The 72,089-nt window shown below is 38.1% G+C and overlaps 2 protein-coding genes and 1 pseudogene across 2 annotated transcripts; 1 reads left to right on the plus strand and 2 right to left on the minus strand.

Annotated features, from left to right (window-relative positions):
• The first annotated feature begins 11,930 nt into the window (after positions 1-11,930).
• On the plus strand, positions 11,931-12,968 carry LOC119537037 (putative olfactory receptor 52P1). The gene is given in 1 exon segment (XM_037839666.1): positions 11,931-12,968. A coding segment is annotated over 1 exon segment (1,038 nt).
• Positions 12,969-27,012: 14,044 nt separating this feature from the next.
• On the minus strand, positions 27,013-27,977 carry LOC119537038 (annotated as a pseudogene).
• A 38,614-nt stretch (positions 27,978-66,591) lies between these two features.
• Positions 66,592-67,563, minus strand: LOC119537494 (olfactory receptor 52N4-like). Its single transcript, XM_037839979.1, has one exon. The coding sequence runs from the start codon at positions 67,561-67,563 to the stop codon at positions 66,592-66,594; it is 972 nt and encodes a 323-aa protein (XP_037695907.1).
• Between the last annotated feature and the right edge of the window lie 4,526 nt (positions 67,564-72,089).

Raw genomic sequence — 72,089 nt, forward strand, 5'->3', positions numbered from 1 at the left:
TGTTTCAATTTGTAGTCTAAGTGTCATTGAAAACAGTGGACTAGCTCTAACCGTTTTAAAAGATGATTGTATTTTTTTTTCAGAAGAATGATTGAACACAGCAAGTACACAGAGACATCTATGAAGATTAACCTACTTGTCAAAGAAATGAAGTTCAAACTGTTCAAAGCAGCCTGTTTCAGTTCATCATATAATAAAGAAGATTCTTACACCAAACAAGATGTTGAAATAAATCTCTCCAAGTCACATTTTACGATCCATAACCCTGGCACAACTTTCTTTCAGCCTTGCTTTTCTCTTCACAATGTTATTTATCCATTGTGCCTTTGGTAGTACAAAATTGGGCAGGTGAAATCTTTGCTCTATTAAGGAATCCTCTATTTTTATCATGAGTAAATTAAATAATTGGCAGACTAGATGATTTCTTAAGGCCTTCCCCAAACTAGTATTTTTGTATTCACTTAGATTTCCACCTTTTCTGGGAGAAACTGACACCTATCTGTTTCGTTGAGCAAGGCCATTACTTTTGGAGAGTGAGCATAGCCTCTGTGTACTACCACAAACTCCTGTATTTGTAAAATTCCTTCACTAATTGATACAGCTTCTGAGAGGCTCCTGGATTCTAGATTTCTGCCACTGAATATTCTCCAAGTCTACAAAGTCCTTTTGATGTCATGTTCCTGTCTTCTTCTTTCCTGATTAATTTCTTCTGACTGTTCCCTGACTTTCAAGTGCCAATGTATATATGCTGCCTAGCAGAGAGTGCTACACTCAGAAAACATGGTCTTTAATAGTTAGGCCTGCCTGATCCCACATCACACAGAAAAACAAGCCTCTTTATTTTGCTGAGAAGGTGAGTGTTTTGGTTTGTTAATGGTGCCATTATGCAAAGTACCAGAAATGGATTGGCTTTTATAAAGGGGATTTATTAAGTTACAAATTTACAGTTCTGAGGCAGTAAAAGTGTCCAAACTAATGCATCAACAAGGGGATACCTTCACTGAAGAAAGGCTGATGACTTCGGAACCACTCTGTCAGCTGGGAGGGTACGTGGCTGGCATCTGCTGGTCCTTTGCTTCCAGGTTGGGTTTCAAAATGGCTTTCTCCAAAATGTCTCTGGGCTTGTCTCTCTTAGCTTCTTCAGCTCCTGTTCATCTAAGCATCGGGGTCCTCTCTTAGCTTCTCTGGAGCAAACTCTGGGCTAGCAGCTCCAAACATCTTCAAGCATGTTCAAGTGGCAGCATCAGTGTCAGCTCTTAGCTTTTCTCTCTCCAAAATGTCCCTCTCATCTGCTCTGAGCTCCTTCTGTTTGTGAGCTCTTTTACAGGACTCTAGTAAGTTAATTAAGACAAACTTGAATGGGTGGGTCCATATCTCCATGGAAATAATTTTATCAAATGTTTCAGCCACAGTTGATTGAATCACATCTCCATGGAAACGCTCAATCAAAAGATTCCAACCTAATCAACACTAGTACATCTGCCCCCATAAGATTGCATTAAAGAACATGGCTTTGGGGGGACATAATATATCCAAGCTGGCACAGTGAATTTATTACAGTGGCCATGCAAGGAATTGGAGGAAAAATTTTCCAAGACCAGTTCAGAATGAGAAGGTTGCTTGGGCTTTTATAAACCCCAAAACATAAAGAAATGGCCAGGATACAGAAGAAAGAAGAAGGAGAAAACAATAGAAAAGGAAAAGTTCTTTGGTCAATATTTCCTGCTATCTTAGAAGTCCTCTCCTTATTCAGGCTTGTTTTTCAAGGAGAAGGCGGTGCTGGTTATCAGACCATCTGGTGAGTTCCCTTGCATTGTCCTATAGGCAATGCTGGGATGGTTTCTGGGAACAGAGAGTAAGCTTTTTTTTTTGAGATTTGATCAACAGTAAGCTATTTCAAGGATGGCTTTTTATGCTTAAAATAACTCAGAGCTGCTTGAGTGAAGTGATCATAATAAATGTTTTCTAGCTACTGAAGATTATACGAAGCATTTTCCAGCTAAAGGATTATAGTAAGTATTTTTTTTTTTTTTTTTTTTTCTATCTGGCAATCAGGAGGAGAATTGAAAGTCTCCAAGAAAACACAACAATCCCATTTCTCCTTTTGGAAACCCCTATTGAAAATACCACCTACTAACCCACTTTTCCACTGAAACAGCCTTCCTTTATTGGTTTGCAGAAGTTTCCGTTTTCTTTCTTTGAGCTCTCACCTCTTCATGTTTATTCAGAAGAAGCTTTCTTCACCACAAGAAAACTTACTGTTTCTTCTCCCTTTGCAGCAACCGCTAAAGCCTATTCTAGTCAGTTCTAGCCACTAGGGCATGCACAGTCAGAAGCCCTGATTAAAGTCACCTTTGCTTAATTACCATAGTAAAAATCACACCCACTGATCATGCTAAGCCGCCATTTTTTAACAAGTAACATGTGAAATAGAATGATTTGGAACTGAGGGTGGTCCACTTTAGCCCACCCCATAACCCAAATCATCTCATTATCTTACCCTGTCCTGCGCCACTCCCTTAAGCCCACCTTCCCCAGATGGTATAAATCTCCCAGGCCCCTTCTGCTCAGGGAAACACATCTGAGATTTACCTCCTGTCCCCTTGCTGAGCTGCTTGCAATAAACTCTTTCTTTTCTCAGAATCCTGGTGTCATGGCATTAACTGCTGTGAGCACCAGATAATGAGCCCACTTTGAGGGGTAACACTATTGAAGCTCAATTAGAACATAGAGAGTAAACGGTCAAGACAGGGAACAAATGGATGGCATTCTACTCTAAAGTGTCCCAGGAAAAGGGAATACCAGTCAATCAAGCAAGCAAGCAAGCAATCCATCCATCCCTAGATATTCACTTAAGTGATATTTATAATATTGTAAAAATGAAGAGAGGGAATCTTGAGGTTCAATAAGGTAAGAAGTTAAGTTCATTATGTTTGATCCTTGAAATAAATTGTGCAGCCATTAAAATGAGGAAGTGGTATAATGTAATCATTAAGAAGATGTATTAAGAGATCAGTCTTTATGTAAAACTGCCACATATAAACAATATCACTTAAGCAAGTTATCTGACATTAATGCTCCAGTTACATTTCATAATACAGGGATATTAATGGACTTTAATAAAGATAAGTGATATACTTAATATGAGATGCTAGACTGTGATTAGCACACAGAAATAAAAAATATCAGCAGTCATGACAAAGAAAATTTATTAATGATTTAGAAACATACATTGCATTTTTATTAGAAATAAAAAAGTAATGAGAATTGTATGAAGAACATCACTTTTATCCTGCAAGTATATAATTTCTTTTTATTTAGTTGGATTATTAGCTTATGCAAAATGAAAAGAGCTTATTAATGATTCCAAATAATGGTACATCATCTTTGTAAAAAAATATTTACCTATATACAAAATTTTATAGAAAACATTAAAAAACTCCAAGACTAAAACCTAACTACCCAGGAATTACTGTTGTAACTAGACTTTCACTTCTTTTGCCTCAAGCTATTAGACACTGAGATTGTCCACTGCATTGGTGCTGTTTTTATCATAAATAAGACTGGGACAAATATCCTTATGAATCCATTAAGGATTACTTTTGCGAATATTGTTTAAGAGTTAAATTGCTAGAATAATTTCCAGAATAAAATGTACATAGGTATTATAAATATATATATCATTTTGCTATGTGCTAGAAAATTTCTCCCCTGGAAATTTTACCAAGCTTTACTTTCAACTGATAATGCAAAAAAAATTTTTTTAAGTTGTTTTCATTTGCTTATAGTATAATTATAATTCTAAATGTAGTTGAATGCTTCCATATCTTTTTTTTATGAACTACCTGTTTGTGTCCCATTTCACTGATGACCTTAATTCTGGCGGTGATTCCTTAGAACTAGTTATATTTTGGGAATATTAGAATCTCTCAATCTCTGTCTCTACATCTACATCTTTACTTATGTTTCCATAACTATATATCCAGTTTACCTTAGAAAAAAATTTTTAATCCAATGATGTCTGTAGCAGATGATAAAAAGATGACTACACCAATATATCCCATCTCCAAGGCTCTCCTTTACAGGTGATCTTGAAACTCCACTCATACGTGCAATTTATGTTTTTCCCCCTCAATATGGACTGGCCTTGGTGACTGTGATGCTGAGTCTTAGATGACAACTTGATTAGGCTATAGAATCCAATTGCTCATTTGAACACTAATTTAGGTGTTAATGTATAGGCATTTTGTAGATGTGGTTAGTATCTACAACCACATCTTTAAGTAAAGGAGATTATCATTGATAATCTGGGTGGGCCTCACCCAATCAGTGAAAAGCCTTAAGAGCAAAATTGAGGTTTTCCTGAGTAAGAAGAATTTCGGCCTCTGTACAGCAGCATCAGCTCCTGATGGACAATCTCCAGCCTGCTGGTTTGCCCTACATACGTTGGCTGTGCCAGCCCCCAAAACTACATAAAAAAAATTCCTTTAAGTAAAAATCTTAATCTCTCTCTCTCTCTCTCTCTCCATTTATTTTCCGTATACCCATCACCTATTATCTACCTATCTATCCTACTGGTTCTGTATCTCTTGACAACCCTGACAGATACATGCCTCACTTCTAGTGAATAGAATGTGGTGGAAGTGTACTACGTGACTTCTGAAGCCAGGTCATAGGAGGAAACACAGACTGCCCTCTTTCTCTTTCTTGCTTTCCACTCTCTTAGCATATGTGCATGCAGAACCTTGAATTTACATGTAGGAAGTTCAGCTTCCCTAGTTTCCCTAAAGCGGCCATGCTCTAGACATCAAGTAAAGATGGATATGGATGACTGAAGAGTTCTAGCTGTTCCATCCCCTAGCTATTTGAATCCTTCCTGCCCAGGCACCAGACTCATGAGTGGGCCAGTCTTCAGAGGATTCTAGCTCCAGCCTTTGAGTCACCTTATCTCATGCTGAAGGGAACCAGCCTCAAGTCAACCCAGTCAGCACTGAATGGAGTAGAAACAAACTGTCCCTGCTGAGTCCTGCTTGAATTTCAGAACTGTGACCAAAATAAAGATTGTTGTATTACATTACTAAGTTTTGGAGTGCTTAGTCATATAGCAATAAATAACTGGAACCATATTTAAGGTAAATGTAAATAGGTTTCTTTATAATTAATAATGGTCTAGTAAAACTAAGAAAAAGCTTCTCTATCCAAAGTTTATATAGTATTTTTAAATATGTTTGGCTTTGATTTGTTTGATTGTTTACACTTTTCCATTTATTCTGGTGTAAGAATGAAAAACAAAAGTTTTCTTTAAAATAAAGAAGGATATAAGTGTGTCTACTTTTACCACCTCTAATCAATACAGTACTGAACATCTTAATTGACGTAGTAGGACAATGATAAGGATTAGAAGTTTTAAGAGTAAAAAAGGAAGAAACAAAAATATCATTATTAACAAATGACTTCTACAGAGAGACTCTATAGATTTTTAGAATTAATGGTATTTCAAGAAACTTGCTGAATTTGAGACAAATAAACAAAAAGCAAAAGTAATTTATTGCATTATTATATAAAGCCACCAATAAAAATATAATTTTGAAAGTTACACTTGATAATAGCAACTATATCTAAGGTACTCAAAAGAAATCCAACAAAAATATGCATGGCATCTCTGTTAAAACAATTAAAAAATTGAAATATATTTTTCAAAAGAACTAAATAAATGCAGATATGTATTAAAAAGTTCATGAATAGGAAGACTGATAGAAAAAATGCAACTAATTGAAAAATGTGTAAAAGATAAGGACATGAAATTATCAAAAGAGGAAACACCAATATATTTATGAAACAATGCTCAACCATCTTGGTAGTACAGACAACACAAAGAAAAATCACTTTTATATCCTTCACATTTGCAAAACTAAAACAATAATTCAACAATGCTGAAGATTAGTGAGGATATAGAGCAATGGGAACACATATTCCTTGCTAGTGGGATTGTAAATATTATTCAACTACTTTCAAGATCAATTTACCAGTATTCACCAAAATTGAAGATATGCATATCCTGCAATCTAGAAATTCCATTCCGAAATATATGCCCTAGAAATACAGTATAGAAGTGTATAAGATAGCCTTATATAAGAATATTAATAACAACATTGTAATTACAAATAATTTTAAGCAAACTAAATTTTCATCAAAGATTGAATGAAATGTTGTCTCATCATTCAGTAAAATATAATAGTACCATATAGTACCTCAATATAGCAGTAATAAATGGACTTTATGAATCAGTAAATACTGAACTAGTCCTATGTTTATCAACATGAATGTATCTCACAATCATCATTTTGAGCAAAAATCAAGATGCAGAAAAGTGCACATGATATTAACATCATTTACATAAAGTTTAAACGTGCTCAGCAATATTGTATATTAGTTTAGGTTGCATATATATGTAGAAAAATTATAAAATGTCATGGGAATGATAAACATAAAATTCAGCTTGTTGGACATCTTTGATGGCTAAGGAAAACAAATGTCTCATGAGCGGGCTGCGTATGAGGTCCTGTTCTTGTAGCATTTTATTTCTTAATCTATGTTGTGGATACATAGATGTAAGCTGCATTACTCTTTTAAACTGTTAAGTATGTGAAAGAGGTAAAAATAAAAGAAATCAAGATCTGATGTTGGCAGACATGAAAACATCATGAGTGATATGTAATATAAGACATTTAATAATTTCTATAAAATTATATTATGTGTAATCTATCTTTATTCACTGCCTATAGTTATTGTCTTCATTATATAATACATTGCATATGTACTTGGGGATTTGTATTTATACCAGTGTGTTCAAATAATCTGTCTATTCCTCCATCGTTGCTTTATTGTTAGAAGTCCAACAGTTTTTTAATACACTTTATTTTCTGGGAGGGTAAACACCCCTTCAATATATCATTATTATCTTTAGATGATTGTTCTTCCTTTTGAGTTTCAGTAACCATTTTGTCAAGACTGCAAGCAAAACTAATTGTTTAAATTTGTTTGAAATTGCCTTGATTTAATGTGATTATTCAGAGGGCAAGGTTAAGAGTTGTGACTAGAAAATTTAGATTGTATATATGTTACTAGAATACAAATAAAAAAAAAAAAAAACCATTGGACTGTACAACACAAACAGGGAACCCTAAGGTAAACCATGGACTATAGTTAATAGTATGATTATAAGAATATTTCATCAATTTTATCAAATGTACCACACTAATGCAAGGTTTTAATAACAGAGGGGGTATATAGAATTCTGTATTTTCTACATGATTTTTCTGTAAACCTACAACTTTTCTGATTATAAAAAAAGTGTAGTCCTCAGACCAGCAGGAAGGGAACTTAGAAATGCAGAATCTTGGGCCCTACCCCGGACCTAATGAACCAGAATGTGAATTTTAACAAGATTTCCAGGTGACTTGTATGCACATTGAAGTTTGAGAAGCACTGCTTAAAGCATACAAAAATGGACATGGTCTTTAGCCTCAAGGAGTCTGTTGTTTAGCAGTGTCTCCAGACATGTATAAAATAACTTCAGTGCACTTAGAATATATCATTACAGGAATATGGATCTGTGGGATTACAGCAGTGAGGTTAATTTTAATTAGCATTAAAGAAGAACTTCATGGAAGAGGTGGTATTTAAGCAGAACCTTGAAATCTACTTGAAATAATAGAAAGGTATCTAAGAAAGGCTTTGAAAGGGATCATTGGGCACAGGAGAGAAGCTGAAGGATAGGGTACTGCAGAGGCAGGAGAGTCGAGGAACAGAAACTAGTCACATTTAACTGCAGCATAAGAAACACATGAGAATGAAGTGGAACCAAAAATTGGAAAGACAAATAGGGCTCTGTGTTCATTTGGGGGTTCAAAGTTTAAGAGCACAGAAGTGACATGATGAAATCGACATTTTTCTCTCCTCCTTTGTATTACTCACTACCAATCCAGACATGTAAGAGCTAGAGGAAAATCAGGTGGAATTTCAGGCTGTTCTCAAAAAAAAAAAAAAAAAAAAAAAAAAAAAAAAAAAAAAAAAAAAGTTTTAACTAGAGAGATGGGAGTCTCCTGGATGATTGTGGATGGCTTCTGGCAGAGTTTTGGAGGCTGTACTGCAAGAAAAGTTTCTTTATGAAGTTTTATTCAGGGATCTGATAGAACCAAGAATGTCAAATTGAGACAGTAGCACGAGGACTCTCTTTGGTGGCTAGCTGTTATTACCACTCATTGGTACTACATTGGTACTACGTTGGAACAGAGAGGAAAGGGAAGGGAGAGGCAAGGATTTCTACATATTAAGGCATGGCTTTCTGCAGGGAAAGCTCTAGGCTGTTATATGTCTGTAAAAAGTGCCTCCGTGCTTACTTGTTGATGGACCTTTGCACTGATATATTGATTGTTCAGAAATATATAGTTTGCCCTTCAGTTTCCTCTGCTCCTCCTTCTCTCTTTCTGACACTTGTCTGAACAAAGTCTCTCCACAGTGCAGGTAGGTAGGCAGAACTTGTGCTATAACAAAATTTACAATGGGCTTCTGTGAGGCCTTTAAAGTCTGCATGACTTTGACCATTTGCTTTGTTTGTGCATTTTAAATTGGTCTTAACAAAGTACCTCCTTGACAAACTTTAATAACTTGCTTTCTCTGAATTGATGAGAACAGAAATCTGGCAACACCTGGATCCAGAATTTGGGGAGATTTTGTGGCCAGTGAGGCTAGAGATGGGGTGACTGGATTGCAGAAAATGTCCTGGGTAATATCTGGGGCAAAGTCACTGGGCTGGGACAAAGGTTAGATAGAAAAAATCAAAAAGGGGCTAAAGATGGACAGCAATTTGAAGCTGCTAACACTATTTTGCCATGATATCCAACAACAGAGGTTGTTTTCTGATGCTTTCACAGGCATAATTTTTCCGCCATGGAGGAAGTCCCTCCCACCTTTCCACAACTCCACACGCTTGGGGAAGAGGGTCTTTGGGATTCCTAACCTGCCAGGCACCAAATCTAGTCCCAGACTTAGCTTTAGCTTTGCCTTCCCTCTCCTCTGGCTACTATGTCAGACTCTTCTAAGGTCAACCAGCAAAATCCTCTGGGAGCCCTGGGAACCCCTAGGGTCAATTTTACACACAGTAGTAGTAGGTCCTTGTGGGAGAGTGGCAATGCAAAAGAGCTAAATCTGAACACTCTGGGGGCCTTTGCTTAGGTTACTTAAAGGGCCAAACCTAGGCTTCTGGGTGCCAGGAAGTAAGGAGTGGAGAGATGCGGAGCCATGAGAGTGCTCTTCAAGAGCCATATGGGTGCTTGCTAAGATACACCTACATACATGTGGTCACACTCTCACAAACAAATTTGCAGGTGTCTGGGATCAGCTTCCCCCTCTCTCACTGCCTCACATTCAGGTAAGTGGTTCAGGGTGAGGGTGGGCTTTATACTGATATCCTAGTACCCTATTTCCTGAACTTCAGGGGTTCAGTATCCCATTGCCTACTTCACCCTTAGCCCTTTGCAGAGTTCTCATCAACAAGGTCTTCTCTCCCTCAGCTCTTGGCTCTCAGCATTGTCCCTTGGAGAAACTGAGGAGGCAGTTTCCATTTTCCAGAGACTTATTCATGCTTTGGGACCAGCTTTCTTCAAGGGGGTGTACAGTTAAGGGGAAGAAAGACATCAGGGAAGGCAAAGAATGAACACAAAGGAAGAAACAAAAGCACTAATTATGGAATCTTGTGTTTAGCGAGTGGGGAATGATATAACTTCTCAAAAGTCATCACAGCAGACTCTGCTATGCTGAGGATAGAGCTGGTGTTGCCAAGCTCCACTGTTTCTCAGGACTCCTGCTGCTCAGAGAGAGCCCCGAGGCACAGAAGGGCTCAGAACCCTGCTGTAAAGAGCCTCTCTTCACCTCAGCCTTCAGTGACACATCTCCTCAGATGGAACTGCTAGGATCCTTGACAGAGTCCCCTCCCCAGAAATCCTCCTACTTTCCCTCCCATGCTGTGCTTACCTGGATAGTACTTTCAAATGGAAGACTGCAAGAAACATCTGTGATGCATAGAGTAGTTTGCAGTCACACTGGCCCTAAACATAAGCCCCACAGACTAGGACACGGGAGGAACACAAATGCTTGGATGTGGTACCCCATAAAATCTTAGATCGAAAGAGTTTTGGGGGGCAATCAATTGGACAGGGGAGAGTCTGGAGAGACTTCCCACTATTCCTGACTAGAAAGGTGTTGAAAAATTACCTGGCAACAGAACCAAAACTTTTCATTCCCTTTGAATTCCACCACAATGCCCTGAACACACTGTAGAACAGAACAGTTGGTACTATAACTATTTTTGAAAGAATAAATAAATGTAAAAATAAAAACTCACCAGTATAAAATAGGTAGCAGAGGCTGATCTGAGATTGTGAGTTGATCGTAAATAGAGACTAAGTAAAAGGGATTTAGAGTGAGAGCAGATGAAAGCAGTAAGACTGCCCTCTCTAAACTGTCTTGGCTTTTCACATTCTCCACAGGTTCACCTTTTCCCTGGAAGTCATGCAGAAGATCAATCACACTTCCTTCCCCGATTCCTAGATTTTAGAACCCCCACCCCCACCCCACTCCCCAAGTCCTTACTTTATCTTGGTGCATAATTACATAACATTTGGTGGAGCATTTGCTATGTACCAACAACATCACAAGATTCTCAAAGTATCCCATTGAGAGCGTCATCATTCACAAATACAGATGAAGACACTGAGGCTAAGAGAGATTCAGGGAATTTTCTCAAGGTTTCACAGTTGTGGGGTGAAAGAGCCAATAATTAAACCCAAATAGTGAGACTAGGCAAGGACCATAACTAAATGGCCCATGAGGAAAATCCACTGACTGACCTGTTTTTTTCTTGGAATATTTTGTATATTTTATATATATTTTTTATATTTTGTATATATGTTTTTTTGTTTTGTTTTTTTTTCCCTTTCTTTCTTTTATAAAACAATGCTTTTACGGAGTACAGGTATCCTCCACACCCCCACCAGTGACTATTTCCTTAAAATAAGCTAATCACATATTTATTTATATTGTCTGAAAATAGAAGACAGGATAATTTGGGGTGGTATGCTGCCATTAGATTCTATAATAAGAAATATTTTTCCGTTTCAATCTTTGTTGTCATTTTTATTGTAACCAAAGAAATGTCTCCATTTGGTACTAGTGGTGTTCTTTTCTTTTTTCTCTCTCTCTCCTTTTTTTTTCCATCTTTTTTTCCTCTCTTTTTCTTGTGGTCTGATAAGGCATATGCTATAATATTTATTTATGGAAAGTGTCAGCTTTTAAGCTATGCCTTACTTTTTTAAAACTCTTTTCTAGACCTATGTGGACTTTTGGTTTCTTTGGTTTCTATGACAGACATGTTAAAATTTGTCAATTTCTCTTCGTGTTACTGTCCATTTTTGTTTATGTATTCCAATGTATGTTTTTTAAATGATGACACATTCATTTCTTAATATATTCTTACATATTTAATAATATATTTATTAATGAATAACTGACCACTTTTTCCTTCATAAAGTATTCATCTTAAAATATATTGTCTCTAATATCAATGCTGCTATACTACCATCTTTTTGGCTAGCTATTTTAAGGTGTGCTGTTTTTTCCCTAATTCCTTTAGTCTTAACCTTCCCGAATCATTAGGTTCAAGAATGTCTATTGTAATAGTATAAAGCTAGATTTTGTTTTAAATGATTTTGTGATATGAATCAATGAGGCCTGGAATATACCTGAATTTGTGTTAAGAGGGAGTACTTTCTTTTCCAGGATTTTATCTTAATTTTCAGAATTGTTTTTGTATATATTAAAGTTCCAAATTTTGTTTTCCGTTTTGGGACACTTGGATTTTTTTTAAAAAAATGAAGCTAATGCAGTTACTTTATTGCTCCTCTCAATTATTTCACTAGGGTGCCACCATGACTACTTGCAATGCCACCCAGGGCCACCCTTCTTTCTTCATTCTCCAAGGCATTCCCGGGATGGAGGACCAACACATATGGGTATCGATCCCCTTCTCCTCCATGTACTTCATCACCGTCCTTGGGAACTGCACCATCCTCTTCATCATCTCCACAGAGCGCTCCCTGCACAAGCCTATGTTCCTGCTCCTCTGCATGCTGGCCGTCACAGACCTGGGCATGTCCACAACCACCGTTCCCAAGGTACTGTGCATCTTCTGGTTTGGCCAGAGTGAGATCACCTACGAGGGCTGCTTAGTCCAGCTGTTCTTCATCCACTCCATCTCTGCATTGCAGTCTGCTATCCTCATGACCATGGCCTTTGACCGCTATGTGGCCATCTGTGAGCCCCTGCGCTACGCCACTATCCTTTCTAACAGTCGCATTGGGTTTATTGGCCTAGTAAGTTTGGTGAGAGCCTTCCTTTTCATTCTCCCCATGCCCATCCTCCTCCAGAAGATGCCCTTTCATGCCAACCATGTCATCCCCACCACCTACTGTGAACATATGGCTGTGGTGAAGTTGGTGTGTGTAGACACCATAGTCAACCGAATATATGGCCTGGTGGTAGCCTTGTTGGTTGTTGGGATGGATATCTCAGCTATTGGCTCATCTTATGTGCTAATTATCCGGGCTATAATGCGGCTATCTTCCAAGGAAGCCCACCACAAAGCAGTCAACACCTGCACCACACACATCTGTGTCATGCTTATTTCTTACACACCCTCACTTTTCTCTTTTCTTACTCATCGCTTTGGCCGAGGCATTCCACCCCATATCCACACCATTCTTGGCAACCTCTACTTCCTTGTACCTCCAATGCTCAATCCCATTATTTATGGAGTGAAAACCAAGGAGTTTAGGGACAAAGTGGCCAAATACGGGTGCAGGGGAAAGGAGCCCGTAACTATTGCCCTTGGTCAGAAAACTGCCTCCTAATCCAACAGTAGGTGCTATGAGGAAGAAAAGTTAATTGGATGCAGTACTTGGGGAGAATTGACTAGTAGTAGAATAATGTCATACTGGCAGATTAGCTGTGAAGTGGTTCATCCTTCGACAGAGAATCTGAGACACAGGAGATCTTCTTGGGCTCACTAGCTCAAATGCAAAGCAGTTGTCCCCTATGAAATGGGAATAATGATATCTGCTCTCAATAACTGATAGAAAGTTGTCTGGTCATGTTATTTGTGATACTGTATGTAAACTCTTTGGACAAAACAAACATTGAACACACATAAGGTGGGATGGAATGTTTCCTATGGAGTTCATGTAAGAGCAAACAATAAGTAGCCCACCATCAATGACTGTAGAATATGACTTACTTTGTCAGAGCAAGGTCAAGGTATGAGTGGATGAGTGTATACTTCTTCATGTGTTTAAGGGCAATGTGGGAGGTGAAGATTCAGAGTCAATAAGGAAAGACAGGGAATGTTCAAAATTGAATTTAGAAATCATTATTTTATTTTCCTTCTGCAAAAGCCTTACATTATGGAAAAAGAACTTTTTGCTTTCTTATAGGCTTAGGAAACTTAGACAGAAACTATATCCTCCAATTCTCAGAGAATATACAAAGGAAAAGGAGAAATGGGAAGTGCCTAGGCTTAAAAGTTTGATATTCTTTTTGACTAATTTCATACTTATAAAAACTCGTAGAGTCAACTCTATTGCTTGCCTCAATTAAATCCTGTATCAGAGAAGAATTTTTTGCAAAGAGTTAGTGTTACAAATGTTCTCTTAATGATCATACTTATAAAAGTCATTTTTATACTGGGAATCAGATCTCTGCAAGGCATTTCTCTGGAACCTCAAGAAGGAGAATAGACAGGAACCCAGGGCCCCATACACAACTCAGATCCTGTGCCCTGAATATATTTGTTCAAGTTCAGGGCATAATGTTTACCGTTTCTAGACAATGATTTATGATATAGTGGCAAATATTTTAAGAGACATGAAGTTTGAAAGCAGAAAGTTCCTAGGATTTTCATGATATTGTAGAGCTAATATGTGCACACAGGATTCAATGACAAAGATACCTAACTTCAAAGCCACATGGTCACTATTTACAGTAGAGACTTACAATACTTAAACAGCAGCAAAATGGTACCATCTATAATAAAAAATAAATAACAATAAAGGCTTCATGTTAACTGAAAAGTAAATAATATGGGCTGAGGAAGGTGGGATACTTTAGAGGTTGAAACAAAAGGCCTGAGCTTCAGGAGAAAAAAAAAAAATCTTTTAGGAAGTGAATAGGAAGTGACTTTTGTACACATGGAAGACCAGAAACCAATGAAGGTTTGCAGTAACAAAAATGGTAGAGGAACAGAGTATTAACTATTTGAAATGAACACAGTGTAGATAAACTTAAACTTCCATATATATAAAACCCACAGCAAAATGCTGTTCTGATTGAAAATTTAACCTGCAAATAAGTAACAGATTGTGAAAGGGCCTGAGGCACTCTTTAGCCTCAACAACTCTGGTAGCAAAAAGCTTCCTTTTGCTGAGATCTGAGATGGAATGATTTTTTTAATCTAATTTGAACAGGATTGAGGTACAGAAGCAGGGAGTCCAGATGCTTTAAAACATTATCAACTCCCATATTTATTTTGTTTTATTCCCTTTGTGTTTTTTTGGTGGGACTTTTTGCAAATGAGAAATCTACTTTTACTAAAATTATAGACAAAAGATCTATATGCAGCTGTGTATAACACATACTGGGAGAACTGTGACTGGAAGGTTGGTAGCAGCATTTGATTCTGAGGAAACCAAGGGAACTGGAGAAAATGAGAAGAAAACACAGGATGGAAAGCCTGATGGTGTCTGTCCGTCTTACTTGAGTTTTCTCCTCACAAGTTGTATTACTCTATGGTCAATCAACGTGCTGGATTTCTCTCCTGATGGCTTGCTGGAAACATGGCACATGACTCCAATATTAACTGACTTTTCTTTTCATGTCTATAGAATTGTTCCTAACCATGTGAAAGCTGACAGAATTTTCATGAGTTTGATCTTTCAGTCAAGCTTTAATTCAATTTTTGTTTGTCTGTTAGATATCTGGAAGTTGAACTAGCCCAGGATCAATGTCTCTATCACTATCTCCATTCCTCTTTGGAGAACTTAGCCCTTAAAATGGCTCAAGCCCCAAAATAAGTAAATAATATAAAATTATATAAGTAATTATAAAAAAACTATATAATAATAGTGATATAAGTAAATACATCCTAATAAGTAAAAGATCAGGTAGGCAATACCTCTGTCTGCAGACTGGGGGATAGGAGAAGATGTTTCTCATGCGGGAGGCTAAATCTAGGATCTCCCCCAAAGCAGGGCCTAAGACGAAGCTTGCAAATTGGCTGTTCCATTGGAAATGAGACCCCAGGGAACAGGAGTGCAGAACATGGAGCGAAAAATAGGGAAGGAAGAAAAGCAGATGCAAGGAGTTCTTATTCACTCATATTCTGCTTCTGGAGACTGGAGTCCATGCCTGCCAGGACCATTTGAAGAGCTTTATGAAATATATCCCAGAACTCTCTTCTTCAGGAGATGAAAGGATTTTACTCAGTGGCTCACATGGGGTTCTAGGGCTGCCTCACAGAGGTTAATTCTCCTTCACTTTCTGTTTATATATGCCAGACTGCACAGCTGGTTTCTGGGGTGTCCCATACCATGGGGTTAGGGAAGGGCCATACAAGAGCCTACAGGTAGTGGGCATGACCTGAGGTGAGACACTGCTTGATGGCACCTACATGGAACTGGTCAAAGTGGCTAGAGAAGAGCTATGGTCAAGGGAATTGTGATGAGGTGCACAAGGATTGTCTAATGCAAAGATCTGTGCAGCCAATTCCTTGCAGTAGGTTGTGGACCTTTTCTGAGTTTAATAAGGGGCTAGCACTTTGATCTCTTTCCACAGAATTATTAATTTATTTCCAACTTTTAAAATATGTATCTTTATTAAGAAAGTTCGTTTTCACAAACACTATTTACAGCTAATTAAAGTAACCTTAATATAACCTTAACACAGTGCACACACACACACATTTTAAATCACATGTCCTCAGTCTCCATCTCCTACCATTGAGAAAGACAATGTTTTCCTCTCCCATTGTCCCACTCCAACTCCCTTTCCTAAAGTGCTTCTTGCTTTTTTCTTCCACTGGGAAATCTGCACTAGTTTGAACCTATATTCCAGTTTGAAGGGAGTAAAAGCACCACTACTCACACATCTCCTAAGATTCTGCCAAGTCTGTGCAGGAGGGATCACTCCTTTGTCAGAGCCCTGGGGGGATTCTCTTCTTCATATACTGTATTGTCAAATACAGCTTCCTGAGTTTACTTTCTTTAGTTTGTATTTTTAAATAATAGTTTATTTTTGCTTGCATGATATATAATTTTGGATCATAAGATTGGAAATACTTTACCCCCAAAATACATCCCATCAGTTTAAAACAGAGTTTTAGGTAGGATTTTTCTACCTCACCTTAAACTAAGACTGCTTTGAATACCTCCTTTCCTGACTTGAGTCACTGTGGCTGATTTAATAGACCAATACATCTGAGAATATGATAGCCGATTCACAAATTCTCATCTCTGCTTTAGGGTATTTATCTGGCTAAATATTTCTTGTTGCAATTTGCCTAATTGTTTTAGAGATGTCAAGTTCTTGATTAGTGTGGATTTGGTTCTCAGGATCTTACTTGCCAGCCATGGTATAAGAACATTTCAATACTCAATTCTGTGGCAATAATGGCTGCAGAGACACCTATTTATATTTAGAGAGAGAAATGCAAACTAAATCTCAGATGTGAATACTTTGAAATGTGCAAATCACAGGGAACCCATTGTTCAGGTGAGCTACACTTTAACTTTTAATAGATGCAGCATTTTCCCTTCTTTCCTTCCTTCCTCCCTCCCTACCCCCTCAGCTTCCTTTTCCTCCCCTCCTCTCCCCTCTTTCTCTTTTTCCCTCTCCTCTCCTTTCTCCTCAGAAAGCTGAATGCAAAAAAAAAAAAAAAAAAAAAAAGATGCCCTGTTATTCTGGGGATAATTAGAGTTTTCAGACTTTAAATATATTTTATAGTTCAATGGAAGAAGCAACAAATTTGATTTTTTATAAAATATGAGCAGGACAGACAACAGAAACTGAGCATTTAAATATTAAATCAAATACTTGATATCTGAAGAATGGGGAGTATAGCCAAGGAGGAAATGCAAAGCACTACTCACTATAATAGGAGAAAACTTCATCAGAGTTTAGGGACTTTTATTATCAACTCTTTGCTTGATATCAGTGGTATATAGCAGAGAGATTCCAGAAGGGGTCTGCTTTAGGGAACTTCCACTTTATATTAATGAGATATAACAAGAATTTAATCAAAGAAAGTTTAAGCAATGATTGACAAATGGATAAATGAAAAAGGTTTCAATGTGTATCAAGTCTCTCCCCTCCCCATCTATTTGAATGGTCTGCCATTTGCTTAAAATGCAATATAAATGGTTAAACCAATTAACATTGTTTTTAGATGTTTTTAAAAGGTTATTTTTATTTTTAATAAAACATAGCACCATGACCATCTTGCTCACTCTAATGTAAGCAGACCTTGTTGTTAAGATAATCTGGAATCCTGAAATTTTGGGCCAGAGACATTGACATCTGGATGGAACTTACTACCTGAGGACCCCTAAAAATCTGATGACAGATATTTTAATTTTAAGCAAATTACCAAGTGTGAACTTAAGAAAATTAATCCTTAATATAAAATAGATATATTTATAGATTTTTATGAGACAAGATATATAGTGAAAATTAAACAAGATAGAACTTCTGTGTGCAAAATTAAATTATTGTTTACAATTTACATGAATGGGGACATAATATTCTAAGTATAAGTATTTTTCATTCATTCATTTGTTTATTTAATAATATGCCAGCATCTATTCCATATCAGCCCAAATAGACTTATGTTATTCTTTTACACTATTCTATAATATTACTTTTCAAATTAGTCTGCACTTATTTAAGTAGTCACCTATTGATGGACAGAAATTTGTTTCCAGGTTTTTGTCATTTAAAAAAATCCACATGAACATGTTTTTATATTGGCTTTTTTGGGGCACATAGCAAGTATTATCTATAAAGGGAATTACTAGAGAAAAGAATCTGTGCATTTTTAAACTTCCTTCCTTATTAAAACATTTTTTGCCTGATTTCTAAAAAATACTACATGAGATGCAAACATTAAATATAAAGCATAGAATGTACACAACCTCCCATGTAATGACTTACAATAATTTGCATTCATCTGTTCAGACCTATTCTTTATATAAACAAAATTCTGCAAGTATTATTAATACAAAATGGAACCGTACTTATACATACTATTTTGCAATTTATGTTTTAGCCTAGTATTATTTGATATCTACCCACGACAGTAAATAAAGATTCACTACACTTTTTTTCCTAACTAGCATGGTATTCTTTAACCAATCCTTTATGGGTAGACATTTGGATTGATTCCAATATAAGCAATGCTGTGGTCTTAGAGCAGGGGTCACCAAATGATGACCTGTGGGCTAAATTCAGCCTGTCATCTGTTTTTATAAATAAAGTTTTATTTAAACACACCCACACTCATATATTTATGTATCATCTATGACTGCTTTCGCACTACAGTTTCTGAGTTGATTAGTTGTGACAGAGAAAATATGGACCTACAAAAACAAAAATGTTTACTATCTGACTGTTTATACAAAAAGTTAGCAAATAGCTGCCTTAAAGGAACACAGGAGTCAGAGAAAAGGCTTGGGGAATAATTCCTCCGAATTACCATTCCTCTTGTCCTCCAAATTCCTTCCATTGTTCTGTAATGGCCATATAAATTCCCCTCACAGACTGCCTACTACAGGGAGCCCAACTGACTGCAGGCCCCAGCTCCTGTGCTCTGAAATCCACTGGGACATTTGCAACAAAGTGATGTCTCCCATGGGCTGCTCCCCACCAATGACTGAGTGTGACGGGGATACTAAAAGACAACCACTCCTGGAGACATGGAACATCTTAGCAGACTCCTTGGTAGGCTTACTTTCACCTTGTGTGGCAAGTGAAGATGATTCCTCATGGCCTTTTATCTCTTATTCCATAACTCGTGGTTAGACTTGCAGTGTGGTCTAACTGTTCTTCTGACCTACATGGTTTTCTTCCTATTTTCTTTCAGATGGATATTTTTCCAAATTAAATCCTTACATATTAAATCCACATCTTGTTATCTGCTTTTCAGAGGACTCAGACTAGTTTACGTGTTACTGTGATGGTACAAGTGGTACTGAGATGGTACAAGTGGTGAGACAGGGAATCGGGACAGGCTCCCCCAACACCCAGCAGGCAAACAAGCTGTTCTTCTGATTGGCAGGTGGGGCAGGATAGCATGTATCAGGAGGTGGTGGTTCAATGACTAAGATTTCACTGGTGGACGCAAATGCTGTGATAGGCACAATGATGCAAGCATTTGAAAACTAGGGGGGCGGGGGGCGGGGGAGCAGTACTTACAAAGACAATGGAGTTTTCTAGTTACTGGTAATTTGTTTGATGACTTGTAGAAGGATATTAAGAAACATCTAATAGCTAAGTGGAGAGCCTCAGTGGTGGTGGTTTATGATGAGTCTTTCATCACATGTAATGAAAGGGAAGACACAATCTAATGGCAGGCTGAAGACCTAATTGTCAACATCACAGGGCTTCAGTGATGTTTGAACATTTAGCTAAGGGGGATCTGTTATGTGTAGGTCAGGGTCCTGGTAAGGAAAACCTGGAATCTTGAAAACTGGGACAGAGGACATTGACTCAGTAATCCCCTCTGAAACTTCTGGACATGCAGAGGAGGCCAACCCTTTCCTAGAAAGGTCTAGCAATACTGCCGGGAACTTTATGGGCCTTGTGTGGATTTCATGGGAATTTACTTCATTAAATAAAATTACATCCAAAAATCTTATTACGATAATCCTGTCTCTATTTGGCATCCTGCTGAGGTGGCCAAGGGACAATTTCCTTAAACTTTCTAGAGGCCCTCTGGTATGATTGAGAAGATCTTTGAGACATATCCTTAAACTCTTGTGAATGAATACTCTGCACTTCTGATCCTCCTGAGGTTTTAGCAAAATGCCATATAGTCACACTTGCAGTCTTTCCTCTACAGCAGGCTTTCCTGATAATAAATCTTTTAATTTAGCATCTTTTGCCGTCTACAGAGCAGAGAATTTTCAATATCATTAGCCCTGGTTCTATTTTGTTTAAAAGTTCTTTCCTCAATTTATCTCTATCCTTTTGCATTTTACTACAAGCAGCAAGAAACTCTCCTTCACCTTCCACTCTAGGATTAGAAATCTCCTCAGCTTGATCACTGTCAAATCATGCTTTTTACAAAACTGCAGGAACAATTCCACTGAGTTTTCTACCACCACATAATAAGAACCCCCCTTCTTCCAGTTTCTAATAATGCATTCCTCACTTCCTTCTGAGCCCTCACTGGCACCGTTCTCAATATCCGTATTTTTACAATTATCTGCTCAAGGCAATTTATGCTGTTTCTATCATACTCCATAAAGTTCCCTCAGACGTCTCCCATGGAATCCTTCTCATACTTTGAATATCTCTGAATTCTCCTTCTGCTACCAGCAATATATAAATTCTCTGCTTTTAAAGTGCTCCTGCATTTGTTAGGCCCACCTAGACAACCTTCTTATCTTAAGGTCAACAAATTGTTAATCTTAATTATGTCTGAAAAATCTTTTTTGTCATATAATGCTGCATACCCATAGGAGTAAGACCAGGTGGTTGAGATCATGGGAGCCATACTGCAATTCTCTCTACCATAACCATAGCTATGGAGCAAACTCACTGCTGGTATGGCCCTGGGAGCCTGGAAAACCTGATGGTCATCTCTCAGTAAAGTAGAAATGCTTGGTAGAGGAAGAGTGAAATAGACATAGTGGAATGCCACACACATAAGGCCAGAAGACCCACTAAAGGATTATGTTCCACGAGAGCATCCAGAGGACGTACCATTCACCAATGCCATTAGGAATGTATTAGTGACAGGGACACTGGCATCTCTAGTAAATTCAATAGTAGCTGCCCTCTGTAGGCCTGGGATAATGGTTGGAGAGGTGGTCACAAAACTTGGTTCATTAATATCCAAGATGATGATGGCATCCCAAAGGAATAGAGGCCAAATGGTATCTCTCAACCACTAGAATCCAAAAGACCTCAATTACCTTAATAACCTTCAAGGTTAGTGGAGGAGCCAAGGGAGTATAATGGCAAGGAGTTGTAGAGATGGTTAATAGAGCTGTCCTAGGGGATAAAGAGAAAGGCATCCATCAAGGGAAGTGATTAACATTGATAATTTTATTTTTATAGGTGACATATTTTACGTCTAGGAATATTGCTCAAGCCCATGTTCTACATGACATGGAAGGCTGCTAGCTTTAATTTGAGGTCAGGAGCTACAGGTCCAGGCTATGATGCATTGGCTGCTTGGTCCATATGATACAGAAAACCTAAGTTATTGGAGGTGTCAGTGATGGGACAAGATGCAGTATGGAACTAATGGCAAGCTCCAGTGGGAATATTAGAATGAAAAATCTTGAGGTTTTGGAGTAAGAGCATGCCATCTGCAGCAGAGAATTAATTGCCTTTTGAGGAACAGCTGTTGGTATGTTACTGGGCCCTGATGGAGATTAAGCACTTGAATATGGACACTGTGTTAGCCAGATACGAAGATGGTCACCAATAATCCCTGCTTCCTTGTATTCTTGCCCTTTTATGGTCCTATCATACATTGTAATCAGGATTAGTCTGCATGACCAACAGTATTTGCAGAACTGATAGTATCTTACCTTGCCAGAGCTGTTACCACAAATACTACATAGTGGTTTGGATTAAATGTGGGAATTTTTGTCTGACAATTTTGAGGATGGAAGAAGTCCAAAATCAAGATATTGCCAAGGCTTACTTTCTCCCTGAACACTAGAATTCTGGTGAAGATTGTAGTGATCCTTGGGGTTCTTTGCCTTCTATTTCTGCCTCCCATCATATGGTAATATTCTTTCCCTTCTCACTTCTATGACTCCTGGGTTCTCTTTATAAAGCCCCCAGTAATCAGGTTCAAGGCCCACCCTGATCAATTCACTACATCTTGACTAAAAACATCTTCAAGGGGTTCTATCTGCAATGGGTTCATATCCATAGGAATGCAGATTTAAGATTAAGAACATTTGATTGCTGGGGATACATAATTCAACCTGCTGCAGATAGTAAATCATTTCTGAGTATAGGTCATAAAATGCATTGTAGTTTCTTTCTTTTTTACTCTCTCTTGGATTGCTCACTCTTTAGGAAACCATATTCTATGCCATGGGGATACCCTAGAAACCCTATGGAGACTTCCATGTGGCAAGGAACTGAAGTCTCCAGACAACAACCATTCACGGAGTAGCCTTCTTGGAAGTGGATCCTCTAGCCCCATTCAAGCCTTCAGATGACTGCAGCTCCTGCCAACATCTTTACTAAAACCTCATGAAAGACCCTGAAACAAAACCATCTTCTTAATAAACTCCTAAATTTCTGATTCTTAGAAACTGTGTGAGATAACAAATGTTGGTTGCTTTAAGCCACTATGTTTTAAGGTAATTTGTTATGCATTAGTAAATAATGAAGTGACTCTATATTCAGACCCACCAAGTTATAAAGTCAGCAGTCCATCATCAGATGAAAATGGTACATCTGAGATTGAACCTGACCAGAGCAGGACAAAGAGTGCAAAGACCTGTTTAACTGCTTGAACAGAAAGTCCATGCCCCATGTCACCCACCACAGTGGCACCATTTGGACTCAAGACTTCAACATCACCCTTATCAGAATTTCCAGCCTGTCAGCCTGCCCTACAAAATTCAGACTTGCCAGGCTCCCATAATTGCATGAGCCAATTCCTAAGCATATATATAAGTTCCTATTGGCTTTGTTTTTCTTTTTTTTTTTGAAACTCTGACTAATAAAGAAGGCTATATTACAGCCACTTTCAAGGGTATCTCTAACTTAGAGTAGAGAGGGAAAATATTCCCCCAACGGTGGAGCTGTGAGCAGTGCACACAGTCATTTGCTTTGAGTGAAAGTAGAAGTGGCTTGCAGTAAGAATACAGATTCTTGGGCAGTGGTTATTAGAATTGAAAGGACTAAAAGATTGAAGGCAAGGAAATCTGGGTTAAAGACTTGTGGTAGGTAAATGAGAGCACACCCACAATTTGAAGATTTTTGTATTACATGTTAATGCCTACCAGAATGCATGCACATCAGAAACAACCAAGTGAGTAAACAAGAACTCAGCCAAGTGATGTTAGCCAGTCTTAACCAGAACTAGCAAGGAATGGCCATCGTGGCAGATTTGGAAGCTATGTATAAACCCAACAGCATGAACTCCTACTTATCAAGAATGATCTTAGCTACTGTTGCTTCTGAATATCTAACTTGTTAGGAGAAAGATCAGTGATGTATCCCCTTTATGGTACTGTCACTTAAAGACCCCCACTGACTATGTGGTAGCAATTTGACCATATTAAGCCCCTTCCACACAGGAAGTTCAGTGATTTATTGTCATGGGGATAGACTTATACTAAGGTATGGGTTTGCCTGTCAGGCTCTCAAAGCATCAACCAGTACTACTTCCAAAGGCTTATGGAATGCCTGATCCAATGGCATGGAATACCACACGACATGCAAATAACCAGAGGAACTACTTTATAGTGAATGAAGTGTGGAAGGGGGTACATGACCATGTCCCACACCATCCAGAGGCATCTGACCTCAAAGAATTTTGGAATGAACTGAATGTGAAGCTGAAATGCCAGCTTGGAAGAAACTCTTTGAAAAAGGGGCTGAGTGTTTTATTGTATTAGTGACTTTGATATGGGAACGATCTCCAATAGAAATGATACCTGGGTCTGGGAATCAAGTGGTAGAAATAGGAGTCACCCCATTACCATCCTAATGACCCACTTGGGGAGTTTTTACTTCTTGTCTCTACAACTCTGCACTTTGTGAGTTTGGAGGTTCTGGTTTTGCACTGGGGACACATTTTTGTCAGAGAACACAGCAAGAGCCCCACTGAACTACAAGTTACACTTGCTATTAGGACATGCTAGACTCCATGTGCCCAGGAATCAGCAGGTTAAAGAGTTTCCATACTGGCAGGTGTATTTGGCATTAATCAGTAGGAGGAGCTAGGACTACTTTTACCTATTCTCAGCAGGAAGGAATTCATGTGGAACCAGGTAGGTCACTTGGGCATCTACTGGTAGTTTCTTACCCCACTGTAACAGTAATGGCTTGCTCAGTAGTCCTGAACATAGAAAGGTATGACTATCAAGTATAGGAATGAAGTTTTGGTCAACATAGGTAAGTTACAATACCTGCCTACAATAACTAATAGTGAGGGAAATTTAGAATGAATAATAAAGGAGGACAAGTGTGATCCAGCAGCTGGAATCACCCCAAAGAAAGAAAAATGGGTAGACTCAGTCCCACTGCCCCCAAACCACTCCACATGGGGCCTGTTGAGACTCCAAAGAAAGAGACACTAAACACCAGGGTGATCAGTCTTTAAGAATTTATTAGCAGACCATATGTATGAAGAAGTGCAGCTACATTAAGATGCACAATGATACTGGCAAGATAGTTCACTTGAGTATGTCTGTACCTATGGCAACTGCTCTTTAGATTGTATAGGGCTGGGGGACAAAGGTGGCTGAATGCCAGAAGCTTGCATGAAAGATTTGGGAAAAATATGTGGGTACTCTTTTCTCAAAGCAAGATGCATTCAGGGCAGGCAGCATTCAAGGTTGTAGCAACAAACGCTTCGTGTGCTTCAAGGGAATTACAGGGAGGAATTCCTGAGGGGGGTGCAGGGGCAGGGTCAAGGCCAATTCTCCATCAGGTAGAGATGCTATGTAGATTATACACAGTTGCAACCCTGAGATGAATTGCATACAGTGGTTGTAGTTCATTCCACTAACCTCTTTCTTTTGAGTTTTCCCTCCAGAAAAAAGCCTTTGAAAAATATGCAGGAGCTGTTCCCAAATCTACATGGAAAAGTAGATCTGTGTTGTACAAGGGGTGGATTGTAGTGTCCAGGAGAATGTGTTTTGCAGCCCTCCTACTACAGAGAGCATAATTAACCAAGGCCTCTGCTAAGGTCATGCCTACCAGAGGCTGCTTCCAGAAAATAATTGAGGGTGGCTCTACAGATAATAAGGGCAGACCCTTGCTTGGTGATATGAGACTCATGGTCTGTTTATTTTGGCTCAAAGGCTCCTCAATGGCTTTGTTACACAACAGTCTAGGATACTTTCACCCAACCTTCAATCTTTTCCTCCTTCTTCACTTGGGATTGAAATTTTATGGCAATCTGATGGCTTTCCCACCTTATCCTGGCTGTCTCCCTATTTTCTTTTATACAGGTATTTTGATTAAAGAAATTCTTGCATTTTCAATCTTGTCTTGGAGCCTGCTTCTCGGAGGACTCAGACCAAAATAGCCTCTTTAGACAAACCCAGTAAGAAACAAGATGGCAATGAAAACTGGGTGATACATTCCATCACAGCCAGTTCTGAGGGATACAGCAAAGTTCTCAGAAAAGTAGAGATTGGATGGGGGCAGGGTGGGGCATTAGAGAATAACTAGAACAGGGAGATATATTCAGTTTTCTTCTAAATAGGTTATAACTGTTTACCCTCCAATCAAGGTAAGACAAATTAAGTTTTGGTACTAGGAATACAGTAGGTAAACAATAGTTGCTGTGTTTTTATGATTGAAAACATTACTGCTAAGTGTTCCACTTGGTCTTGCTTCTCAATTTGATTTTCATTCTTGGTTGTCCTTAAAGATGCAGCATGGGCATAATAGAGTGGAAAAGCATTTCATGTTCAGTTAGATTTGAGTTTGAACCCAGGCTTAACCACTTATTAGCTGTGTGACTCTGGGAACGTTGCATAGAGAAAATAAGTTTCGGTACCTTAACCAGCAAAATGGATGTTATTATATAACTTGGATTAAAGATGCAGCAATTCAGTGTGTAATTATATATAAAAAATATCCAGAACACTTAACACAAAGCCACCTTAACAGATGTTATTTCTGATAGAATTAAAAACATGAGGAAATAAGCTAGGATTCCTCCATTTGTTCCTATTCTAGGAATATCACTTCAGGATATATGAGTCTCCTGATCATTTTTACTTTTTTAAGATGAAATTCCTGGTCATGGAAGTCATTCAAATTAGATGTCTGGATATGTGCTTTCCCTTGCAGTGAAAGCTTCTGTAATATGTATCACAACAGTCCCTGAATCCTACCTATGTACATCATCTTCAGGTTCTTACATTTCTGTCATAAGCTTCTGCATCATCACAATCACCCTGTTATTGTGAACACAGCTCATTGCCACTACACTAAAAACTACTGATGAAAAGACCAATTGCCTGAAGAGTTATTACATGTTAAGATGGTATCCAAGTAATCAGCATGCCAGGTCCCTTTCATCAAGATACTAATTAGAGACAGACACAGGAAATTGAAGAAGTAGAAAATATAGAGAAAGATGTAGCAAATGTTAACTGTTCTCCAAGACAAGGAGAAGTGATCTTGAATCATTTACGGAGAGAAATTTTGTGTTTAGTTGATGAACATGAGCACAGGTGTGAGAATTATCAGGAATCCCCTGTCATCAGAGTGCCCCTCTTACACACAGAAGGAGATACTGTAGGTTCTCCCTATTCAGTCATAGAACAATGAATGGACAAACTCTGTCTTCCCATAAGTTAGAAAAAATCACTCCTCCATCATCTATTCTTTCCACAGTTCAACTGGAGACATAACTGTGTCCTTGATGGTTGGACAAAGGCATTGAATTACATGTCCTCATTGTTCATTTACTCACAGATTTTTTTGCCAGGACCCACAGTTGATTGCATTTCCTCTGCATAGGCGCTTGGTGACCTTGTCCCGTATTTCCTTCATCTTTATGCCTAGATGATGGGGTTCAGCATTGAGGGTAGGAGGAGGTAGAGACTGGCAAGGAGAATGTGGGCATGAGGTGCGATATTGTGACCGATGTGGTGGGCAAGAGAGGAAAAGAGTGCAGGCACATAGGTGACAAGGATGACAAAGAGGTGGGCTGAGCAGGTGTTCAGGGCTTTTCAGGTGGCATCTTGAGAGGTGAGGTGCACCACAGCTTGCAGGATGAGGGCATAAGAGAAGCCAATGAACAGCAGAGCAAGTCCCACCACAAGAAGGACCACAAAGAGCCCATAGATACGATTGGGTCTGGTGTGGTCACAGGCCATTTTCACCACAGCCATGTGGTCACAGTAGGTGTGAGGAATGACCATGTGGCAGAAGGTCAGCCTTTGAAGCAGAAGAGGCATGGGCAGGATAAGAATCACCCCCTTGGCTAGAGCCGCCAGCCCCAGGCGTCTGACTAGGGAATGGCTCAGGATTGTGCTGTAGCGTAATGGCTCACACACAGCCACATAGCGGTCAAAAGCCATTGCCACAAGTAGGGCTGATTTTACCACAGATGCACCATGAATGAAAAACATCTGAGTGAAACAGGCACTGGCAGCAATGTTCCCATCATTAAACCAGAAGAGGCAGAGAAGCTTGGGCATCAGAGACAGAGTGGATATGAGGTCAGCTGCCATCAGCAGGGACAGGAGCAGGTACATTGGTATATGAAGTGTGGGCTCTGTGGCTATCAGGAAAAGGATAACACCATTGCCAATGAGGATAGCCAAAAACATGGAGGAGAAAGGCGGAGAAAGCCACAAGTGCTGCAGCTCTAAGCCAGGTATACCCATCAGAGTGAAGGTAATGAAGCTGGAATGGTTGAAGATTAGCATGGTAGAAGCTGGTGGTGGTTGTTAAAGTTCCTGCTATGAGCCACTCCACTTTGTTATATCTAACAATATTTCTGAATTATTTAAAAAAAAATCCCTGATTCTTGAATCTTTTACTACTTCATCTCCTCAATCTTGTAAATTAGCTCAACTTTCAGAAATATGGCAGTATCTTTTGGTGGCTGGGGTAGATCTTGCGCGATAATTAGCGAAAAAATCCCAGTTAAATAGAAACAGTGGGTGCTACAGATAGACGGAGCTTAGGGAAAACAACCTGACTGAAAGGAGTGGAGGCAAGAGTAGTTGTTTTAATATATAAATTAGAACTTACCTGGAAATATTCTACTACATCCTTCCTACTGACTCCTTTCCTTCTAGTGATAAGAGCCTTCCTATTTGAAGGTCACAACCTGAATCTGCTTATCTCATATTTCATGTAACACTAATTTTTTTCTTTTTTGCTGATCTTGGTCCAGGAAAAGGAGCTCCCAGCCCACGCTGGCTCTCAACATATAAGCTTCCTTGTTACTGTGGGCCAAAGCTTTCAGACTATATAAGGGAAATTACAAAATCTATGATGTCATCTTCTAATAATTCTGAGTACAGCCCTGATTCTCTAGGGGTCAAAGAAAGAGGGAGCATGAAAGTAGTTCATTAGGTTCCACTGGGCCTTTTATAGGGGGTCCCACTTGGCCTTTTACTCAAAGAAAAGAAAAATGAGTTGAAAAATGGTTCTCAGAGGAAAAGGGGTTGTTCTGACTATTCCCAGTTGTCATGTAATGGTGGTTATTATATGGTTTCTGCTCTCTATTTGGTGCATGCCTATAGAAATAGCTTTAACTCTTTCATATGGACTTCTGAATAAGGTCATGCTTCTATAGACAATTGTCTGTAGTTCTTATGCAAAACAATGCAGCTTGTGAAGAAACTCAGATAACTGTACTATTAAAAGAGGAGCACAAAGGACTGATTTGGCATATGGTAACTTCCTGGTCATTAAGAATAGCACTTTCTAAGTAGTCACTAGTTTTGTAAGATACCAGAGTCATTTGGAAGAAACAGACTCAATCACTATGCATTCAAATACCTCCATAATGCTTCTCTGTGTATAACCATGGTTAAAAAGAGTCCAGCAGTTCTCAAACTTCAATGTACATCACAACTGCTAGGAGGGCTTACTAAACACAGGGTGCTGAGCCCATTCCCCAGCATTCCTGATTCAGAAGGTCTGGGCTAGGGCCCCAAAATTTGCATTTCTAACAAGTTCCCAAGTGATGGTGATACTGCTGGTCTGGGACCATGCTTTGAGAAGCACTGAATTGCATGTGGGAAATATTTCCAAGTTTTATTCATTCACTGATGGCTAGTCCTAACCAATGAAATCTCTCAAGATTCCAGAGACTCCACTTCTAATTTGAATTTTTTTCATGTTGTCTTCCTTCCTATTTTTCTCAAAACAGGAACAGCTTTTTGGTGATACCTTTACCTTATAAAGTCAGAGTTTCCTTAGAGAATTCTTGGGCAGCTGGGTTGTTGCTGGGGAGTCAGAAATTTGGAACAGAATGATGTATGATTGTGTATGCTAAATTATGCTATATTATCTAATTAGTATGCTAATTATCTAATAAAAAATTAGAAAAAATTGTTTAAAAGCCCCATCGTTCTTGGACTGGTTGGATAAGACGGATTATTTGGAGAGGTCCACCCAGCTTCATGCACTTCCACTTTGAGCCTGCCATTTATTTTTCTTTTTGTACATAGATGAGGAACCCTTCTGAATGAGATGTCACCAGGCATTCTTAAACGTGGTTTGGGCTGTGGAACCTATGTAATATTGATTTCATTGTTTTTATTCTTTCTGATTTTGAATCTCACATTGGAAACCTTAGGGATAATTTTTAAGAAGGAAAGAATAAAATTTGAAGGTTACTTAATTTAAAATTTTGATTAATAGAGTGTTTATTCCATAAATTGGTTCCAGTGCTAACTAATAAAGACAACCAAGTTTAAAATTGAAGGACCTGAGTTTTAGGAAAGAGCCCACTGAGCTTTTGGCTCTAAATGTCTTCCCTCATGAAGCTAACAACCATGTGGAAGATACCAATATCCTCCATATTTAAGATGAATCAAGGTACAAAATGTGCTTCAGAAGATAGTGAAGGCTTCCTGGGCATGCAGGGTACTAATATAAAAGTATAGTAAGGGGAGAAATGGGGCAAAAACTGCCTGGGATATTAAAAGGGAAGCAGATGGAACAACAAGGAGCAAAGGCTGAGTGAACAACAGTCTTTCAGTTAGGTGAGGGTCATTTCAAATTTGAAAATAGAACAGATAGGCACTACTCTCAAGCTAAGGTCTATGGCAACTTCATAAAGGCAAAATATCATGAAAATCTTTCAGTCCTCATTCCATCTGATTTTCTAAAAACCTTTTGTGTGATTACTATGTCCTCTTTGTCTTAGTATCTCTTTTAGGATTATACATAACAAGTTTCTCCTGGCACTCACCAAGTACGCTGAGTGGTTTAGTTTCCCCAGCTGCCCCAAATTCGTTTGTTCAACAGGTGTAACTTATTGCATCTCAAGGGTTTAGCCAAACTTCACTTTTTCCCCTTGTTTTGCAGATACTCTTAAATGGTAATAATCTGGTCCAATAGCTTTAAACAGGAAATATTTTGGTCACTTTAATTTTAATTTTAGCTCTGAGATTTCTCTTAATTATAATGCTGGAATTTCATTAATCTGTTACTGAACAGCTCAGGGGTGCTCACCATATTCCACATCTAAATAAATACAGAAAACTGTGCAAGACATGGCAGTTGTGCTCAATGGGTTTGCAATTTAATCATGCATGTAAGGTAAAACCTCTGTGCATTTGGTGATAGAATCAAGTTATGTTCAGGGATAGAAGAGGTTTGTGGGTGGTTTTAGGGAATTGTTATAAAATTGAACATTCCGGTAACAATATGGAGGATAAACTAAAATAGGTCAGTCCAGAGAAGCTGTTTGCTTTCAGGTCAGTTACAATTTCACAACCCTTCTCAGATGGGTTAGAAAATATAAGAAAATATTGCCATGTTTATATACCCTTCAATACTGCTAGGAATATCAAAATAAAATATAGCCTGTCTTCCCTATTACTTTTTTTTTAAATTGGAGAAGTTGTGGGTTTAGAGAAAAATCATAAGTCATAAATAAACTATAGGATTCACATATGCCACCCTATCATTAACATCTTGCATTGGTGTGATACATTTGTTACAATTCATGAAAGCACATTTTTATAATTATACTATTAACTATAGTCCATGGTTTAAGTTAGGATTCACTGTGTTGTTCAGTTCCATGGACTTTTTTAAAAAAATTTATTCTAGTAACATATGCACAATCTAATAGTTCCCTTTTAACCACATTCAAATATATAATTTAGTGGTGTTAATTACTTCCCCAATGTTGTGCTACCATCATTACAATCCATTACCAAAATTTTCCATCATGCCAAATAGAAACTCTGTACATTTTAAGCCTTAGCTCCCTATTCCCTACACTTACCCCAACACCCGGTAACCTATATCTAGATTCTAACTCTGAGTTTGTTATTCTAATTGTATAATGTCAGGGAGATCATAAAATATTTGTCCTTTTGTGTCTAGCTTATTTCACTCAATATGTCTTCAAGGTTCATCCATGTTCTTGAATTTATCAGAACTACATTCCTTTTTATGGCTAAATAATATTCTATTATGTGTATATAACACATTTGTTTATCCATTCATTGGTTGATGGGAACTTGAGTTGCTTCCATCTTTTGGCAATGAGAAATAATGCCGCTGTGAACACTGGTGTGCAAATGTCTGTTCAAGGCCCTGCTCTCAAATCTTTTTGGAAGTGGGATTGCCAGTTTATATGGTAATTCTATACTTAACTTTCTGAGAAACTGCCAAACTGTCTTCATGGCAGCTGTACCATTTTATGTTACCATTAGCAATGAAAGTGTTTCTATTTCTCCACATCCTCTCCAACACTGTAATTTTCCATTTGTTTTTAATACTAGCCATTTTATTTGGTGTGGAATGGTATCTCATGGTGGTTTTGAATTGCATTTTCTTGATAGCTAATGATATTGAGCATCTTTTCAAGTGCTTTTTGGCCATTTGTATATTTTATTTGGAGAAATGTCTATTCAAGTCTTTTGTGCAGTTTTTAAATTGGATAGTTTATCTTTCTGTTGTTTGAGTTGCAGGATTTCTTCATATATTCCAAATATTAAACACTAATCAGATACATAGTTTCCAAATATTTTCTCCTATTTATTAGATTGTTTTTTTACCTTCATAATAAAGTCCCTTGATACACAACAGTTTTCAATTTTGATGAGGTCTCATTTGTCTATTTTTCCTTTTGTTTCTTGTGCTTTGGGTGTAAGGTCTAAGAAATCATTGCCTAACATACAGTCCTAAGGATGCTTCCCCATGTTTTCTTCTAGCAATTTGATGATTGCTGCTCTTATATTAAGGTCTTTGATCCATTTTGAGTTGATTTTTTAAATATGGAGTGAGGTAAGTATCCCTTTCCTTCTTTCTCAAATGGAAATCCAATTTTCCCACTACCGTTTGTTGAAGAGACTATTGTTTCCCAATTGAGTGGTCTTTGCCCCCTTGTCAAAAATTAATTGGCACTTTATTCAAAGGTACTTTGAATAGGGAATGAGATCTCATTGGTTTGTACAGGTTAGTGTGGATCCCTGATACATCCCAAAGTAATTTGGGCAGAAAATAAAAATGTATTTACAAAGTCCCCTTGAAGGACTGGGGAAAAAGGTGGAAATATTAAACTTCCCCACCTGGGGAATTACTGATATTCTCACAAGCATTGGGGACTACCAGTTTAGAAGGCCAAGCCCTCAATATTGGGGCTTGCCTTTATGAAACTTGTTACTACAAAGGCGAGGCTAAGCCTACTTATAATTGTGTCTAAGGGTCACCCCCAGAGAATGTCTTTTGTTGCTCAGATGTGGCCTACCAGACATAAATCTCACTTGATCATGGTGTATATTTCATCTAATATGCTGTTGGATTCAATTTGCTAGTATTTTGTTGAGTATTTTTGCATCTATATTTATAAGAAATATTGGTTGCAATTTTCTTTTCTTATGATATTTTTCCTGGATTGGTATGAGAGTATTCACTCATACACAGAATGAATAAGGGAGTGTAACTTCCTCTTCAGTTTTTGGAATAGGTGAGTAGGATCAATGTTAATTTTTCTTGGTATGTTTGGTAAAATTTCCCTATGAAGCCATCTGGTCCTGGGCTTTTATTTGTTGGGAGGCTTTTGATTACTGACTCAATCTCTTTGTTAGTTACTGGTCTGTTGAGATTTTCTATTTCTTCTTTAATTACTTTAGTTAGTGAGTGTTTCTAGAAGATTGTCCGTTTCATCTAGGTTATCTAACGTGTTGGCATACAGTTATTCATAATATCCTCTTATAGTTCTTTTTATTTCAATGGGATCAGTAGTCATATTCCCCTTTTCGTTTCTGCTTTTACTTATTTCTGTCCTCTTTTTTCTTCATCTGTCTAGCTAAAGGTTCGTCAGTTTTATTGATCTTTTTAAAGAACCAAATCTTGGTTTTGTTGATGTTCTCTATAGTTTTTTATTCTCTGTTTCATTTATCTCCACTCCCATCTTTGTCATTTCCTTTTTTCTGTTCATTTTTAGTTTTGTTTGCTCTTTTTTTCTAGTTCTTCCAGTTTTAAAGTTAGGTCTCTGATTTGCAAACTATTTTTGGCTTTTATTGTAAGTGTTTATACCTATAAATTTCTCTCTCAGCACTGCCTTTTTATGCCCCTCATAAGTTCTGTTATGTTGTGTTTTCACTTTCATTCAACTTAAGGTATTTCCTAATTTACCATGTATCTCTCTCTCTTTAACCCATTGGTTGTTTAAATAAACATTGTTTAATTTTCACATATTTGTGAATTTCCATTTCTTCCTCTGTGATTGATTTGTAGTTCCATTCCATTGTGGTTAGAGAAGATACGTTGTATGATTTCAATATATATTTTTAATTTGAGACTTGTTTTGTGACCTAACATGTGGTTATCTTGGAGAATGATCCATGTGCACTTGAGCATAATATGTGTTCTGTTGTTCTTAGGTTAAGTCTTCTTTATATATCTGTTAGGTGTAGTTGGTTTACAGTATCTTTCAAGTCTTTTATTTCCTTATTGATCATCTGTCTAAATGTTCTATCCATTATCGAAAGTTTTGTTTACAGTCTCTTACAATTAATGTAGAACCATCAATTTCTCCCTTCAAATCTGTCAGTATTTCCTTCATATATTTAGAGGTTCTTCTGTTAAGTGTATATGTATTTATAATTGTTACATCTTCTTGTTGAATTGTCCTGTTTATCAGTATATAATGACTATCATTGTCCCTTTTAACAGTTTTTAACTTAACCTCTATTTTATCAGCTATTAGTATTGCTATTCCAGTTCTCTTTTGGATACTACTTGAATGGTATATTTTTGTTCCCATCCTTGCAATTTTGACCTACTTGTTTCTTTGAATTTAAGGTGAGTCTCTTGTAAACAGCATATAGTTTGGTCATTTAAAAAAAAAAAAAGCATTCTGCAATATCTGTCTTTTGACTAGAGTGTTTACTCCGTTTATGCTTAAACCATTACTAATAATGCAGAACTTTCTTCTCCCATTTTGGTAGTCTTTGTAAGTCTTATACTTTTTGTCCCTCAATTCTTCTGTCAATGCCTACTTTCATATTTCTTTGATTGTTTTGTACCATGTTGAGTCCCTTCTGTGTAAATATATTTTTATATATGTTCATTGTGGTTATCATGAGGTTAAAATTTAACATTCTAAATATATAAGAACCATATTTGATTTGATACCAACTTGACTTCAGAGCAAACACATACACTATTCCTATACCCACTTTTTTTTGCACTTGTTAAAACTTATATCTTTTTACATTGCATGTCCAAAACCATAGATTTATCATTATATTATGCATTTATATTTTCATACTTGTAAGAAGTAAGAAGTGGAATTTCATATAAAAAAAATGCATACTGGCCTTTAAAAATACCCAAATGGTTACCTTTACCACAAGTCTTTGTTCCTTTTTGCTGCTTTGAACTACTGTCCTTTACTTTCCTTTCAGACTGAAGCACTCCCTTTAGCATTTCTGGTAGGGCAGGTTTAGTGGTGTTCTAGTTTGCTAATGCTGCCAGAGTGCAAAACACCAGAGATGGATTGGCTTTTATAAAAGAGGGTTTATTTGGTTACACACTTATAGTCTTAAGGACATAAAGTGTCCAAGGTAAAACACCAGGAATTGGGTATCTTTACTGGAGGATGGCCAATGGTGTCCAGAAAACCTCTGTTAGCTGGGAAGGCACGTGGCTGGCATCTGCTCCAAAGTTCTGGTTTCAAAATGGCTTTCTCCCAGGACGTTCCTCTCAAGTCTGCAGTTCCTCAAAAATGTCACTCTTAGTTGCACTTGGCATATTTGTCCTCTCTCAGCTTCTCTGGAGCAAGAGTCTACTTTCAGTAGCCGTTTTCAAACTGTCTCTCATCTGCAGCTCCTGTGCTTTCTTCAAAGTGTCCCTCTTGGCTGTAGCTCCTCTTCAAAAGCTCACTTACAGCTGCACTGAGTTCCCTCTGTTTGCCAGCCCATTTATAAGGCTCCACTGATCAAGGCCCACCATGAATGGGTGGGGCCACGCCTCCACCGAAATCTCTCATCAGAGTTATCAACTACAGTTGGATGGGGTGCATTTCCATGCAAATCTAATCAACACCGATAACATCTTCCCACACAAGATTACATCAAAGATAACAGCATTTGGGGGACACAGTACATTCAAACTGGCACATTCCACCCCCTGGACCCCAAAAAGACATTATCTTTCCATATACAAAATACATTCATCCCACAACAATATCACAGAAACTTAAATCATTTCAGTAACAATAGTTAAGTACAAGATCCCATCAAAATCAGTTATAGGCATGCTCAGTCCTAAGGCATAGTTCTCCTTTAGCTGTGGATCTGTGAACTTAGAACAACTTATGTGCTTCCAATATACAAAGGAGGGACATTCATAGGATAAACATTCCCATTGCCATAAGGAGAAAGAGTAAGGAAAACAGTGTTAACAGGACCAAAATAGTTCCTAAAACCCACAGGACAAACTCCATTAGATTTCAAAGTCTGAAAGTCATTAACAGAATGACGTTGCATCCTTGGGGCTTGAGAGAGCAGAGTCTAACCCTTCCTAAGGGCCTTTGTGGCAGCCCTTTCCTCTTCAAATACTTAGGTGAGTGCTCCAACATATCCACACATTGAGGAGTCCACCTTCTCGTTCCCACCCTCCTCAAACATTGGAGCAGCACCCGGATTCCCTTCCATCTTCAGAACAGTGGGGTGGCAGCCAGGCTCTCCCCAATTCCCTGGGAATGTGCTACGCCCTCTTTGGGACCTGAGGTGGCAAAACTCTTCCAGAGCATCAAGGCGGAAAGCCCACTCTCAACCTCCAGGGCAAACTCACCCTTTCCGCTCTCCCAGCCTGAGACCTCTTGACTCCAGACCTCCACCTCCATGACTCTGTCTTTGAAGAAATTTTTACTTCAATTTGTTCCTTGTCTGTCTCCTCCAGTCCAGACCAGCAGCGGCTCTGTATATAAAGATCATGCAAAAATTCTGTTGGCTTCACATGAAGCACACAGGGGTCAAAGCCATCAGACAGTAGCACTTTCCACAAATCTTTTCTGGATAATTCCATCTCCAATCTTGGCTTGTACTGAAATGGCAGTCAGGTTCCATGTTTGGTTAAATCCTCATGTTGTACTGTAGCTTCTGGGGTTCCACCCCCTGGAAGCCTGTAATTTTCCAAGCCATCAGCTTCGGGTTTCTTTGAACCCAAGAGTTCAGTTCTAAGTTTCTCTCTCTCTGCTCTAATTGTACTATAAGCTGCAAGGAGAAGCCAGGGTACATCCTCCACATGTAGTCTGGAGATCTCCCAAGCTAAGTATTCCAGGTTGTCACTTTCAAATTCTTTCCATCTGACACCAAGACTCAATTTTGCCAAATTCTCTGCCACTTTAAAACAAGGATCGCCTTTCTTCCAGTTCGCAACAACACATTCATCATTTCTGTTCAAGCCCTCGTCTGAAGTATCTTTAGAGTCCATAGTTCCATACACGGTCTCTTCAAGGCAGTTTAGGGCTTTTCTATCAATCTCCTCACAATTCTTCCAGAATCTTCCCCTTATCCATTTAAAAAGCCATTTCAACATGTTTGGTATTTGTATTTCAGCAGCAAAAGCACCCCACTCCTGGTACCAAAATCTGTTCTAGTTTGCTAATGCTGCCAGAGTGCAAAACACCAGAGATGGATTGGCTTTTATAAAAGGGAGTTTATTTGGTTACGCAGTTATAGTCTTAAGGCCATAAAGTGTCCAAGGTGACACATCAGCAATCAGGTACCTTCACTGGAGGATGGCCAATGGTGTCCAGAAAACCTCTGTTAGCTGGGAGGGCATGTAGTTGGCATCTGTTCCAAAGTTCTGGTTTCAAAATAGCTTTCTCCCAGGACGTTCCTCTCTAGGCTGCAGTTCCTCAAAAATGTCACTCTTAGTTGCACTTGGCATATTTGCCCTCTCTCAGCTTCTCCAGAGCAAGAGTCTACTTTCAATCGCCATTTTCAAACTGTCTCTCATCTGCAGCTCCTGTGCTTTCTTCGAAGTGTCCCTCTTGGCTGTAGCTCCTCTTCAAAAGCTCACTCACAGCTGCACTGAGTTCCCTCTGTTTGTCAGCCCATTTATATGGCTCTACTGATCAAGGCACACTATGAATGGGTGGGGCCATGCCTCCATGGAAATATCTCATCAGAGTTATCACCTACAGTTGGGTGGGGTGCATTTCCATGCAAATCTAATCAACACTGATAACGTCTGCCCACACAAGATTACATCAAAGATAATGGCATTTGGGGGACATAATACATTCAAACCAGCACAAGTGGTGATGAACTCCCTCAGCTTTTGTTTATTTTAGCATGGCTAAATCTCCCCCTCATTTTTCATGATATAAAATTCTTGGTTGGCACTTGTTTTTTCTCAGCACTTTATGTATTCCAACTGTCTGCTTTCCACCATGGTTTTTGATGAGAAATCAGCACTTAATCTAATTGGGATTCCCTTGTACATAACAGGTTGCTTTTCTCTTAAAGCTTTCAAAACTCTCTCCTTGTCCTTTGCATTTGACAGTGTGTGACAGGGCATGTTTTTCTTTAAGTTTTTCCTGTTCAGGGTTCTCCAGGCTCCTTGCAGGTGCATGTTCATGTCTTTTTCTAAGTTTGAGAAGTTCTCTGTCATTATTTCTTTGAATAATACTGCTGTTTTCTTTCTTCTTCTTCTGGGACTCCCATAATGTGTTTGTTGGTAAGCTTGATGGTGTCCCAGAACTCTCTTAGGCTATTTTCACTTTTTATAATTCTTTTTCTTTCTTCTCCTCAGCCTGACTCATTTCAATGATCTTGTCTTTCAGTTCACTGATTTTTTTCTCCTGACAGCTCCAATCTGCTGTAGAAACCATCCTGCTAATTTCTCATTTCATTTTTTGTGACCTTCATTTTCAGTAGTTCTCTTTGGTTCCTTTCTAAAATTTCTCTTTATTGAGTTTCTCATATTGTTCATTTATTCTTTTTCTTATATCCTTTAGCTCTTTCTCTTTATTTTCATTCATCTACTTGAGCAGATTGAAGATCATTTTTTAAAAGTCTTTGTCCAGTATGTCCACAGTCTGTTCTTTTCACTGATGTTTTCTGAATTTTTATCCTCTCACTTTGGATGGGCCAGTATTTTCTGTTTCTCTCTTTGTCTTGTAATCTTTTGTTGCACATCATGCATTTTACTATTTTAAAATGTAAACTCGGGGATTTATTCCCTGATATGTCTGTTTCTTGAGTTTGTAACCAGCTAGCGATATGACTGATACTTTCTCGAGTGTCAAGAGCTAACAAAACCAAGCAAATCTAAGCAAAAAACACTTTTCCCTGACTTTGCAAATCAGCTTTGCGTTGGTTGGTACTCTCTGTCAGAGTTCAGCCCCCCTATAAGGAAGGTAAGAAGTAGGTGAATGTAAAGTGCAGGGACCCCTCTGTGTTTTCTCTGCATGTGTTTTGTACTGTGCTTGTGCTTGTTAGTGGCCTTAGGAGTTCTTCTGTTTACAGGAGTTTGAATGACTCCTCTACAACCCAGGAATACAATCTTCTTCCTGTACTGCATGACTTAAAGCAGGTAAGCCTTTACTCCAGGCCACCCACCTCAATTGTTTCTTACACTACTTTCCTTGTCTTAAGCTGCTTTTGCCTAGAGAGAAAATGCTGGGTGGGGGGCATGCCAGAGAGTTTCCAGGTCAGTCTTTCCCAGCTGGAACAATTCCTGGGACCTACAAAGGGAGCACTGGCTGGCTCCAAACTGTCCTCGAGAGAGGGTAGGGAAGAGCCCAGTGAGGGCAACAGGGGCTTCTTCCATGGTGTCCCCAAGCTGTGCTTTCTTATCTTGGCCCCTACCCAGCAAATGCAGCCCTTCAGTTGTCCTCCACAGCTCTGAGGAAGCAAATTGTTTTTAATTCTCTTACACTGCTTTTGTCTGGAGCAGGTGGAACAATGGCTGCCCTCAGAGCTGTGCCCCCAGAGACTGGAAATAGCTAATCTAAAGCATTCATCAGGGATTGGACTATGCCCCCTGTCTCCTATCTTAGGGAACTGGATTTTTATGTTGCTGTCTAGCTCATCAGCAAGATATGTCAGGGGCTGGACCCCCTGCTGATGTTGCAAGAGAAGGGGATGAGTGACAATAACTGCCACACAGAGAGCAATTTATTGTTTTTTTACCACAATTTACCAGGCTCTTCCTCTGGCTCTTTCCTGGATTTTGAACAATGCTCTACTGGACTCTGGAGTTTTGAAATAGTTGATTCAGAAAATTCCTGCCTGTTTATGGTTGCTCTCGTGGGGGGACTAATTACTGGAGTTTCTTACTTTGTCATCTTCCCCCTCTGGCCCCTACTACTTTTTTTTTAATAATAAATTTTATTTTGAAATAAGTTCAATCTTACAGGAACAGTTGCAAAAACAGTACAAACCCCATATATAGAATTCCATCATACCCTGACCCCCCTCCCCTGATACCCCGATCCATCACCTTTAAGATCCTGTCACACCACTGTCTATTTCTTTCCCTCCCTCTCTCCCTCCCTAACACCCATCATCTATTGCTCTGTCCTCTGAACATATGAGAGCAAGCTGCACATATCTTTGAACAAACAATATAATTCACATGTACCTTTCCCATGGACAAGAACATTATTTTATGCAATCTCATTAAACATAGCTGAGAAGTTCAAGAAATTCAACATTGATATAAAGCTTACATTCTATATTTCCTTTTTTTTTTCTTGTGTCCCATCTGTGTCCCTTTGAGCCTCCTCTCCTCTGACCTCAGATCCCATCGAGGATAATCCTTGGCATTTAACTGTCATCTATTTAGATGGTCTTATTTTTTTTCAATTGTGGAAAGATATATACAGCCTAAATCTTCCTATTCCACCCCTCCCTAGCATTCCATTAGTGGGATGGGATTAATCACATTTAGAATGTTGCAATGCTATCACCTTCTGACCATCCATTTCCAGAAGTTTCCCTTCACCCCAAACAAAAACCCTACTCTCATTTCCTAACTCCCCATTGCCCCTTCCCCCACTTCTTGGAACCCCTACTCTACTTTTCATCTCTTTGGTCATATTCTCTGATACTTTCTTTGTGTTTACCATGGGGCTTAAATTTAACATCTTAAATCTATAACAGTCTTGTTTTTCTTTGATACCAACTTAACTTCAATAGGACACGTAAACTGTGTTCCTATACTCCTCCATTCCCCCACCTTTATGTAGTTCTTGTCAAAAATTACATATTTTACATTGAGTCCAAAACCACTGATTTATCATTACAGTTTATGTATTTCAGATCCTGTAGGATGTAAATAGTGGAGTTATAAATTAACAATACAGTAGTATTGGTCTTTATATTTACCATGTGATCTTTACTGGAAATCTTTATTTCTTCATGTGGTTTCAATCAATTGTTTAGTGTCCCTTATGTTCAGCCTGCTTAGGACTGATCTACTGGTGATGAAGTCCCTCAGCTTTTGATTATCTGGGAATGTTTCTGTCTCTCCCTCATTTTCATCCTTCAGGTGTTTGTGAATTCTCCAACTCTCTGATGGTTATTGACTTCTATTTGTATTCCATTGTGGTCAGAGAATGTGCTTTGAACGAATTCTTTTTTTATTTTTTATTTTATTGAGGCTTGTTTTTATGTTCCTGCTTATAGTCCATTCTGGAGAAAGATCTGTGATCACTAATGAAGAATGTGTGTCCCAGTGACCTGGGATGTAATATTCTATATATGTCTGTTAAAAGTCTCTATATCTCTCTCTCATTTCTTTGTTTGTCTGTTGGTAGGGCTCGCTTTAGTATCTGAAGTAGGGCAGGTCTTTTATTAGCAAACTCTCTCAGCATTTGTTTGTCTGTGAAAAATTTAAGCTCCCCCTCAAATTTGAAGGAGAGTTTTGCTGGATAAAGTATTCTTGGTTGGAAATTTTTCTCTCTCAGAATTTTAAATATGTCATGCCACTGCCTTCTCACCTCCATGGTGGCTGCTGAGTAGTCATTACTTAGTCCTTTGTTGTTTCTTTTGTATGTGGTGAATTGCTTTTCTCTTGCTGCTTTCAGAACTTGCTCCTTCTCTTCAGTATTTGACAGTCTAATCAGAATATGTCTTTGAGTGGGTTTGTTTGGATTTATTCTATTTGGAGTTCACTGGGCATTTATGCTTTGTGTATTTATATTGTATAGAAGGTTCGGGAAGTTTTCCCCAACAATTTCTTTGAATACTCTTTCTAGACCTTTACCCTTCTCTTCCCCTTCTGGGACACCAATGAGTCTTAAATTTGGATGTTTTATTTTATCTATCATATCCCTGAGATCCATTTCAATTTTTTCAATTTTTTCCCCATTCTTTCTTTTGTTCTTTCATTTTATGTTCTGTGCTCCTTGAGGAGGCTGAGTTGTTGTTCAACTTCCTCTAGTCTTGTATTATGAGTATCCAGAGTCTTTTTAATTTGGCCTACAGTTTCTTTAATTTCCATAGGATCTTCTATTTTTTTATTTACTCTTGCAATATCTTCTTTATGCTCTTCTAGGATCTTCTTTATGTCTTTTATATTCTGTGCCATGCTCTTCTTCAAGTCTTTTATATCCTGTGCCATGCTCTCATTGCTTGTCTGTAGTTCTTTGATTAATTCTGCCAGGAACTATGTGTCTTCAGATCTTTTGATTTGAGTGTTTGGGTTCGGGTTCTCCATGCCGTCTGGTTTTATCATATGCTTTAAGATTTTCTGTTGTTTTTGGTCTCTTTGCATTTGCTTTACTTGCCCTTTAATCTGTTAGAATTGCAGCTTGGTGACATACACTTTCTCTAACTAACTGGCAGATGGCATCTGTGAGTCACTTATTCCCCTCAAGTCAGTTCTCCCCAACTTTGTGCTGTGTGGGGATCTGATTCTTTTGGGGTCCAATTGGTGCACTTAATTTGGGTGTGTTGTCGGTGCTGTCTACCCTCAATGAGGGCCGTGTGCCTGAGTGGTTATGGAGGAGGGGCAGGTTAATCAAACCTCCCAGGTGTTCCCGGAGATTTAAGGCTGTTCTCTGCCGCTGACACAAAAGTCCTTGGTATTTGCGTAGGTTCCCTGGGATTTCCAAGCGGTTCTCCCCTCCCTGCTGTGCTTTTCCAGGACCTCTGCTGAGGGGGGGAGGGCCGTGCCATGTCACAAGTGAGCGCCGGCCTCCAGGGAAGCCCTGGGTTGCCGGATTGTGTTGGGGTGTTCCCAGCCCGCTTCAAAGATGGCTGAATGGGACGCATTAACTTCCCCCTTTCCGCAAAACTCTGCTCTCCCAGCCCTGAGACAATCAGTTGTGGGTGTATTCAAGGCCACTGTCCAAGGCTGACACTGTGCCATGTGAGCGGTGCTGCAGGAAAGACTCCCTGTCAGGCTGGGTTTCTTGGCTCTGCTCTGTGCTGTGTGTTCAGCCCCAGGCAGAAGTAGCCCTGCCTCCTGGGGAGATGGCTGCAAGTCGTGCATCTACCCTTTGCTCCCCTGGACCTGAGACAATCAGCAGTGAGTGTGGGAAGGGGTATCCTCCACCCCAGACACCGAGGCATTAGTCCAGACCACTCTTGTCTTATCTGCAGCTGTTCCCAGGCTTCTTTTTAAAAAAAAAAAAAATTGCCAACCCACCATCTCCCCACACCACAGTGTGGCCGAGGGACTCAGCCATCTCACTCACTCGTTTCAGAATGCAGATTCCTGGTTTCACCAAATGCATGTTCCCTGTGGCTTTAGCAGAACTTGTCCAGCTGGTGCTACTCTGGAAGTGGTGTTCTGGGTCACTTTCTGGTTTATTATCTAGTGTTTTCCATGGAGGTGTTTTTTTCTCTGTTTCACCCAGCTGCCATCTTAGGTTTCTCTGGCCCCTATTACTTTTGAAACTTTTGTGTATTTACTAAGTGTAGCTAAATATTTGAGGCCAACTGGGAACATATTCTTTCCATTCAGGCTTAAAAATGCTGCATGTTTTCCCTGGAGACTCTCATTTGATTCTTATACAATGATAGCTACTTCTGTTTTCCTTTCCTAATTTTAGGTTATGAAGTTTGCCTTTGCCTATGTTGTATGTATGACAGTTCATTTTTTAAAATTCTATTCTCACAGTGTGATTTTCACTGCCTCCTTTTGTCAGTGAGAGGCAAATTCTTTCCTTTCTCTTAAGATCTACATATTTTCTCCATAGTTTTCTTAATAAAACTCTTTCTTACTCATGAAAAGGAAACTTTTTGATGTGAAAATATTTCAAGATTCTCTGGCAGTCTTTCATGTTGAATAATATCTTTCAAATCTCTTTATTATACCCTTTTTAAGCTTTACACATGACATATATTTAGATAATTTCCTCTTGTATCTTACCTTTTAGGGGAAAAAAAGGATGAAAGTAAAAATTGGTATGATGAAATTGAAATATATGGAGTTTATTTCTGGACCAGAGAGCTGTGGGACAAAAATTGCCTAATTTTCATAGGCATAAAATGAATCCATTAGTTGACACATTGAGTATTTATTGAATTCCAGTATAAGCCAAGAAATCTTCAGTACAAAACTGCAAAAAATGCAAAAAATTATTTTCCTTGCTCTAAAACATCTTCCTGTACTGGAGAAGATAGGCAAGTAAATAATGTACCAACTCAGCTTAGCCCTAAAACTGAACACACCAGGCATGAAAGGAGCATGGGTTTAATTGGGACTTATGAACAGGAGATGGGTCCCCTGGTGATTGCTGGCCATGGAAAACAAACTGCACAAAAAAAGAGAGTGGGGAGTGCCAAGGGGTGCCTTTTAAAGGCTTAGGTCCATAGGGTGTGACAATGGAGTTTCAGCAGGGTCTCACGAGGTTTGGTTATTAATGATGCTCAGAGGAGGGGATTTTAATGCTTTGATGATACATTCTTCCCCCCTGGTGTGGAGGGGGTGTTGAGCTTTAGCATCTGCCTTGGTCATGTAGGTGGCTGTGTGCAGGGACTTGCTCCCAAAATGGAGGAGAGTAGGGGGGCCTGGTCCTCACAACGAACCCCTGTGCATCAGACTATATTGATCATAGGACAGACATTACATCCATATTCCACCACAGTATAAGAGACAACAGAACACTAGAAGCCCCACACACAGAGATAACCCCACAAAGAGATGCCACCATGGCCAAGGAAGGGGATTAAACAATACAGACAAGGGGTCTACTGATAATTGATCGATATTATGTATGTGCTCTTGCATATGATTTAAAACTTGTGAAACATTGTGTGAATGATCAGGAATATATACACAGCACTTCATATTAAGGCACAGGTGCCACCCTGTGCTGCAGTGAGGACTTTTAAGGCCATTCCATTTTGTAAAACTACTTTTCTAAGCTGTGTGGTTTCTTCATTTAGCAAATGGATAGCCATTTTGGAATCATTAAATGGGTGGAAAGTGTTATTGGCTAAAGCTGCCACATGTGTTTTGGTAACTATTGCAGCTCCACCTGGTACAAGAATGGCTAAAGGATAATATCACCAGGGTGTGTGTGTTATTCTATATGTGTAGCTTTAACCATTTCCCAATTACTAGGAGTATGAAGTAAAGAGTCATACAAGGTAGCAGGGACATAAGGGTGTCCCCATGTACAACATCCTTTCCAGTTATAGGGTAAATAGGACCAACCATCTTGCCCATAGGTCCATAGTCATCCCATAGGGGAAGGATATGCCTTATGTTGGTTGGACATCTTTTGACACTGCAAAAGTCTATTGTTTAGTACCTTAACAGTAAAATTGCACAATTTGGGGGGTAGACACCCCACATAATGAATCCCACTAAGTTGCTCCATACAGACAGGGGCAACATGGTCTACTGTTACAGCTTCTGCCATCAGCCACTCTAAACCATCATATACAGCACACCCCAAAACATGTCAGTGTTTGTTCACCTGTTGCCCTACAAGGGAGGAGGTGTAAGCTCCAGTCTCATTATAGGATGGTAGTTAGATTTCAGCCGTAAAGGAAAAGACTTTTTTTCCAGTTTTTCTGATGTGTTGAATTCTGCCAGGCCAGCAGGGTATTCCACACAGTCCAAATCACAGGGGCCACATTCCAAGGAAGGCTGGTAGCGTCTGATGATGGCAAGTCCATGTACACCCAACACTGGGTTGGATTGTGGGTAGGAGTTACTGCTGAATCCCACTGTATGAAGGTGTTTTCTAGGGTGCTATGCACAAAAAGAAAATCATGGGAAACAATATGGGGTAATTTGATAACAAGGTACCAGGCAGAGGAACATTATGGGGAGGTTTTAAGTACCAAATATTCTCCCCCTGCAAATCTTTAGAGTTTTCTACTATTACAACAATTGTTAATTTGGGCATACAAAGGGTTCACATAGTCATACATAAGGTTGCTGTGTGAATAGGAGGCCCCAGATTGGTGATAAAGATAATTTTTTCATTTTTTATTAAAGAAGTTGTGGGTTTACAGAACAATCACGATTAAAATATAGGATTTCCATATACTACCTCACCACCAACACTTTGCATTGCTGTGGAACAATTTCTTACAACTGATGATAGCACTTTTTTGTAATTGTACTATTATTTTTAACAGTAGCTACTACTGTTACAATTGATGAAAGATTATTAAAATAGTAGTATTAACTATAGTCCATGGTTTATGTTACCTGTATTTTCCCCTATAAGCCACCCTATTAATATCATATATTACTGTCTTAGATTTGTTATAATCATGAAATTATTCTTTAGACTTAGACTTCTACTAGCATACGGCCTTATACCCCCCATCAACCAGCCATACCAACAAAGAGGTGGTTCTCACATTAGCTGAGGTAGCATGTGGACATTATTGTACTGAAAGGTGGATTCTAATAGATGCCAACTTACTCTTCTGTACCCCAGAAAGCACTATTCCCTCTGCTGTGATGTACCATAACCTCAGAAGCCAATTGTATAGGCACCCCTAGTTTTTGTCAATCTCACTGCCCCAAATCGTCCAATTCTGCGGTGGTATACTCTTTTATAGTAATGTGTAATCTCTTTTCATGAGGTTGGAATTGCTGAGCCCCAGGGGGTTAATCTTGTGCCATCCTCCATTTCTGTTGTATTATGGGTTATACATGTTGGGGCTCATCTTGTTCAACTTCCCATTCTTCCTATCCTTCCTCTTCTGAGGAAGATTCTATGGGAGTTTCATGCTCTTGGATCCCATCCCAGAGTAGCCAAAATCCTCCAGACTTGAGCTTGAGGCAATTCATAGCCTTTGAGTTGGGCATACCTCAATGTCAGAATCTCTAACCAATTGTCCATTTAGAGCAGGCAATCAGAGAGTCCTTCATTTCCACCTGGGTAAGGCACAATTCTCTTTCTAACTTGACTTTCTCTTCTAAATGGTGCACAGTAGCTTTCACTGCTTGTTCTACCTCAGCAGCTATCTGCAAGCCTTCTAAAAGGGCCTGTGCTGATTTGGATCTATTATATCCCCCAGAAAAGCCATGTTCTTTAATGCAATCTTGTGGGGGCAGACTTATTAATCTTTTTAGTAGGGTGGAACCTTTTGATTGAATGTTTCATGGAGATGTGACTCATACAATTGTGGGCGAGACATTTTGACTAGATATTTCCATGGAGGTGTGGCCCTGCCCATTTAGGGTGGGTCTTAATTAGATCACTGGAGTCCTTTAAGAGACACTAGGGAACCAACAGTAAATGCTAGGAGGTGACAGAGATGCTTAAACACACTTGGAGAAGTGGATAGAAGGGTTTGGAGATGCTAAGCTAAGAGATGAAGCCCAGAGTTTACCCCAGATAACCTAAGAGAAGACACTTAGAGAAAAATGCCCTGGCAGAAAGAAGCAAGGACACACAGGAGCTGAGAGAGCTGCTGAGACAGAGGCCCAGAGACATTTTGGAGAATGCCATTTTGAAATGCAACCTGGAAGGAAAGGAACAGTAGATGCCAGCCACAACATGGCTTCTCACCTGACAGAGGTATTCTGGATGCCATTGGTCTTTCTCCAGTGAGTATCCTCTTGTTGATACCTTGGTTTGGACACTATTTTGGCTTCAGAACTTTAAACTTATGACCTAATAAATCCCCTTTATAAAAACCAATCCATTTGTGGTATTTTGAATAATGGCAGCTCTAGCAAACCATAACAGATTTTGCCACCAGAAAAGTGGGGTATTGCTGCTGAATTTGCAAATACCAAACATGTTGGAATGGCTTTATAAATGAAAAAGGGGAAGATTCTGGAAGAACTGCAAAGAGATTGATAGAAAAGGCCTGGAATTCTTTGAAGAAACTGTTAGTAGAAATATGGACTCTAAAGATACTTCTACTGTTAGTAGAAATGTGGAATTCTAAAGCCTTCGAGAGGAATGATGAATGTCATTGCAAATTGGAAGAAAGGTGGTCTTAGTTTTAAAGTGGCAGAGAATTTGGCAAAACTAAGTCCTGGTGTCAGATGGAGAGCAGTATTTGAAAACAACAAGCTTGAATACTTAACTGAAGAGATCTCCAGACTGTGGAAATTGCAGCCTGGTTTCTCCTTGCAGCTTATAGTAAAATGCAAGAGGAAAGAGAGAAGCTGAGAACTGCACCCTTGAGCACAAAGAAACAAGAAATTGATGGCCTCGAAAACTCTGGGCTCCCAGAAAGTGAGATCCCAGAGGCCACAGCCTCACATGTGAATTTAACAAAACCTGGAACCTGCCAGCCATTTCAGTATAAGCCAGGATTGGAGAAGGAGTTATCCAGAAAGGATTTGTGGAAAGTACTATTGTCTGATGGTTTTGGCCCCTGTCTGCTGCCTGCCAAGACAACAATTTTTTTTGCAAGATCTTTATAGATAGAACCACTGCCAGTCTGGACTAAAAGGGACAGAGTAAAGAAAAAATTTCTTCAGAGAAGGCAGAACCATGGAAGCCAATGTCTGAAGCCAAGAAATCTCTGGCAAGGAAAGCAGAGCAACCCATGCATGTGGAAAGGGTGAGTTTGCCCCAGAAGCAGAGGGCAGGCCTTCTGCCTCAATGCTCAGGAAGAGTGAAGCAGAGGGCAGGCCTTCTGCCTCAATGCTCAGGAAGAGTGCTGCTGACTCACACCTCAGAGAGAATGGAGCACATTCCCCAGAGACTGGGGAGAACCTGGCAATCACCTTACTGTTTGGAGAGGTGAGAGACTTTGTCATGGAGAGGCAGAGTCCAGGGATGCCTTGATGCTTGAGGAGGGTGGGGCTGAGAAGAAAGTGATCTCCCCAGTGCATGGAAACATTGGAACACTCACCACAGCATTTAGAAAGAAAAGGGCTGCTGTGAAGGCCCTTGGAAAGGGTGGAACTACCAGTCTTTCAAGAATAGAAGATCAAACATCATTCTATAAATAACTCTCAGACTTTGAAATCTAATGATGTTTGCCCTGTGGGCTTTCAGAATGTTTAGGTCCAATGACCAATTTTCCTTCCAATTTCTCTGTATGGCAATGGGAGTGTTTGTCCTATGACTGTCCCTTCTTTGTGTATTGGAAGCAGATAAATTGTTCTGAGTTTCACAGGTCCCCAGCCAGAGGAGAATTTTGCCTTTGGACAGACAATGCCTGTAACTGATTTTGATAAGAATTTATACTTGTCTATTGTTACTGAAATGATTGAAGCTTTTGTGATATTGTGAAAGAATGAATGTACTTTGCATTTGGAAAGAACATGTCTTTCTGGGATCCAGATGGTAGACTATGCTGATCTGGATCTAATATATCCCCCAGAAAAGCCATCTTCTTTAATGCAATCTTGTGAATCTTCTTTATTAGGGTGGAAACTTTTGATAGAATGTTTTCATGGAGATGTGACTCATCCAAATGTGGGTGAGACATTTTGATTAGGTATTTCCATGGTGGTGTGGCCCTGCTCATTCAGGGTGGGTCTTAATTAGATGACTGGAGTCATTTAAGAGATGCTTTGGAGTTGACAGAAGAGACTAAGAACTGAAAAAGATGCTTAGAGATGCTTGGAGATGGGGACAGAAGGGTTTGGAGATGCTAAGCTGAGTTGAAACACAGAGTTTGCCCTGGAGATGCTAAGAGAGGACCCCCAGATGCTTAGAAGGAAATTCCCTGGGAGAAAGAAGCAAGAATGTACAGGAAATGAGAGAGAGGAGATCAAAGAAACCCAGAGACATTTTGGAGAATGCCATTTTGAAACACAACCCAGGAGCAAAGAAACAGCAGGCACCAGGCACGTGCCTTCCCAGTTGACAGAGGTGTTCTGGATGCCATTGGCCTTTCTCCAGTGAATGAATCTTCTTGTTGATGGCTTAGTTTGGACACTTTTCTAGCCTTAGAACTATAAACATGAAACCTAATAAAAGCCAATCCATTTCTGGTATATTGCACAATGGCTGCTTTAGCAAACCATAACAGGGGCCTTTCTATGGCTGATGCTATTTGGCAGTAGCTTTTCTTCTTATTCAAATTTAATTGTACTTTTGTCTGTTGCAAAATAGTTAGCATACCCCCCTCCCCAGGTTCTAGGGTGTCCCCATATCCATGCAATGGTCTCCATTTAGCTAGGAGGGCAACCATCCCTTCCCCTGTGAAGGAGGTGGGTCAATTCAGGATTTTCTTCATGGATTCTCCCATCCCAGGACTCATGCTTGCTATGGCTGGTGGCTTTTCAGTCTCCTGGCTCCCTTGCCAATTGTTTCAACCCACCTTAGCCCTAAGATGGAAGAACACAACAGGCAAAGAAATGGAAATGGGTTTAATTGGGACTTATGAACAGTAGATGGTCCCATGGTGGTTGCTGGCCATGGAAAGTGAACTGCACAAAAAAGAGAGTAGGGAGTGCCAAGAGGGTGGCTTATAAAGAGTTAAGTCCATAGGGTGTGACAATGGAGTTTCAGCAGAGTCTCCTGAGATTTAGTTATTAACAGTGATGGGGGAGGGGAGATTTAGTGCTTTGATGGTTTCCCCCCGAGGGGGTTTGTTGACCTTATCATCTGCCCCAGTCATGTAGGTGGCTGCTTGAAGTGACTCACTCTCAAAATGGAGAAGGAGGTGGGGTCCTGGGTCCTCACAATAACATGGTTTCGTAAGACAGTGCCATAATTGTTATGTCAGCCCTAGAAGAATCAGGGAAAAACCTAAAAGTTTCAGAGAATCCTACTAATATAAATTAGTAATTTAGCTAAACATTTTTAACAGAAAAATTTTATATACAGGGAAATACAGAGAGTAACATAACAAGTACTCATATATCTGTTATGCAGACTTGACACTAATGTTTGTTGTTATTTTGTACAAAAATAAGTTAAACAGTTGAAATCTCCTTCATAACCATTTCTATTTTGATTCTCCTTCCTTCCTCCCTCTTACTCAACATAAAGTCACATAAATTTAGCATATATCTTTCTCAACATTTTGATTCTTTAATCCTTATGTGTTGAGCTATTAAAATACATCATCTTGATTTCTGTATACGTGATTTTTAATATAAAATGTTTACCATGTAAGCTTCTTCATGCAACATTTTGCATGACATAGTTGGTTATTTTAACTATAGCATATTTTCAAACTTTTAAATTTCTCTTACATTATTCCATAAGTGTTGGCCATCTGTTTATATTGATCTTGTATTGGTCATATTGCTGAACTCTTGTCACAGTCCTAACAAATTCTCTCTAGGTTATTTTACACTTTCTTTGTGAGTACTCATATCATGCACTGTTATTCCTTTTTTTATGTTATGGGTTAAAGTTCCACAGTTTCAGTTATTTCCCTAAATAACTATATAGTGAAATATAAGATATATACCAAAAGGTGATAACTTTTAAAGTAGAAATTAATGAGTAGCTATAAAGTAAATTTCAAAGAATATTATGGGTTACAGTTCCACCATTTCAGTTATTTCCTTCTAGCTATTCTAATACCTAGCATCTAAAAAATATTTATATAAAGACTCAATATTCATAATCCTTTGCTAAATTCTATCTTGTCTGCTGCTGCCCCTTCCTCTCATTTAATCACTTTCCCAAACTTCAGGGATGTCTAGTCAGTGACCACCCTAACTTGTTCATATTGAAAAGGGGTATCAACATTATGGGGAAGGGGACTGCATCTGGTTGTTCTTAAAGAGGCTATTGCCTCTGAGTTGTAGGACTTGTCTGGCATAGGAACACTCTGGTGGATTTAAGTTCCTGAGAAATAAACTCAGTAAAACTTTTATAGAATCTCAGATAGGGACCTAGATATTTTGGGATTACTGTTGGTTAGGGTTTGGCATACTGTGGCCATATGGGATATCTAGCTGGAGCTTGCATAAGAGTAAACTCCAGTTTAGTTTCTCAGCTCTATTTGAAATTTTTTAGCCACTGAAACCTTATTTTGTTACCTATCTTTTCCCCCTTTTGGTTAAAAAGGCATTCTCAATCCCTCAATGCCAGGGCCAGGCTCATTCCTGGGAGTCATGTCCCATGTTGCCAGTGAGATTCATGAAGGGAGGAAAGGTAATGAATTTATTTGCCAAGATGGGCTTAGAGAGAGAAAGGCTACATCTGAGAAACAAAAGAGGTTCTCTGGAGATGCATCTTAGGAATACTTATAGGAAGGATTAGCCTCTCATTTGCAGTCCTAAGTTTCACAAGAGCAAGTCTCAAGATCAATGGCTATACTTATTAAGTAGAGGGTCCTTCCTTTCACACAGCATATGTGAAATGTCTCACCTTATCTTCACTTAGCTGTACAATCATCATCACTGTCAATTTAAGAAAAAATTATCATAACACAAAACATCCCAGAGCTCTTATCAGCCACTAATTATTCATCCCTATTAGTGTACTGCTGGTAAGGTATTCCTATTAAATATAGTCTATAATTTGTAATGGCTAGTTTTTCCATATATCACTCTGTCATTAACTCTTTGTACCAGTGTTGTAGATAAGTGCAAACACTTATTTAGATTTGTAGTGCTACTCTGTGGGTTACATGCCTTTAAACAACCACTTTCAATCATGTTCACCTTCGATGAAGCACTGATACTTATAATTCCATTAATGAACCATCTTCACCCTGACCACTCACATACCTTTAAGTTCACCCTCATTATCATGTCTGTACATATAAGGTTATCATTACCCCTTCACTAGATTCTATCTAAAGGTCCCATATATTCTATATTATAAGACACTGATTTTCCATTGTTCAGGGAGTTCACAGTAGTGGTAACATACAGTACCTCTCCTTTTGTGTCTGGCTTGTTTCACTCAGCATTATGTCTTCAAGTCTCATCCATGTTGTCATATGTTTCAGGACCTCATTCCTTCTTAATGCTGCATAGTATTTCATCATATGTATATACAACATTTTGTTTATCCACTCATCTATTGAGGGACACGGGATATTTCCATCTCTTGACAATTGTGAACAATGCTGCTGTGAACATTGGTGTGCAAATGTCTGTTGGTGCCACTGCTTTCAGATCTTCTGGGTATATAATGAGAACTGAAATTGACAGATCATTTGGTAACTCTATATCTAGTTTTCTGAGGAACCACCAAACTGACTTCTACAATGACTGTACCACTATACATTCTCACCAGCAATGAATAAGAGTTGTGATTTCTGCACATCCTCTCCAGCATTTGTGATTTCCTCCTTGTTTAATGGCAGCCATTCTTATTAGTGTGAGATGATATCGCTTTGTGGTTTTCATTTGCATTTCCTTAATAGCTAGTGAAGATGAACATGTTTTTGTGTGTTTTTTTAGCCATTTATATTTCCTCTTTGGAAAAATGTCTTGTCCTGTCTTTGCCCATTTTGTAATTGGGCTGTTTGTATTATTACCTTTGAGTTGTAGGATTTCTTTATACATGCTGGAGATCAGTCTCTTATCAGATATATGGTTTCCAAATCTTTTCTCCCATTGGGGTTGCTGGCTATTCATCTTTTGACAAATTCCTTTGAGGTACAGAAGCTTTTGATTTTGAGGAGTTACCATTATCTATTTTTTCTTTCATTGCTTGTTCTTTAGGTGTAAGGTCTAAGATGCTACCTCCTAATACTAGGTCTTGAAGATGTTTTCCTGCATTATCTTCTACAAGTTTTATGGTAGTGTCCTTATATTGAGTAGGGTGTGAGGTGGAGGTCCTCTTTCATTCTTTTGGATACGGATGTCCAGTTTTCCCAGCCCCATTTTTTGAAGAGACTGTTCTGTCCCAGTTTATTGTATTTGAGGGTCTTATAAAAAATCAGTTGTCCACAGACCTGGTGGTCTATAGCCAAGCTCTCAATTTGATTCCATTGATCAATATGTCTATCTGTGTGCCAGTGCCATGCTGTTTTGACTACTGTGGCTTTACAGAAGGCTTTAATATCAGGAAGTGATATTAAAAATTTTAATTAAATTTTTATTAAATTTGATAACCAGCTCTTTGAAGTCTGTAAAGTAGGTTGTTGGAATTTTGATTGGAATTGCATTGAATCTGTAGATCAGTTTGGGTAGAATTGACATCTTAATAACATTTAGCCTTCCTATCCATGAACACAGAATATCTTTCCACTTCTTAGATCTCCCTGATTTCTTTTAGTAAAATTGTGTAATTTTCTGGGTAGAGGTCTTTTACATCCTTGGTAAAGTTTATTCCTAGATATTTTTATTTATTTATTTATTTATTTATTTATTTATTTATTTATTTATTTATGTTGCTGTGCTGGTTTGGATCTGTTGTGTCCCCAAAAATGCCACATTCTTCAATGCAATCTTGTGGGGGTAGACATATTAGTGTTTATTAGGTTGGAATATTTGGATTAGGTTGTTTCCATGGAGATGTGACCCACCCAACTGTGGGCAATGCCTTTGATTAGATTATTTCCATGGAGGTGTGGCCCCACACATTCAGCAGGTGTCTTGATTAGTTTACTAGAGCCCTATAAAAGCTCAGACAGAAGCTCAGTGCTGCTGCAGCTTAGAGAGACATTTTGAAGATGGCCATTGAAAGCTGATGCAGACATTTTGGAGAATGCCAGTTTGAAATGCAACCTAGGAACAAGCAGACACCAGCCACATGCCTTCCCAGCTAACACAGGTTTTCTGGAAGTCAATGACCTTTCTTCAGTGAAGGTACCCTATTGTTGATGCCTTACCCTGGACACTTTATGGCCTTAAGACTGTAAATTTGTAAACAAATAAATTCCCTTTGGAAAAGCCAATCCATTTCTGGTGTTTTGCAAAACAGCAGCATTAGCAAACCAGAACTGTTGTTATTGTGAATGGAATTTTTTTTTTCTTAAGTGTCTCTTCAGTTCAGTCATTTCTAGTGTCTAGGAACATTACAGACTTTTGTGCATTAATCTTCTATCCCACTACTTTGCTGAATTTGTTTATTAGCTCAAGTACCTGTGTTGTTGATTTCTCAAGATTTTCCGAACATATGATCATATCACCTGCAAATAAGAAGTTTTACTTCTTCCTTTCCAATGTGGATGCCTTTTATTTCTTTGTCTTGCCAGATTGCTCTGGCTAGAACTTCTAGCACAATGTTAAGTATACTGGTGACAGCAGGCATCCTTGGCACATTCCCAATCTAGGGGTGAAGACTTTCAGTCTCTCACTGTTGAGTATTATAGTGGCTGTGGGTTTTCATATATGCCCTTTATTACACTGAGGAGGTTTCCTTCAATTTCTACCTTTTGAAGTGATTTTATCAAAAAAAGATGCTGAATTTTGGTGAATGCTTTCTCTGCATCTATTGAGATGATATTTCATTTTCCCCTTCCTATTTGTTAATGTTTTGTATTACATTGATTGATTTTCTTATGTTGAACCACCCTTACATGCCTGGAATGAACCCCACTTGGTCATGGTATGATACTTTTAATGTGTCTTTGGATTCTATTTGCAAGTATTTTGTTGAGAATTTTTGTGTCTATATTCATTAGGGATATTGACCTGTAGTTTTCCTTTCTTGTAGCATCTTTATCTGTTTTTGCTATTAGAGTGCTGTTTAGTTTCATAAAATGAGTTAGGTAGTGTTTCTTTTTATTCAATTTTTTGAAATAGTTTGAGCAGGAATGGTGTCAGTTCTTTTTGGAAAGTTTGTAAAATTCCTCTATGAAGCCATCTGGCCCTGGGCTTTTGTTTGTAGGAAGCTTTTTGATGACTGATTGGATCTCTTTACATGTTTGTTGAGGTCTTCTATTTTTTTCTCTGGTCAGTCTAGGTTGTTCATGTGTTTCCAGGAAATTATCCATTTCCTTTAACTTTTCTAGTTTGTTTGCATACAGTTGTTCATAGTATCCTCTTATGATTTTTAAAAATTTCTTTGGGATCCACAGTAATGTCCCACTCTCATTTATGATTTTGTTTATTTGGATCTTCTCTCTTTTTGACTTTTTCAGTCTAGCTAAGGGTTTGTCAATCTTGTTGCTCTTCTCAAAGAAGCAACTTTTGGTTTTATTTATTCTCTCTGTTGACTTTTTTTTTTTTTCATTTATTTCTGCTTTAATCTTTGTTATTTCTTCTACTTGCTTTAGGGTTAGTTTGATGATCATCCTCATTTGTTACATTATTTCTTTGATTTTAACTCTTTCTTCTTTTTTGATGTATGTATTTAGAGCTATAAATTCCCCCCTCAGCAGCACTTTCACTGCACCCCATAGGTTTTGATCTGTTGTGTTCTCATTTTCATTTGCTTCAAGATATTTAGCAATTTCTCTTGCAATTTCTTCTTTGACCCAGTGAATGTTAAGGAATGTGTTGTTTAATCTCCACATATTTGTGAATGTTCTGCTTCTCTGATGGTTATTGTCTTCTAAGTGCATTCCATTATGATCACAGAATGTTGTTTGAGTAATTTCAATCTTTTTCAATTTATTAAGCTTTGTTTTATGCCCAAACACATGATCTATGCTGGAGAATGTTCCATGAGCTCTAGAGAAGAATGAATATACTGGTAATTTGGGAGGTAATGCTCTATATATGTCTATTAAGTCTGATTCATTTATCACCTTGTATAGGTTCTCAATTTCCTTATTGGTCCTGGGTCTGGTTGTTCTAGCTATATAAGAGAGTGGTGTATTGAAGTCTCCCACTATTGTTGTAGAAACATCTATTTCTTCCTTCAGTTTTGCCAATGTTTTTCTCATGTGCTTTGGAGCACCTTGAGTGGGTGCATAAATATTTGTGGTTGTTATAAATTTTTGGTGAATTGCCCCTTCTATTATTATATAGTGCTCTTCTGTATTTCTTATGAGATCTTTGCCTTTAAAGTCTATTTTTCTTGATGTTAGTATTGTTACCTCTGCTTTCTTTTGGCTGTAGCTTTCCATCCTTTCTCCTTCAGTCTGTTTGTGTCATTGGGTCTAAGATAAGTCTCTTGTAAACAGCATATTGATGGTTCATACTTTTAAATCCATTCTGCCAATCTCCATCTTTTAATTGGGGAGTTTAATCCATTAACATTTAATGTTATTTCTGTGAAGGCAGTTCTTGAATCAACCATCTTAGCCTTTGGTTTTTATTTGTCAGATCTGTTTTCTTCTCTCTCTGTGTCTCTCTCTCTGTCTCTCTCTCTGTCTCTGTCTCTCTGTCTCTCTCATTTTTCCCCTTTAATTTTCCCTTTCTAATACTCTTCTCTTCTGTGCCCTTTTCCAGCCCTCGCCCTCCTTTCTTTTTTCTCAGCCAGTAGAACTTCCTTTAATATTTCCTGCACAGAAGGTCTCTTGTTAACAAATTCTCTCAGCATTTGTCTGTCTGTGAAAATTTTAAATTCTCCCCAAGTTTGAAGCAGAGCTTATCTGGATAAAAAATTCTTGGCAGGCAATTTTTCTCTTTCAGAATCCTAAATATGTCATACCACTGCCTTTTTGCCTCCATGGTGCCCGCTGAGTACCCAGTACTTAGTTTTATGTGGTTTCCCTTGTATGTGGTGAATTGCTTCTCTCTTGCTGCCTTCAGGAGTTTCTGCTCTTCAGCATTTTACAATCTGTTTAGTATATGTCTCAGAATGGTTTTATTTAGATTTGTTCTATTTGAAGTTCATTGGATTTCTTTGCATTGCATATTTATGTCATTTAGAAGGGTTGGGAAGTTTTCCCCAACTGTGTCTTCAAATATTCTTTCTAGCCCTTTACTCTTCACTTTTGGGGACATCAGTGCTTCTTATATTTGTGTGCTTCATGTTCATCATTTTCCTGAGATCCATTTCAATTTTTTTTTAGTTTTTTTTTCACCATTTGTTCTTTTGTGATTTCACATTCAATTCCCCTATCCCCTGTTCACTTATTCTTTATTCTACCTTTTAAAATCTGCTGTTTTGTGCTCTAATATTTTTTAAATTTGATCAACACTTTTTTATTTTCATAAGATCTGCTATTTTTTTATTTACTCTTTCAAATTCTTCTTTAGGGCATTCTAGAATCTTCTTGATGTCCTTTATGTCCTTAGCCAACTCATGGAAGTTCTTTTGGAGATTTGCGTATACTTCTTTGATTAATTCCTCCAAGATCTATTGTATCCTCTGGCTTTTTAATTTGCTTTGTCCATGTCTTCTAGTTTCTTCATGTGTTTTATGATTTTCTGTTGTTGGCCTCAGAGCATTTGCTAATCTTGATAAGGTTGTTTGGGAATATGCAAGAATATTTGAACATTTATCTATATTTTGACAGAGCTACAGCTTGGTGGAGTGCACTTTCCCTGTCCTACAATCAGATCACACTCTTGAGACACCTCTTACTCTCAGGCCAACTCTCTCACAACTTCACCTGTGTACTAGGCATGGTCCAACCCAGATAGAAATCCAAGCAGCACATGCATTCTCCATGTGCACTTGGGACTGCCAGCCCTTTGGGAAGAGGCTCCCCACTGTGCAGGGAGTCTGCTCCATGGCAACCAAATTTTACTCATTAATGTAAAATTAGCTATCTGTTACTATTTAAAATTGATTTAAAATATTGTCCCCCAAATATTTTGTGAGTCAAAACAATGACTTAATTACTACACTAAATGTGACATAAATCATAAGTCAGTGACAATTGTTTTTTACTAGAGACCTTGTGGGTTTACAGAACAATCATGCATGAACTACAGGATTCCCATATTCCACCCTATTATAAACACCTTGCATTGGTGTGGTATGTTTATTACAATTGACAAAAGTACATGTTAATATAATTATACTATTAACTACAGTCTATTATTTAACTCAGGGTTCATTTCTGTGTAGTATATTTTCATGGATTTTTTTTAAAAAATTTGTTTGATTAACATATATGTAATCTACCATTTGCCCATTAAACCACATTCAGATATATATTTCAGTGCTATTAATTATGTTCACAATGTTGTGCTACCATCATCACCATGATTACCAAAAAATTTCCATCATTCCAAATAGGAACTCTATGTTTTAAGCCTTGACTCCCTATTCCCTATCTCTATACTATCCCCTGATAAACTGTAGTGAGATCATATAATATGTGTCCTTTTCTGTTACAAGCAGTTTGAAACAGGAAAAGATGGTCTACTCAAAGAAACAATAGAAAGTGACAGACACAATCCTTGAGGAAGCTCAGACACTGGAATTACTAATCAAGGAAATCATCAACTCTCCTAAATAAATTCAGTGAGCTATAGAAAAATATGGACAAAGAACTAAAGGAAATCAGGAAAATGATATATGAAAAAGCAGGAATTTAAGAGATGGCTTTTTTTAAAAGGAACCAAAAAAAAAAAAAAAAAAGAGGGAGAAAGAAAGAAAGAAAGAAAGAAAGGAAAAAAAAGAAATGCTAGAGCTGAAAGGTACAATGATTGTTATAAAAAAATATCAGAGAGATTCAACAGAAAAGTGGAGGAGGCAGAAGAAAGAATTTACAAAATTGAAATTATTCAGTCTGAGTACAGAAAGAGAAAATAATTAAGAATAGTGAAAAGAGTCTAATGGACCTGTGAGCCATCATGAAGTGTACCAACTTATACATTAGGGTAGTACAAAAAGGAGAAGAGAAATATAAGGGGACAGAAAGAATATTGGAAGAAATAATTGGTGAAAACTTCTGAAATTTAAAGAAATACATGAATGTCCAGATCCAAGAGGCTCAATGAACTCCAAGTAGGATGAACTCGAAAATATCCCACAGGGACATACTATAGTCAAATTGTCAAATGCCAAGCACTGGGAGACTCTTCAAAGCAGGAGGAGAGAAGCTTCTCATCGTGTACACAGGACCTTCAATAAGAAGATATACAGAAGAGCAAAAGATGCTCAGTACTGTTAGTCATTAGGAAAATCCAAATCAAAACCACAATGAGATACCACTTCATACATAGTAGGGTAGCTATTACTTAAAAAATGGAAAAATAACAAATGAAGATGAGAATGGGGAGAAATTGGAATTTTCATACATTGCTGGTGATCAAGTAAAATGGTTAGGCTGCTGTGGAAAATAGTTTGGTGGCTCCTCAAAATTAAAGGTAGAATTACCATATTTTCAAGTAATTCCACTCTTAGGTACATTCCCCAAGAATTCATAATAGGGACATAAAGTGGTATTTGTATACCTACTTTCACAGAAGCATTATTAATAGTAGCCAAAACATCGTAACAATGCAAGCTTTTAGCAATAAATGAATAGACAAACAAATGTGGTATATACACACAATGGAATAAAATTGTAAACATTTAAAAATTAAATTAAAAAATTCAAATCCATAAAAATTATGAAGTTCTGATATATTCTGCAACATGCATAAACCTTGAAAAATTATTATAAGTGAAATAAGCCAGGCACAAAGGCCAGGTATTGTATGATTCCACTTATAAGAAATATCAAGTATTAGCAAATTCATAGACATAGAAAATAGATTAGAGGTTGCCAGAGGCTGGGAGGTTGGGGGGTGGGGTGGAATATGGAGTTATGGCTTAATGGTAAGGTTTATGTTTGGGGTGATGAAAAAGTTTTGGAAATAGATGATGTGGATGGTAACACAGCATTAGAACTGATTAATGTCACTGATCTAAACTCTTAAAATGGTTAAAATGGCAAGTTTTTTGTTACCTATATATGTTACCACAGTAAAAAATTACGATCATGCAGGAGCAGATAGAAATCCCAATTAAGCAAAATGTTGGGGACAATCAGGAAAAACTTCTAAGGGGAAAGGACAAGCGCACTTAGTTCAGAAGCACGATTAGGATCCTGCCAGATCAAAATAAGAGGAGCATATAACTATCTTCTTCTTATGACTGTTGTTATTTACTATTTTCTACTCACATCATAATGATATTATTAGCTTTGTGCTTGAGAGGATAGATAGCCATTTTCTAAATCCTCTCTATATAATTAGAAAAGTACAGGGCTTACAGATAAGAGAGAGATTTTTTGATGGAATCAATCTCTTTCATAATATTTATGCAATATATTAAAAATATTTATATTTATAAATCATCCACAATTTATAAAAACCCTTCATTGCTGGGATGGAGTTACTCATATTTATATCTGCAATGTCTAACATGATACCTGGTACATATGGCATTACTTCTGCCATATTCTCCAATATATCTATCTGAATGTCAATGCATGTGTTCTGAGTGAATGAATAAACTAATGAATACATGAATAAAATGTAATTCTTGAGTTTTAAAATTATAAAACTATAATCTTAGTAGTATGAGCTGGAAAACCTAAAGGGGACCACCAGAAAAAATAAAACCATAGCATTTACCTCATAAATCACCAGAAAACATAAATTTCACACACACAAAAAATCCCCCTTTATAAAAGAGAGAAAATAAAGGCTAACCAAAGAAAGCAAGAAAAAATAGGACAGTAGGCAAAACAAATATTTTAGTTCAACCAATAAAGGTTAATTATTTAAACTACATTACAAATTACTCAAAACTCAAAGTGATTTTAAATATATATGTGCAATAAAAATGGGGTGCATCAGAAGGAAAACACACTTGAAGTATGCACAAAATTTGTTTTGTTTTGTGTTGTTTTTAGTAATCAGAAAAAATACTAAACACAGCAAATGTGGAAGGAAATATTAATGCTAGAGTAGAAATCAAAGCAAGAAAATATTGGATTGAGACCATGTTTGAGAATGAATAGATGAAAGTCTTGACAGTGCAATTAAAGCTGACTACATCAAATTGTGTCTTCTCCAGTTTGATAAAGTTTCTCTATAACCAAAATAACAGAGAACACTGAAATGATCTTCCTCATTTTGTGAGTAAACTTCTCTTTCATAAGCTTGTTAGCTGATCCTCAGTCTCCTATGTAGTCACTGGTGTGGCCATAAGCAAATAATTGTAAAACTAATAAACCTTGCAATTTGCATTATGGATAAAAGATTAATATGGGTTTATAATACAATAATTATGTTTCCTTGAAGATCAAAATTGTCATCAAAATTATTTCTGTCAATCTTGTAAATGCATCCTTTATGTTTGTATACATTACATTTTTCAGATTGCTTTCACAGATATCATTAAAAGAAACAAGATTATAACATTCATATATATGTGCGTATAGCTTTTAAACACATACAAGTACAAGTAGATATGCACATATGCATATATAATTTACACAATTGATTGCCATGGAAATAAATAGACTTTTAACTTTATTTCTGATAAATATTTACCTAGTGTACACCAAGTTGTTAAAAGTATTTGAACAAACTGGATCACGACTCTTCAACAGTGAAGTCTTAACTGTATGTATCCATGCAACACAAGCAAGTAGAGGAATTAGGGAAAATGTAGCTAAATCTAAACTGAAAACAGAAAAACATTTTTGCATTACTTCTGTCATACTCTCCAATATACCTATCTGAAAAATGAGACAAATTTCCTATTTATATTCTTCATATTTCCTTTTTGTAGTAATAGCTTTAAAAATTATAAGCTTATGATGCCAAAACAAATTTAAAATTATTTCAGTACATCATAAATTAATTTCTTCTGCAAGGAATATTAACTGATACTATGCTGTAGCTGTGGGCTGGGATACTGAAGGATAACATCGATACACAAATATCACCATTTATAAAGTCCACCTTTGATATCACCTGCTATCTGTCCTCATTCCAAAACTTATAAGCAGTAACTTTGCTTCCTGTCTAGACATCCCTCAATTCTTAAGAACCGTGTTTCTCTCTCCATATGATAGTGGGCTCTTGGTATCCAAAAATGGATGAATTCCAGCCATAGCTAAATCTCTTTAGAAATTAGCCAAGAAAAATTAAACACTCATTTTGAGGATTAAGGGAAGGGCAGGTAAGAAAGAAGAGTAATCGGACCATTGGCCACCTGATCAAGAGCTAGTCTCTCACTAGTTCCCGATTCCTCCTTTCCATGGGGGTGATTCATACTTCACTTGAAACCACTACAGAATAAATGAATTCTATTTGAGTAGCAAAGTAACATAGATATTCACAATAATAATGACAAATTGTAATTAGCAGTAATCAGAGATTTGTGTAAATAAGCATTTTCTAAGAAAACCCAACTTCCTACAACATTTCTATCTTCAAACTACATATATGGAATCAAACCTATATTTCTGAGAATATCATAAGCAGGTCATGTACATTAAAAGCCTTTTTCCACTTTATTGTACTTCCTGCAAAAATGGATATCCTGTCATCAGCCTTTAATATGTCCTTTAATACCTTGGTTTCTAGATTCTGAAAAAGTGAGCTGAATGCAATCTGGTCCTGCTGCCCAGGGCCTTGGGTGAACACCGTCACAATCCTACAATCAGTGTACACACACAGCTGTCCACATTTAACTTCCTTGATCTCTGTGTACTACTGAGATCAGAACATTTAAAGAAAAATATGTTACATATTCCAAGGGGATATTTCAGAGCATCACAGACATGAGTACTGTTGTGGGAATTCAGCTTATCTCTATAGAAGGAGGAAAAAGAATAAGAGCTTTCCATTCTTAATGCCCAAATGATGATACAAAATAAGTAAATAATTTCATTTGTATGTATCTATAGGTGTGTGCTTGTGTGTGATTATTTATATACTGGGGAGAGATGAGAGTGAACACAAATATTTTTTCATTTTAAACTTTTTATTGTAATAATACACATCACAAAATGCACCATTTTACCACATACAAGTGTACAATTAAATAGTATTGATTATATTCATGTTATTGGGCTACCATCATCAGTAATGGATGAAATTGTAGACATTATGATGAATAAAATAAACTGAACACAAAAAGACAAATATTGTGTGATCTTGCTCATATGAAATACATAGAAGCAAATTTCATAGATACAAGTTGTGGTTTAGGTTACCAGTGGCTACAGTGGGGACAGGAAGGAGTTATTGTTAAATGAGTAAGTAGTGTCTGTATGAGGTGATAAAAAAGTGGGGTTAATGGGTATCTGTGATGACAATACTTTTTAAAATAGTACATCCACTGTGGAAATCAGTTTGCAGTTACTGCAGGAAGTTGAACGCAGAATTATCACACAACTCAACAACCCCACTTCTTGGTATATACCCCCAAAATACTGAAAGCAGGGACTCAAACAGATATCTATACAGCAGGGTTTATTACACCATTATCCACCAAGCCAAAAGGTGGAAGCAATCCAAGTGTCCATCAACAGATGAACGGATGAACAAAATGTGGTATATTACCCCATTCAGCCATGATAAAGAATGAAGTTCTGATACAAGCTACAAGATGGATGAGCCTTGAAGACATCATGTTGAGTGAAATAATCCAGATGCAAAATGCAAAATATTGTATGATCTCACCTAGAATAAATAAATTTCCTAGAGACAGATAGTAGATTACAGGTTACCATGAGCCAGGCAGGGGTGGGGTGATGGGGGTGGTGAGAGGAGAAGAGGGAGTTATTGCTCAGTGGATGCAGACTTTATGTCCAAGGTGATGAAAAAGTTGGGGTAATGGATATTGGTGATGGTAGCACAAGTTTATGAATGTAATTAATACCAGTAAATTGTACATCATTAGTGGTCAAAATGGGAATATTTGCATTGTATATATGTTACTATAATTTAAAAGTTTTTTAGTAAGAAAACCAAACTGCTGAGTGAAAAAGTAAGCAACAGATTGGGATCTTTAGCACAATATGATGTATCTAAGTTGAAACACATAAAATCACTAAATACACATTTTCAAAGATATTCAAATCTATCAAAAGATATGCCAAAACATTGTAGAGAAAGCAGGGGATGAGAAATAGGAGTGGAGTCAGAGGGGAAATAATGAAGCTTTGCACTGTCAGAAGACAGTGTATCATGAATAAAAAGTATGTGGAAATCAGCTCTCTGAACCTTAGCTTTCTCTTGAGAATCATTAGTGTACAGACAATACCTAAGGCAATGCGACTGAAAGAAAATTCCTAGGAAGAGAAAGTAGAAAAAAATATATATTAGGGTTAAATGTGGTGATACACCAAGTAAGTAAAAATCTGGCATAAAGAAGGAGAATCTAGAAAATGAGGCTGAAAAGCAGTGTTCAGCAAGAATGAAGAAATCACGAATGTGCTTCTGACACAAAAAGTGGGAGAATTTCAAGTTATCAGGAATATTGAATGCAATTCAAGTATTTCTGAGAGGTAGTGTGACGTGAGCACAGAAAGAGGCCTATTTTATTTATTAACATGGAAGGCACTGAGGAAATTGACAAAAGCATTTTTAGGTGATTGGAGAGATAAGGAAAAGACAAACCAGAGGAAGAGTGATTTTGAGAAAGTAGAGGGAGAGAATGTTGACACCATGTTACTAGAAGTTTCAATGTCAAGGGGGGCAGAGAAATGGCAGGATATGTGAAGGGCAGTTATATTTTAGAAGGTGGGATGGTTTTTGTAGGATCTTAAAATGATACAATAAAAAGGATTACTCATTAAATTATTAAATACAATTCAATGAGTATAATTAACTGAACTGGACAAAAGCAATGTTTTTTCTTATCCATTCAATGGGGAGAGAGAAGAGTAAAAAAAATATTTATTCTATATTTCTATATAATGTCTTATTTTATGAAGCATTAATATAAAAGTATGATTTTATTCAGCTCTTATTTAAGGTAGAAGAATTTTAAGTATTAGAAAGAGAGAAATTTAATTTTCTTTTAAAATTTTTCAATTGGAAATAAGATGAAACATACTTTTTGTTCCCCTCTCCTGCTGTTTTCATGAAAAAAAAATGCAGTTTCTTTTATTGGGTTAAGAGGTCTACGTCGCCTCACAGACAGTGCTTTCAAACACCCTCTTAAAGAAAAGAGGATCTGCAGTTATTCTGTAGTGAAACAATTAGAGGTGTGAACTGGCTTGGAGAAAACTTTTCAACCAAATAACTTGATTCAAATAAGATATTCAGAAATGTAAAGTTCATACTGAAGACTTCATGGGGTGCAAGCTAGCTTCTACAGGAAGAAGTCATTGAGAAAACAGAGGTATTTTGTAATTTTGAGAAAAATATAGCACAGTACATTCCAGAGGAAACTAGCAACTGGCTATAAATCTGGAAATTACAATCACTATTTGAAACGGTCCAAACAAGACTGCTGGACTCGGAAGCTCTCCTTCAAGTTTTTCTTTATTAATTTGTTAATGAAATACTGACTCATTAAGCTTTATTCAATAAAACTTAGGATAATAATAAGGCTAGTTTTCCCCAAGGGTGCAAAGGTACCGAGTTCAGAGAGAGGTTGTTATGCCAGTGATGTTGAGGTTCTCAGGACATTCTTTGCAGGGCTCCATTTACCATCATCCCTTTTCATGGTGAAGACACTACTCTCAGAATCATTTTATCGGCTCCTGCCTGAACAGGCAGGTAAGTGAAATCCTTCCCTTCCCTTCTCATCCATAGAAAATGTTTTTTTCATATGCTCTGGGATTTGGTGTCCTTAGAACCTGAAAGGATCCTTAGGACACTGTCTCGTATCTGCTTGGTTTTCACCCCATAGACAACAGGGTTCATAGTGGGAGGCAGGAGCAGATAAATATTGGCCACCATGATGTGGCAAGATTGAGGGATAATGTGGTCCCCAAAGCGATGGGCAAAGAAAGAGAAGAAAGCTGGACTGTAGGAGAAAACAATGGCACAGATGTGGGCAGTGCAGGTGCTGAAGGCCTTCTGCCGAGCATCTGCTGACGCGAGGCTGACCACTGCCCTGAGGATCATGGTGTAGGAGACTGTGATGCACAGGATGTCAAAGCCCCCAATCAAGAGGGCAACCATCAGGCCATAGACAGCATTGACCTTGACATTGCCACAGGATAATTTGGCCACAGACATGTGGTCACAAAAGGTATGGGAAATTACATTGCCTTTGCAATAGGGCAGGCGTTTGGTGAGGAAAGCGAAGGGAATGATGAGCAAAACCCCTCTCAGGAAGGTGGCAAGCCCAGCCTTTGCAATAACAGGGTTAGTGAGGATAATTGAGTAGCGCAAAGGGTAGCAGATGGCCACGTAGCGGTCCAGGGCCATAAGCATGAGAACCCCGGACTCCATCCCTGTGAAGGTGTGAACGAAGAACATCTGGGCCAGGCATTCATCAAAGCTGATTTCCTTGAGGTGGAACCAGAAGATGTTGAGGGCTTTAGGGATTGTACTAGAGCATATCACAATGTCAGTGAAGGAAAGCATGGCCAAGAAGTAGTACATGGGCCTGTGCAGGGAGTCTTCATAGCGGATGAGGTAGAGGAGTCCACAGTTCCCTACCATAGCCACAACATACATGGAGCAGAATGGAAAGGAAATCCAGACATGCATGTCCTCCAGGCCTGGGACTCCATTCAGAATGAACGATGCTGGGGCCAGTTCTGTTTTATTCAGCATCAGTGTGATCATCTGTTATGATCAGTAGATGAATTAAAATTTATGTGAGTTTCCTAGAGTAAGAAAAGGAAAAGTGAAAATACACATTGACATCATTGTCTTGCCCCCTCTCAATTCTTTTTAATTCCACAGTGCATTTTCATGATCCAGCACTGTTTTCTGACTGTCAGAGAACAGCTTTTTGTTTGCTTCTTTCTGTGTTGTTTAGTCATTAATTAATTGATCAATTCATTCAGCAAATTCTTATTGAGTACCTACTATTTCCCAGTTCTCATCACTGACACTGATTCTACATCAATTGGAAAAAGACAGAAATCCTGTCTTCATAAATTTATAATCAAGTATAAAACTGTTATGCCTTTTCTGTCAGGATTTTTGCTAGGATATCTTACTTAACTCTTAATAACTACACACATTTCCCTTTGGATGTAATGTTAAACAAAAGTTCTTGGATAATCTCACCAATGATCCAACAGTTACATTGTGGATGTTTTTGTTCTTCATGAATTGCTGGTATTTATTTTGCTTACTATATTCAGACACTATTGTAAGCATTTGGCAAATATTAAATGCTTTATTTCTCAATAGAACTTAGGGTCTTACAATTCAGTGTAAAGATTTTGATTCAGTCTCCTCACTTTAAATGTACCTCATCCTTGCCTTGTCTTTAGCTGCTGCATATGTATTTACAGTGCTGTTTTTCAATTTGTCCTCAGAATAAACTTCCAGCCATGACTGGGGACTATTTAACATTATTTAAGATGGTGAGATCATCAGTGGTATCATCTATATTTCTACCAATCTCTCTGTTTACCATCAGGTATTGTCCTGTGAAATTTTCACATCTTAACCCCTAACTCACTTATATGCAAAAATTGACTTCAGAAAAATATTAGATCTACATGTCAAGACAAAACACACATCCTCGTCAATATTTGGAGTAGGCAATGATTTATAAACAGAGCCCAAAAGTGCTGACCACAAAAAAGTCACTGAAGTAAATTAAAATGAAATTTTCTATGAAGAGACACTTAAAATTAAAAGAAGATAAGCTTCAGACTAGAAGATATTGTCAATGCATATATCCAACACAAATTTTGTACCAAGTATTTATAAAGTATTCCTGCAACACCAATGAGAAAAGGAGGGGAGGAGCAAAAGACTTGAACATATACTTTACAAAAGAGGAATAAAAGTGCTAATAAATTTGTAAATAGGCAAAGACTTTTAATCATCAGGTAAATAAGTACTAATTTAATCTCTCTTGGCATAGTAGTATATAGCATACTGGAGGGCTAAAATTAAAAAGATCAAAAATACTAAGAGTTGGCAAGGATATTGAGCAAGTGGGATTCTCATACATTAATGTTAAGGGTATAAATTGGAACAATTATTTTTTAAATATCTTGTAAAATTAAACATACTCATAACCAAGCATTCCATTCCCAACACAAATGTGTACATACATTCACCAGAACACTTGAACTGCAATGTGTATCATAGCATAATTTGTAGTAGACTAAAGCTGGAAAACACCTAAATGTCCATCAAGATTAGAAAGGGTAAATAAATTTTGTTATATTCCCACAGCAGAGTTCTATATAATAATGAGAATAAAAGATCTATTATGACATGCAACAGTACAGATGAATCTCACAAACACAGCATTATTTCTTAAAAGAGTATATATGTAGCCACTTTGGCAGCATCCAGAGGAATGGAAGTTAGTTATTCCCCCCAGGAACAACTAATAAACAACCAGGAACAACTAGTAAATAATCTGGAATCACTGCTGGGGGACAACCATGACTGTCCACACATCATACACCAACCTGGATTGGGAGGAATGCCTGAAATCAAAGCATAAAATCTGTAAGTAAAGACTGTGAACTTGAGCCAGGAACCCCCTCCCCCCATAGCCTGAACGGCAAAAGCTTGCTGTGATAGAGAGCAGCATATACCTCAGTCCAGCTCCAACTGGGGTTTTGATTAACAAATGTGGAGTGCTCAATACAAGCTACAAATTCCCAACAAGCAGACAGAGGCTTTTATTGATGACTGACCTTGAGGAGCCAGGGGACTTCTCTGTGCCAGGAGGTGGAGCCCAGAGGACTGGGTGGTATCTCTGGCCAGTGGGTGAATCTAGGGGGACTGTGGACTGGCTCCAAAAGGGGAGATTCTGTCCTTTTTTCTCTCTCTCAACCTGGGCAGTTCAGTAGAGAAAGCCACAGCCATTTTCAGTTTGTAGGTCTCTGACCCAGACAAGGTGGAGATAGCAGAGTCACAGAGAGAACGAGTCTATTTAAATGCAAATGAAAACTCCACAGGGGGAGTATCTTCCCTAAGAGGAAGGAGGTGGTGCCCAACCCTACTACCAGCCTCCCATTCAGAACCAGACCCCAGAGTGTGGGAGAAAACAGCTGAAACAGAAACTAAAGACTAAGGGGGCCATGCCCTTACACCAGTCAGGGCCTACAGGCTGACAGGCACCACCTGCTGGGCATGTTAGGAAAAGCAGAGCAGCTTGAGGCCTCCAAGGGTGTGTTAATCTTCTAAGACACACCCTCAGGGAGACCTGATACTGAATATTGCCCCCTCCTGAGATCTGAAACCATTCTGGTTTGGAAATACCTGACAGGGGTAACCAAGGAAACCAGATGCCTAGACAACAGAAAACTACAACCTACACTAAGAAAAATGAAGTTATGGGCAGTCAAAGGAACAAACTTACACTTTAACTGAGATACAGGAATTGAAACAACCAATGCTGAATCAATTCAAAATGTTTAGGGAAGATATGACAAAAGAGATGATGTGTATAATGAAAACACTGGGCAAATATAAGGTAGAAATCAAAAGTTTGAAAAAACAACTAGCAGAATCTGTGGAAATGAAAGGCACAAGAGATGAAATGACACAATGGAGACATACAACGGCAGATCTCAAGAGGCAGAAGAAAACACTCAGGAACTGGAGAACAAGACACCTGAAATCCTACACACAAAAGAGGATATAGAAAAGAATGGAAAAACATGAGCAACATCTCAGGGAATTGAATGACAACACAAAGTGCAGAAATTTACATGTCATGAGTGTCCCAGAAGGAGAAGAGAAGGGAAAAGGGGCAGAAGCAATAACAGAGGAAATAATCAATGAAAATTTCCCATCTGTTACGAAAGACATAAAATTACAGATCCAAGAAGCGCAGCGTACCCCAAACAAAATAGATCTGAATAGACCTATGCCAAGCCAATAATCAGATTATCAAATGTCAGAGAAAAAGAGAGAACCCTGAAAGGAGTATGAGAAAAGTAATCCATCACAAGCAAAGGAAAGCTGATAAGACTATGTGCAGATTTCTCAGTAGAAACCAAGGAGGCAAGAAAGAGGTGGTGCGATATATTTAAGATACTGAAAGAGAAAAACCACCAACCAAGAATTCTGTATCTGGCAAAACTGTCCTTCAAATATGAGGGAGAGTTTAAAATATTCTCTGACAAACAGACAATGACAGAGTTTATGAACAAGATACCTATGCTACAGGAAATACCAAAGGGAACATGACAGACAGATAGGAAATCTTGGGTAATGGTAGCACAGCAATATAAGTACATTGAATGAAGATGACTGCGAGTATGGTTGAAAGAGGAAGGTTAAGAGCATGTGGGACACCAGAAGGAAAAAGGAAAGATAAAGACTGGGACTGTATAACTCAGTGAAACTGAGGGTGCTCAACAATTGTGATAAAATGTAAAATATGCTTTTATACAAGGAAGAACATATGAATGTCAACCTTGCAAGGTGTTAAAAATAGGGTTCTATTGGGGGAAAAATACAATCAATGCAAACTAGAGACTATAATTAACAGAAACATTGTATTATGCTTCCTTTAATGTAACAAGGCAATATACTAAAGCTAAATGCATATAAGAGGGGGATGTAAGGGGGGGATATGGGACTCTTGTCATTGGTGATGTTGTCTGACTCTTTATTCTACTTCAGTTTAATGCTATCTTTCCTCTTGTTTCTTCCTAGCTGTCATGTTTTTTTTCCTCTCTCTCTCTTTCTTTTTTTCTTTTTCTTTTGTTTCCCTGCCTTCTTTGACTTTTCCTTCTTTGTGGAATAAATGCAGATGTCCTTATATAGATAGTGGTGAGGTGATGAATACATACATGCATGACTACACAGGGGACCATCAATTGTTTATTTAGGATGGAATGTCTAGGGTGTGAACAAAACTGTCTTTAAAGAAATGGGTTGGCGAAGAAACCTTGAGGACACTATATTGAGTGAAATAAGTCAGACACAGAAGGACAAATACTGCAGGATCTCACTGATATGAACTAATTATATTATGTAATCTCATAGACATGAAATATAAGTTACCCGGATATAAAACGAGGCTAAAGAACCGAGAATGGTAGCTTATTTTGAGCAGAATATTCAACTAGGTTGAACTTAAGTGTTTGAAAATGGACAGAGGTGATGGTAGTACATTGTATGAATAACTAAAAGTGCTAAATGGTGTGTGAATGTGA

The sequence above is a fragment of the Choloepus didactylus genome, chromosome 6 (genome assembly GCF_015220235.1).
Source record: "Choloepus didactylus isolate mChoDid1 chromosome 6, mChoDid1.pri, whole genome shotgun sequence".
In the NCBI taxonomy this organism is placed as follows: Eukaryota; Metazoa; Chordata; class Mammalia; order Pilosa; family Megalonychidae; genus Choloepus; species Choloepus didactylus.

Coding starts and splice junctions, on each gene's coding strand:
- LOC119537494 (XM_037839979.1), bottom strand. CDS start 67,563: ATGATCACACTGATGCTGAATAAAACAGAACTGGCCCCAGCATCGTTC.